The 72089-nt window shown below is 44.6% G+C and overlaps 3 protein-coding genes across 3 annotated transcripts; 1 reads left to right on the forward strand and 2 right to left on the reverse strand.

The window, feature by feature from the left end:
* The first annotated feature begins 21619 nt into the window (after positions 1 to 21619).
* LOC136524179 (nuclear intron maturase 4, mitochondrial-like) lies at positions 21620 to 24521 on the forward strand. The gene is made up of 4 exons (XM_066517637.1): positions 21620 to 21766; positions 22257 to 22658; positions 22701 to 23533; positions 23669 to 24521. Exons 1-4 carry the CDS (start codon positions 21620 to 21622, stop codon positions 24519 to 24521), a joined length of 2235 nt encoding a protein of 744 aa, XP_066373734.1.
* Positions 24522 to 25498: 977 nt separating this feature from the next.
* On the reverse strand, positions 25499 to 33393 carry LOC136520608 (uncharacterized). Its single transcript, XM_066514172.1, has 5 exons — positions 32634 to 33393; positions 32443 to 32489; positions 32224 to 32356; positions 31632 to 31681; positions 25499 to 25804 (listed from the first exon to the last, which is right to left on the reverse strand). The coding sequence occupies exons 1-5, from the start codon at positions 32758 to 32760 to the stop codon at positions 25499 to 25501; spliced, it is 663 nt and encodes a 220-aa protein (XP_066370269.1). The 5' UTR covers positions 32761 to 33393.
* A 6404-nt stretch (positions 33394 to 39797) lies between these two features.
* Positions 39798 to 43602, reverse strand: LOC136520607 (uncharacterized). The gene is made up of 6 exons (XM_066514171.1): positions 43055 to 43602; positions 41752 to 41788; positions 41389 to 41625; positions 41272 to 41319; positions 40317 to 40750; positions 39798 to 40201 (listed from the first exon to the last, which is right to left on the reverse strand). Exons 1-6 carry the CDS (start codon positions 43366 to 43368, stop codon positions 40132 to 40134), a joined length of 1140 nt encoding a protein of 379 aa, XP_066370268.1. The 5' UTR covers positions 43369 to 43602; the 3' UTR covers positions 39798 to 40131.
* Positions 43603 to 72089: the final 28487 nt, after the last annotated feature.

Here is a 72089-nt window from a genome sequence, read left to right on the forward strand (position 1 = left end):
CTTCATTCACTTATGATTGAGAGTTGGAAGAGAATGGAGGGTCAAATGCTGACCGGATGCTGGCCCCGGTGTGATCGGATGCTGGCCGCAGGGTCCAGTCAGTTCATTTGATCAAGAGACTATGTTCGGTGCGACCGAACGTGGAGAGGCAGCATCCGATCGACTCTAGTAAGGTTCTAGAGAAGGAAATCTGTGATCGGATGCATCCAGTCAGTACTGACCAGACCCTGGGGGTTCAGCGTTCGGTCGAGTACAGTAAGGTTCCAGTATGGGTTTAATGCGACCGGACATGTCTGGTCAGTGGTGACCAGACCCTGCCAGCGTCTGGTCAACACATTTTCACTGGTTCACAGGTTGAGCTGACCGAAGCGTCCAGTCAGTACGACTAGAGCGTCCGGTCACCCCGTAGAAGCTCATAACGGTTTGTTTTTCAGGCTGCCTTATAAATAGAAGCTCCACTTGTGTGTGGAGTCACTTTTGCTCATTCCAACAGCTGAAAAACACGTTTGTGAGTGCTAAGAAGAGCAAGGTCCTAGTGAGGTGATTGAGATTTGAGAATCCAAGAGAGTAGCCTCATTAGTGAATCAAGAGTAGCAAAGTGTGCATCCATCTTCTCATTAGGCTTCGAGTGGTCAAGTGAGAGTTTGTGCTTGTTACTCTTGGTGATCACCATCACCTAGATGGCTTGGTGGTGATTGGGAGCTTGGTGATCACCCAGTGGAGCTTGTGGGTGACCCAACTCAAGTTGTGAGCGGCTTTGGGTGATTCGCCACGATGGAGTGTCGAAGAATCAACCCGTAGAGAGCACTTAATCCTTGCGCGGATCAATGGGGAGCTACACCCTTGCGTGGGTGCTCTAATGAGGACTAGAGGGGAGTGGCGACTCTCCGATACCTCGGCAAAATATCGCCGTGTTCCTCTCTATCTATTTACTTTGAGCATTTACTTTGAGTATTTACTTTGAACAATTCAATACTTGTCTTTACATTCATAGAATTGCCACACTAGAGTAAGTTTGGAACATAGGTTGCAAGTCCGTTGTGCGTTAGTTTGATAGAAACACTTTTCTGGGCACAAGGGGTTAATTGGGCTATCCGTAGGATTTGATTATTGAAAGAAAATTTAGAATTAGCCCAATTCACCCCCCCCTCTTGGGCATCTTGATCCTTTCAGAGTTTGATGAAACAAATGGTTCCCAAGAGGAAGATGAGAATCTAGATGATGTAAGAGGTACTCAATTGGTCAATGCATTGAAGAACATGGACATTGGTGATATAAGGCCTAGAGAGGTGATTGATGTTGAAGATGACAAGAATCAAGTGCTCTCTAACTCAAATGTGCAAGCTAGTGGTTCTCATGATCAAGTTCAAGCAAGAACTAGTGATGACAAAGTGTAAGATCAACAACAAATAGCTAGTTTATCATCTCAACCAAGTGATCTATCAAATGCAAGCAATCAAGTGCAAGTGCTTCAACCAACAAATGTTGCAAGAGATCATCCCTTAGACACTATCATTGGTGATATTTTAAGAGGTGTGCAGACTAGATCAAGATTGGCTTCATTTTGTGAGCATTTCTCATTTGTGTCATCCATTGAACCTAAGAAGATAAATGAAGCTTTGAAGGATATTGATTGGGTCAATGCTATGCATGAAGAGCTAAACAACTTTATAAGAAACCTGGTATGGGAGTTAGTTAAGAGGCCTAAGGATCATAATGTGATTGGAACCAAGTGGGTCTTTTGGAACAAGCAAGATCAAGATGGGATAGTAATAAGGAACAAAGCAAGATTAGTGGCTCAAGGTTACACTCAAGTTGAAGGTCTTGGCTTTGGAGAAATATATGCCCCGGTTGCAAGATTGGAAGCAATTAGGATCTTGTTAGCCTGTGTTTGTGCCCACAACATCAAGTTGTACCAAATGGATATGAAGAGTGCATTTCTCAATGGGTACATCAATGAGCTTGTGTATGTTGAGCAACCTCCCGGTTTTAAAGATGGAAAGAAACCCAACCTTGTTTACAAATTGAGAAAGGCTTTGTATGGATTAAAATAAGCACCTAGAGCATGGTATGAGAGATTGAGAGATTTTCTACTCTCTAAGGGATTCAAGATGGGAAAGGTTGACACCACTCTCTTCACTAAGAAGCTTAGAAATGACTTGTTTGTAATGCAAATCTATGATGATGATATCATTTTTGGGTCAACAAATCAAGATTTTTATAAGGAGTTTGGCAAGATGATGGCAAGTGAGTTTGAGATGTCCATGATTGGAGAGCTTAGCTATTTCCTTGGTCTTCAAATCAAGCAAATAAAGAATTGCACATTTGTGAGTTAAGGCAAGTATATCAAGGACATGCTCAAGAAGTTTAGAATGGATGATAGTAAAGCTATCAGTACACCAATGGGGATAAGTGGAAGCTTGGAGAGTGATGCTAGTGGCAACATGGTGGATCAAAAGATGTATCTATCTATGATTGGAAGCCTACTCTATGTGACCGCATTAAGGCCGGATGTGATATTTAGTGTATACATGTGTGCTAGATTCTAAGCCTCACCAAGAAAAAGTCATTCAAAAGCAACAAAGAGAATATTGAGGTACTTGAAGCATACCCAAAATATTAGATTGTGGTATCCCAAAGGAGCAAGATTTGAGTTGATTGGATATTCGGACTCCGATTATGTGGGATGCAAAGTTGAGAGAGAGCACATCGGGCACATGTCAACTATTGGGAAGATCACTTGGGTCTTGGTCATCAAAAAAGCAAAATAGTGTAGCACTTTCAACCACCGAAGCGGAGTACATTTCGGTCGATAGTTGTTGTGCTCAATTACTTTGGATGAAGTGTAGGATCTATAGGAAGTTAAAGAAGGCCTAGAGGAGGGTGAATAGGCCTGTAAAAATTCAACTCAAAACTCTGTTAGAACAGAGGGCGGCACTACCGGTCTTTTAGGGTGACATTGCCGCTCTATGAAAATAAATCTAACACAGCTGAGATTTTATAGAGATAAACCTGACCCCATTAGCTGCTTAATCCTACAATAGAAAGACAAGATCCAGTTTGAAGACTGAATACCACATAAACCCCACACAAGCGTGGATCGAGCAACCAAACCCTAATAACAGCTAGCAATGAGCTAAACCAGCAAGTAAACAATATGAAGCACGTGAAACACAAGATTTATCCCATGGTTCAGCTCACCACAAAGGTTTGCCTAAGTCCACATTGTTGAGGAAGCCACAAAAGGCTTAGGCTTGCCACAAAGGCTTGCCTTACCCTCGTTCTCAAATCAAGAGAGCGAACTCTTGAGGTGAGAGGTGATTTCTTAGCTTTTGAATAAGGTTACAAACCTCCCAAGGCTACCACACGAGTTAGCAAGCACAAGGGCGATGCCTAGCCGACTAGGAGCAAGCTCCAAGAGTAACAAACTCTAGAACCGCTGGCCAAACGTGAACCAAATGCTCTTAGACTTTGGGAATCAGTGGATCTACTCTCTAATTGAGTTTTATTGCCTTTTCTCTCAAGTTTTGATGGTTAGAATCAAGGATTTGCTTAACGGATGGTGGAGCAACAATGGAGGAGAGAAGTGAGCTTTGGTTATGTCTTGTTTCAAGCAGAATGACTAAGTGAAGAAGATGACCGTTGTGGGCCGAACCTGAAGGGTATAAATACCCCTTGAGCCCAATGATCAGTTAAGGGCGGCACTGTCACTCTTAACAGGGTGGCACTGCCGTCCTAGCCAAAACAGGTAAAATGATATGAAATTTGGCTAGCTATTTTGACTAGGTGGGAGGATGTAAATCTGTGAATTTGAGCATCTGGTTCAACAGTTGACCAACTGTCCTAAAATCCCTCTTAGTAGTACGGTTTTCCCTAAACTCAATTTTAAAACATAAAAGAATTTAAACTTCCTTTGAGCTAGGTCTGGCCACCTTTTGTAATTAGGACACCTGCAACCTATACATCATCCTCATTTTTTGATTTCCTGTTTGTCATCTCGATAAATCTCATTAGTTCTCTAATTTGGTGGTCATCAATGCCAAAACCCACAATAGAGCTTGATTGCACTTACAATCTCCCACTTTTTAGTAATTGATGACAACCCAATTAGAGCTTACAAATGATATGAAATCTAAACTAAGATTTTCGAACCATGGGTGTAGGAGCCTCCCCCTAAATATGTAAATAGAGATTTAAATTCTCAATTTGGCATGAAAGGCTATGATTCACATTTTAGGTGTGATGGGAACCTCCTCCTACATCTATGCCTGCTATGGGGTGCTAAACAAAGTATCACAGGAATAAAAGTGATGCATATGATAGGTCATATCAGTTCAAGCACATAAGACTCTGGCTGATACAGCATAGGGCGGCACTGTCAGTCATAGAGGGCGGCACTGCCGTCCTGACTATATCAGTTAGGTAGCAATTAGATTCCTACAACAGATCATATGAATATAAAACAATCTAAACTCAGAATATAACAAGCTAAAATAGTAACCATGAATACATGTCCATATCCGAAGCAAATTAAGTCACAAAGTAGCATATTCCATAAAATAGAGTTTTGAGCGACTCTCAAACTCACAACCTAACAACTACTCTCATCAGATCTGAACATAAGGCGCAGCTGCAGAGAACACATTGCATCAAAAATCTGTTGACCCCTCAAATTTTCTCCTCCTTTGGCATCAAGTACCAAAAAGAGAAGAAAAAGAAGAAAAATCACTCGTCACTATCGGAGTCAACGCGGGCACATCCGGCGACGTGAGTGTGTGAAGTGAAGCGTGCTGATCATCGCAGAGGTGCTGCCCTAGCTGAAGTAGAAGGCCCTGGCTGATCCGTTGAAGGACACGGTCTCCTGGAATATGTGTGAAACAAAGCTGCCTGAACCTGTGGATCGGCCTTTGTAGGGTGAATCTTTGCACCAAGGTCCTACTACCTTGGGGGCTCCTCAAAATGCTGCCCCTATGGATACCCATAGTACTGACTAAATGGCTCATATGAGTGCCCATACTGCTGATCATCTGGTTGTTCATCATGATGCTCATGTGGCTGATCCTGCTCCTCATCAAAAGAAGAAAGGCGAGGCAAGTTAGGAAACTGAGGTGGTGACTGCACTGGTGGAAGTGGTGGCAGCCCTACCATCTCCCTAGCATGCCTCATAGCTTCCCTATTTTCCATTCTATCCTCATAAACAGCCTGTGAAGCATATGCACAATGAGCAAAGATTGCCTTCATCCATGCACTCATCTTCCCCCACTTTGACTTCTTCTTTTGTTCCCTAGCCCTGGACGGCTCAGGAATATCTCTATGTGTAGCTCCAGAAGAGTGAAAGCCTGCTGCCCCACTATCTCCAAGTCCTCCAGACCCAGTGTGTTGAGTAGCTGAGCCAAGTCCCCCTAAGCCACCATGGGTCTTTTTGATCTTGTAAACATTGTGCTCATAATCCTTAGGGAACCACATGCCAGTCACTCTCTCAATTATAAACATGAGGTAAGGAGAATAGGGCAAAGATCTCCCATCATCCAAGGCATATGCTAGCTCAACCCAAATAAATCTTGGAATATTAAACTTTTCACAGCTAGGAAACCTAGACAACACATTAGTGATATAGCCATTTAAATCTGTTGCATTGTCTTTGGGGTTAAGAGTGAACCTAAAAAGATTGTTCATGATGTAATAGAAGCTCTTGAGCTTGGTCCTTGACCAATTAGGAACTATAAGATTTTGATCCTCCCATATGAAGCTTACTTCCATTGGCTCAAGACGACGCTCATTATGAATCCTCTTATATCCCCTATGGGTGTGTCCAAAACCAAGAATACGACAGAAGGTGACAAAATCAATGCGATAATGTTGCCTATTAGTCATCCAATGAAGCTCATCCACTTCCTTGTTCCAATAGTAAGTGGCATGAAATTGTGCAAGAATTTCCCTATTCCAATCATACCTGAAACTCATGATGTCTGTCATCTCAAAGTGGTCACAGGTCTTGATAGCTGTAGCAAACTGATGATCATCTCTGCTCTCTAAGTCACCAAAATCAATATACTACATCTTGCTGATCTTGCCCTTTGACTTGGATAGGATGGCTATGGCATAAAAATTAGATTGGAAAGCATTCCAAAATCTATAATCAATGCCATTGGATCTGTCAGAGGAGTAAGGATCAATCTCTCTAGCTTCACCAGTCTTCTTCCAACTCATAGAATAATCAATGACCTTATGATTGTCACTATTTTGGGGAGGATTGAGGTTGAACACATTAGTGTTATCTCTCATGTAGCTGCTATCAATCTCTGAAATGTGTAGAGGAGAATCAGGCCACACACAAATGGTCATTCCCATCCTCTAAATTCTTTCTTCTTCAGTAAGGTCTTCATCAAGATTTCTATCACTGGGAATATAGGTTGTCTGTCCCCTGCCTCTCTTTACCTTTTGCTTAGTTGTCATCACCTTTCTTTTTCCTTAGTCCATCTATACAATTAAATGAGACTTGATAAGAAATTGTAAAAGATGATGAGTTAGAGACAGCTGCAAGTAGGTTTTAACAAGAAAAATAATTTTGAAAATGACACAGGAAGCTTTGCTGGATTTAGAATCAACATAGTAGGGCGACACTGCCACCCCCTGAGGCTGGCACTGCCGCCCTCAGTTGCTTCACTAGTTCATTTTCACCTTTCTCGTTCTGGCTAAATCCTAATTCCAACAGTGTCTATCCATCATCATAATTTCATAATCACAGTCTAAACGAAAAATATATGAAACCCTAGCCGTGGATTTGAAAGATTGAATATGAAAAGCTTTAGAAACAATTTTGATAAATGAATCCAATCCATTCTGAACTTTATTGATTTTATGAGATTGAGTATAGTAGTTAGAATCTGCTAGAGGTGCCATTAATAGTCCCATGGGCAGCATTGCTGCTCTCCCCAAAATCATCCAACCGGTGAAATTCAAAATCAATCCGATTCAACCATCAAAAACATTTCTAAACCCTTCATACTCCCCCTTAGAAATAGGAATCCATGACTAAAAGCTTCACATCGAATGGGGTTAGGGTTTCATCTTGCTTCCAAAACGTTGGAGTGGAGGGAGAAGAGGAGAAAGGGCTCGGCCAGGAGCTTCCTGCAGGGACCAGCGATGAGAAGATTCAGCTGGCTATAGGGGTGGCACTGTCGGGGTGGCAGTCCACAAGGAACGGCGGCGACACGTGCTTGAGAGAGAAGAAGAGAGGAGCACGAGCATCGGTGTCAGCTGGGAGAGAAGGGGAGAGTTGAGTCGGGGGCTAGAGAAAGAAATATATAGAAAAAATGGGCCCCACAACCCAGCCAAAATTGGTAGAAAATGACCCAGTTTTCCGAGAGCGGCACTGCCGGCCATTAAGAGCGGCACTGTCGCCCTGCCAATTTTGTAGAGATTATGCTAAAAACTCTATGACCTTCTTTACCTCATATATGGATATATATTATCTAAATATCATGACCAGTAAGCAATCAACAATACAAACAATGGTCATGACACTTAGTTGGCCTTTTGAAATGGTTTTGAAACACAATATAGTATCCTTTGAAATCATTTTCCTATGTCGCTAGGTTGTCAAATAGAGGTGTGCCATATTTCAAACCACGTTACGGAAATCAAGTATATTTAGCTCACTACGCAAAGCACAAAACCTTGACTCATCGAGAGGCTTAGTGAAGATATCGGCTAGTTGTTTTTCGGTGCTCACATGACGAATTTCGATATCTCCTTTGATTTCGTGGTCTCTCAAGAAGTGATGTCGGATGTCTATATGTTTGGTTCTTGAGTGGCTTACGAGATTGTTTGCAAGCTTTATGGCACTTTCATTATCACATAAGAGTGGCATTTTGGTGAATTGACATCTGAAATCACGAAGGGTTTGCCTCATCCAAAATAGTTGAGCACAACATGCACCGCTTGCAACATACTCGGCCTCGGCGGTGGAAAGAGCTACATAATTTTGCTTCTTTGAACTCCAAGACACTAGGGACCGCCCAAGGAATTGACATGTCCCCGAAGTGCTTTTTCTATCTACCTTGCAACCGGCATAATCAGAATCTGAATATCCAAGTAGATTGAACTTGGAGCCCTTGGGATACCACAAGCCAAGGTTAGGAGTGTGTACTAAATATCTCAAGATTCTTTTAACAGCCACTAAATGGCACTCTTTTGGGTTGGCTTGAAATCTAGCACACATGCACACACTAAGCATTATGTTCGGCCTAGATGCACATAAGTAAAGTAGAGAGCCGATCATGGATCAATATACCTTGATGTCCACGGCTTTCTCTTCTTCATTTAGATCAAGATGTCCATTGGTTGGCATGGGAGTTTTGATAGGCTTGGCATTCACCATGTCGAACTTTTTAAGTATATCATGGGTGTACTTGGTTTGGCTAATGAATGTCCCTTCCTTCATTTGCTTAATTTGAGATCCAAGGAAGAACTTCAGCTCACCCATCATGGACATCTCAAATCTCTTAGTCATGATCCTACTAAACTCATCACAATACATATGGTTAGTACTACCAAATATTATGTCATCGACATATATTTGGCACACAAATATATCATTTTCAACTTTGTGAGTAAAGAGTGTAGGGTCAGTTTTGCCTATTTCAAAGCCTTGTTTGAGCAAGAATTCCTTAAGGCATTCATACCATGCTCTTGGTGCTTGCTTAAGCCTATAGAGCGCCTTTTGGAGTTTATAGACATGGTTAGGGAACTTGGGATCTTCAAACCCCGGTGGCTACTCCACATACACCAACTCTTGTATTGGGCCATTAAGGAATGCACTCTTGACATCCATTTGGTATAGCTTGAAGTCATGATGGGCAGCAAAGGCTAGAAGCATTCGAATTGCTTCAAGTCTTGCCACCGGTGCATATGTTTCTTCAAAGTCCAAGCCCTCTACTTGAGTGAAGCCTTGGGCCACCAATCTTGCCTTGTTCCTTGTTACCACGCCATTTTTATCTTGCTTGTTGCGGAAGACCCACTTGGTACCAATAACATTGGTATTGGGCCTTTTCACCAAGTTCCACACTTGATTTCTCTCAAAGTTGTTGAGCTCTTCTTGCATGGCCATGACCCAATCTGGATCTCCAAGTGCTTGTTCTACCTTGAGAGGTTCCAAAGAGGAGACAAATGAGTAATATTGACAAAAAATTGCTAAATGTGAACGAGTTGTTATCCCCTTTCGAATGCTCCTAAGGATGTTGTCAACGGGGTGATCCTGTTGTATAGTGTGACATAGCCTTGGATGCTCAACACCTCCTTGTTCTTCTTCTGGACCCTCAGCTTCTTCTTTTTCAAAGATAGGCTCTAGGTTGAGCCCTTGAAGTGGTGGAGTAGGAGTTGAAGGAGCTGCTGCTGAGGTGGATGGGGCGGCACTGCCGCCCTGCTGATTTTTAGCAGGTGAGTGCTGCCCTTGTCGATGGAGTACATCAGCAAAAATTTGTGCAGCAACATCCTATGGATCCTCATCATTAGTGGCTCAATCTTCTTGTGGCCTAATATCGCCTATAGCCATTTGCTTGATTGCTTCACATGGTGGATCCTCTTTTCCTACAACACTTAAATCAACTTGCTCCACTTGAGAGCCATTAGATTCATCAAATGTCACATCTACCGTGACTTCAACTCTACCCATGGTTTTGTTAAAGACACGATAGGCATGCTCATTTGATCCATAACCAAGAAGAATGCCTTCATCAACTTTAGGTGTGAATTTAGAGGTTTTGGGTCTTTTGTTAAGTATAAAGCACTTGCACCCAAACACTCTAAAGTATGACACCTTTGGTTTGTTACCGGTTAGAAGCTCATATGAAGTCTTCTTGAGTTTCTTGTGTAAGTAGAGGCGGTTGATGGCATGGCAAGCGGTGTTGACGGTGTCACTCCAAAAGAGGTCTGACGTCTTGTACTCATCTAGCATTGTCCTTGCCATATCAAGAAGTGTATGGTTCTTCCTCTCTACTACACCATTTTGTTGAGGGGTGTAAGGAGTTGAAAACTCATGCTTGATGCCCTCATCATCAAGAAACTCTTCAACTAGAGTGTTCTTGAATTCGGTCCCATTGTCACTTCTTATCTTCTTGATAGGAAGACCGAACTCCCTTTGTGCCCTTTTTACAAATATCTTGACTTTCTCTTGCACCTGGGACTTATCATAAACAAAGAACACCCAAGTGAAACGGGAATAATCATCAACAATAACTAGACCATATTTGTTACCCCTAATGCTTAGGTAGGCGACCGGTCCAAAGAGATCCATGTGAATCAACTCCAATAGTTGTGTGGTGGTCATGATGCTCTTTGGTGGGTGAGGTACACCTACTTGCTTTCCGGCTTGGCAAGCACTACAAATCCTATCTTTCTCAAATTGAATATTGGTTAGTCCAAGGATGTGGTTGTCTTTTAGGAGTTTGGCCAAGTTTCTCATCCCAACATGAGCTAGTCGATGATGCTATAGCCAACCCATGCTAGATTTTGCCACTAAACAGGTCTCAAGCTTAGCTTTACTTTTGCTGAAATCAACTAGGTAAAGCTTGTTCTTGAGGTGACCCATAAAGACAATAAAGGAATCCTCCCTCTTAGAGACTTTCACACTCTTATCCATGAAGAGACAATTGTAGCCCATCTCACATAATTGAGAGATGGACAGCAATTGTACTTCAAGGAATCAACATGTAAGACATTTGTAATTGAATGATCAAGTGTAATAGCTACTTTACCAAGTCCAATCACACCCCCTTTTGAATTGTCACCAAATATAATATTATCATCTGCGGTCATATGATTTGTACAGCCGCTGTCAAGCACCCAACTTGACCCACCGGAGAAGTATGCCTGCAACATAAGTTTAGTTCCTAGTTTTAGGTCCCCAAACATTCTTGGGGCCTTGCATGTTAGTCACAAGAACTTTAGGAACCCAAATGAAAGCATTATGATAAATATTTCGACCATTGCCAACAAACTTGGCAAACACTTCCCCCTTGCTGTTGTGCTGCAAAACAAAGTTAGAATTCAAACATTATTGAGGTGCTTTTGCCTTTGGTTGATAAGCATATCTATTTGGAGTGACCCAGATAGATTTCTTTGGTTTCTGGACACCTTGCTTAGGATGAATCACCTTCTTCTTGGGCTTGACTTGAGTAGAGGAGGAGAAGGTGGTCTTCCCTTTTTTTGGGGGTGCAGCATTGCCACCCATAGGCTATGGTGCTGCTCTAGGCTGGCCTTGTGCCACCATCTGTGCAGACCTATCTATACCTTCCTGCCCTTTGCTCATGAACTGAACACACTCATATCTATTGATTACCTTTCTCCCATTGGTTTTACCTCTATGAGTGTGCCCAAGCCCATCCTTGATGCGTGGATTTCTTCCACCTTTGTATTGCGGCTTTTTTGGTTTTTCAACTTTGCCACCAGCAGGTTTCTTGCCTTCCATGCACCTTTTGCCTAACATAGCATTGAGCCTAGCAATCTCCTTTTTCATAACCTCCAAGTTTGCAAGGATAGTGGGATAAACATTTAAGTCAAGATTATAGCATTTTCCACATCCTTGGCTAGTGGAGGGAATATAAGTGTTATTTGTGTTAGAGGGGAGTGGGGTGCTCTCGCATAGAAGATTATATTGCTTCTCAAGTTTGTTGTGCTTTTCAACTAAGACACAATACTTGTCATTGAGTGCAATATTTGCTTTCTTTGTGAGAGCATGTTCTCTTTGCTCTTTGGCCAAGGCCTTGTTCAAAGAGTTCACCTCACTTCTCTCTAACTCAAAAGCTTCCTTGCAGCCAATATATATCTTTTCAGTTTCCTCAAGATATTCATCTCTATCGGCTAGCTCGGCTTTGACACTTTCTAATTCCTCCATTAGATTTATGATGAAGAGCTTGGTCTTAGGATCCAACTTTTTAGTCAATTTAGCATATTTCTCAACATCACTAGTATCATCATCACTAGAATCACTAAGTTCACTACTAGAGATGTCACTAGGAGGTGGAGGAGATTTGGCTCTTCGTTTTACTTTCTCACCCTTTGCCATAAGACAAACATGAGTGGAGCGGTGGTCATCATCATCGGACATATTGTTGAAGAGCCTTGGTGTAGAGGATGGCTTTTGAATGGCCATGGTAGCAACCTTCACATCCTCATCACTTAACTCCTTAGTTGAGTCCCACTTATGCCCGATATGTGCCTCTCCCATTTGCTTGTATCTCTTTTTGTGTTCATGCTTGCCTTCATTATTGTCCCTCTTGTATTTGTTTTCTTTCTTATCATAGGGACACTTAGCAATGAAGTGCTCCGTGCTACCACAATTGTAGCAAGTTCTCTTTTTCTTGTTTAGGAACCTTCTTTGCACTATTTTATACCCATTCTTTTTTAGCCCCTTGTGATAGCTCTTCATGAACAAAGCCATGTCATCAATCTTCATGTAATCAGCCCCATCATCTTCATCTTCACTTGAGGATGAACTTGGATCATCATTTTGTGGAGTTGGCTTGATTTCCTTGGGTTGACTTGTTGATGCTTGCTTGCTGCCCTTTGCCTTGTTGGAGGTGCCTTGATTGCTTGATTTATTGGCCTTGAGAGCTACTTCCTTGATTTTCATGCCTTCTAGCTTGGCTTGCAACTCACCAAGTCTTCTCCTCTTATTAGATTCTTCTCTTTGCATGTCAAATGTCAACAATCTTCCAAGCACATCATTAGGTGTGAAGTGCTCAAACTTCTCATCTCTAATCAAGGTAACTACGGTCTCATTTCTTGGTGAGTAGGCTTCCAACACAACATTCACCATTTTGTGATCATCAAGATCATCGCATCCATAGCCTCTAATCTTGCCCACCAAGGTCATCAATCTATCAAACATCTCTTGTGGCCCCTCTCCATCAACAATCACAAACCTATTGAGCTTATCCATCAACAAATCAATCTTTGCTTTCCTCACTTTATCAACACCTTCATGTGCTAGATGCAAAGTGTCCCAAATCTATTTTGCAACATTGACATTCATCACTCGGTTGTACTCATTTCCATCCAAGGCACTAAGAAGAATGCTTGTAGCTTGGCCATTGAGATGGATAGCAGCTAACTCTTCATTTGTTGGCACTTCGGGATCTTTCAGTGGCTGCAATCCATTCACCACAATCTCCCAAAGACCAGGGTGAAGACCTACAAGATAGGCACTCATCAAGTGCTTCCACTTGGCAAAGTTTGTCCCATCAAAATGAGGCAACTTGCCCGCGGGTACATTGATAAAGGACCTTTTGTTATGGTTAGACAAATAAGAATAATTAAAGGATACGGCAGCATATTTGTTCTTGTTGTTGATGCTGCCCTTCTTCTTGCTATCCTCCTTCTAGTCCTTGCTCTTCACCTTCTTGCTATCTTTTGAAGCATGGTATGACACATCATTATCTCCATCATCCGAGCTACTAGAAAGCTCACTAGATGATGCATCATCCTCATTCTTCTCTTTCTCTTGAGCTCTTGCTGCCCTTCTCTTGGCTCTTGCCTCTCTTGTGATTCTTTTAGCTTCTTTTCTCTTCTTCTTTTCCTTGAGCCGCTGCTCTTCCTTCTTCTTTTATCTAGCTTCTCTTGCTGCAATTTTGGTGACTTTTCTTTCTTTTCTTGCCTTTCTTCTTTTGGCATTGGTGGTCTTAGCTTCTTTGATGGTGGTGTCACTTGCTGTCAACATGGACATCTTGCTGCTGCTGCCGACATCCTTGACGTGCACACCACTTGCGTCCGCATCATGAACGGTCCTCGAACCTCCTCCTTCTTCCATACTTCACACGGTGAAGCATATACGAAGCAACCTCGCTCTGATAGCACTTGTAGGATCTACAGGAAGTTAAAGAAGGCCTAGAGGGGGGGTAAATAGGCCTATAAAAATTTAACTCAAAACTATGTTAGAACAGAGGGCGGCACTACCGCTCTATGAAAATAAATCTAACACAGCTGAGATTTTAATCCTACAATAGAAAGACAAGATCTAGTTCGAAGACTAAATACCACAGAAACTCCACACAAGCGTGGATCGAGCAACCAAACCCTAATAACAGCTAGCAATGAGCTAAACCAGCAAGTAAACAATATGAAGCACGCGAGACACAAGATTTATTTCGTGGTTTAGCTCACCACAAAGGTTTTCCTAAGTCCATGTTGTTGAGGAAGCCACAAAAGGCTTGGGCTTGCCACAAAGGCTTGCCTTACCCTCGTTCTCAAATCAAGAGAGTGAACTCTTGAGGTGAGAGGTGATTTCTTAGCTTTTGAATGAGGTTACAAACCTCCCAAGGCTGCCACACGAGTTAGCAAGCGCAAGGGTGATGCTTAGCCAACTAGGAGCAAGCTCCAAGAGTAACAAACCCTAGAACCGTCGGCCAAACATGAACTAAATGCTCTTAGACTTTGGGAATCAGTGGATCTGCTCTCCAATCGAGTTTTGCTGCCTTTTCTCTCAAGTTTTGATGGTTGGAATCATGGATTTGCTTGAGGGATGATGGAGCAACAATGGAGGAGAGAAGTGAGCTTTGGTTCTGTCTTGTTTCGAGCAGAATGACTGAGTGAAGACGATGACCATTGTGGGCCGGACCTGAAGGGTATAAATACCCCTCAAGCCCAATAGTCAGTTAAGGGTGGCACTGTCGCTCTTAACAGGGCGGCAATATCGCCCTAGCCAAAATAGGTAAAATGATATGAAATTTGGCTGGTTGTTTTGACTAGGTGGGAGGATATAAATCTATGAATTTGAGCATCTGGTTCAACAGTTGACCAACTGTCCTAAAATCCCTCTTAATAGTATGGCTTTCCCTAAACTTAATTTCAAAACATAAAAGAATTTAAACTTCCTTTGAGCTAGGTCTGGCCACCTTTTGTAATTAGGACACCTGCAACCTGTACATCATCCTCATTTTTCGATTCCCTGCTTATCATATCGATAAATCTCATTAGTCCTCTAATTTAGTGGTCATCAATGCCAAACCCACAATAGAGCTTGATTGCACTTACATGAAGGCTACTTTGAGTGACTTTGGAATTAAATTCAAGCAAGTGCCATTGCTATGTGATAATAAGAGTGTCGTAAAGCTCACCAACAACCCGGTTAAACATTCAAGAACAAAGCATATTGATGTCCGCCATCATTTCATAAGAGATCACCAACAAAAAGGGGACATTTGCATTGAGAGTGTGGGCACCGAAGATCAACTTGCCAATATCTTCACCAAGCTACTTGATGAAAAGATGTTTTGCAAGCTAAGGAATGAATTGAACATACTTGAGTTCTCCAATATGTGTTGATGCACCGCCACTTATATGACATGCCTCTCCTTCGAGCAATCCAAGGTAAAAGTTGATTGACATGGCATACATCCTTGCTAAGGACATGTTTAGTGCATCTAGACATATTTCACATTTGAATAGGCTCATTCATGAAAATCAAATGAATTTGATGCTTGTATGGTACCACTATTGTTTGTATTCTTGAAATGATCTAGTGGTAGAATATGACATGTTTGTGGACTTGTAAACCTAGTGTTTGATCTAGAAAATAAGTTATAAGTGTTTAACTCAACATGGTACAAGATAACCCTTATTTGGAGGTGTGAAGAAGCTTATCCTTGGATCAAACTGAGTTAAATATCTTTTGCAAGTAATCTAGATTGAACCAAATTAGGAAAATGATCCTCATTTCACATGGTTTCACCCCAACCTATCTATAATTTGAGCTCACCTTTTGTGCTAATTGTTGATAAATGGGGAGAGAAATTCACAAAGATAGGAGAAGCAAACAAATGAAATGACATTGTAAAGGGAAAAATAAAAAATGCACATAAGTAGGGGGAGCAAGCTCATAAACTTGTATGTTGCATTTTGATGTGCATTTCATATATTTGCTTGCATAGCACAAGTTCTAAATTTCAATATCCATGCTTGTGTGGTGTATGCTAGTTATATGCTTAAATGGTGAAATGAAAAACTAGCATGCATAGGGTAAAGTAACTAGACTTATGTTCATTTTATGGAAACTAGACCTTTGCTTATAATGTTGATCTCATGGGGTATTCTAGTTTTTGTGTATATATAGTTACTAATGGTGCTAAGGATGGTATATTGGTGCACTCCGATTGGTATCACGCTTCAAAGGTCCATCTCTTATACCTTAACATCGTACGGTAGAAATTGTCTCCTATATTTCCTATATAAGCATATGTGCAAGCTATAATCCAAACTCTTAGCACATATGTAGGGGGAGCAATTGCTACCATTTGGGATTCATGAAACTTGTCCAAATCCTTCTCACATGGTAAATATGCTTGGGCAAGCAACATGGATTCAATTAAATTTCAACTCATATCTTTGTGAAAGGGTTGTCATCAATTACCAAAAAGGGGGAGATTGAAAGCTCTAGTTTGGTTTTGGTTAATTGATAAAACCCTAAGTGCTAACCTAGTTTATTAAAGTAATTATGAGATAGGTAGCACTACTCCAAGTGATGAAGCAATGGCGAAGATCATGACAATGGTGATGGCATGGTGATGATCAAACGCTTGAACTTGGAAAAGAAGAAAGAGAAAAACAAAAGGCTCAAGGCAAAGGTATAAATAGTAGGAGCCATTTTATTTCCGTGATCAAGACACTTAGCGAGTATGATCACATTTAGGTTAGATAGCCATACTATTAAGAGGGGTGAAACTCATATTAAAATGCGGTTATCAAAGTGCCACTAGATGCTCTAACTCATTGCATAAGCATTTAGGATCTAGTGGAGTGCTAACACCCTTGAAAATGCTTGTGAAAATATGCTAACACATGTGCACAAGGTGATACACTTAGTGGTTGGCATATTTGAGCAAGGGTTAGAAACTTCACTGGCGAAGTGTCCGCCCATAGAGTGCGGACACTCCGACGGTGGCATCGACGCCCTATATAGAAAAGACAGGGGTTCACAGATGAAAGGGATGAGATGATGGACTAGAGGGGGTGAATAGTCCTTTCTAAAATTAATCGCGTCGGCTAACCGAAACAAGTGTGGAATTAGAACTATCGGTCTAGCCAAGACTACACCCCTCTATCTATGTTCTCTAGCACCTTCCAAAGATACTAATTAAGCAACAAAGGTGCCGGGCTAGCTAGAGCTCACCTAACCAATTCTTGGAGCAAGGTCACACAAACCTATGCCACTAGTACTTTAAGCAATAAGGAAGCTCCTACACATGCTAGTAAGCAAAAGCACAAAGCCAACTAAGCTCACTAGCAATGCTCAATAACAAGGCAACCAATGCCAAATTAGAGAGCGCAATTACTTAGCTACACAAACTAAGCAATGCGACTAACAAGGTTACACAAACCAAATTAGCCACGCAAGGGAGCTACTTCTATGCTACACAAGCAAGAAGATAACTAGTAAGCTACATAAGCTAACTAATTACAAGAGCAACTACACAACCACAATGTATATGAAAGTAATCGCAAGCTTGTGTAACGACGATGCAAACCAACGGGAAGAACAAGGTTGACACGGTGATTTTTCTCCCGAGGTTCACATGTTTGCCAACACGCTACGTCCCCGTTGTGTCGACCGCTCACTTGGTGGTTCAGTGGCTAATTGGCATCACCCGCCAAGCCCGCACGTCGGGCACCGCAAGAACCTACTCCAAAAGTGAGGGTAGCTCAATGACACACTCAACTAGAGTTGCTTTTCGCGGCTCCCGCGGGGCGAGCATAATGTCCCTCACAAAGCTCTTCTCCGGAGCACCGCATAAGCTTCTTGCGGGCTTCAATGGAGACCACCACCAAGCCATCTAGGAGGTGGCAACCTCCAAGAGTAACAAGCACCACCAGCTTGCAACTCGATCACCTAGTGCCACTTGATGCAACCTCACGATGCAATCGCACTAGAATCGCTCTCTCACATAATCGAATGATCACTATCAAGTATATGTGAGATGGAGGGCTCCCAAGCACTACTACACAAGCCACCAAGGCTCTAGTGTGCTCAGCTTCTGGCCCAAGGCTAACCATGGCTTCTATTTATAACCCCACAAACAAATAGAGCAGTTACCCCTTCACTGGGCAAAAGTCAGGACGACCGGACGCTCCGATCTGATCGACCAGACGCTGGACCTCAGCGTCTGGTCACGCGATACTCACCACGTGTCCTCTCCTTCAAATGATGTTCATCCGATCTCAATGGTCATCTGACGACCGGACGCTCTAGCTTGAACTGACCGGACGCAGCAACCCTAGCGTCCGGTCGTTTCTAGTAAGGTACCAGACATGACCGGACGCGTCCGATTGGTCGCGATCGGACGCAACACCAGCGTCCAGTCACCTCCAGCAACACTGCTTTGCCTGCATCATCACACGTCACCTTGACTGAACACACACAGCCAGCGTCTGGTCACTTCCAGCGCCAGCGTCGGTCATTCCAGCGCCAGCATCCGGTCGATGACCGACGCCTGCCCGCTGACTACCACAACTGACCGGACGCTGGAACCTAGCGTCCGGTCACTATGTGACCAGTGTCCGGTCCACTCTGTGAGACCCTATCTTTTCGGAACAGGGAGCCAGTGGCACCATTGGACTATCCGCACTCTACGGGCGGACACTCCGCCGATGGAGTTCCGAACCCTTCTCACCTCCGTTCCATCGTCGAGTTGATCCACATCAACTCCAACTTCATCTTCTTTGTAAATGTGCCAACACCACCAAGTGTACACCACCATGTGTATGTGTGTTAGCATTTTCACAATCATTTTTTAAAGGATTAGCTACTCAACTTGCCACGCCACTCAATCCTAGCGACGATGCAAAGTTAGATCACTCGAGTGGCACTAGATGACCGAAATGCAAACAAGTTTGCCCCTCTTGATAGTATGACCATCTATCCTAAACCTGGTCATAAACTTCTCTACACACCTATGACTGGTGAAATGAAATGCCCTAGGTTATACCTTTGCCTTGCGCATTCCATTCCATCTCCTCCAATGTTGATGCAACACATGCACCAACATGATCAACAATGATATGATCCACTTTATATCATCACGTGATCATATTGGTTCATCGATCTTGACATCACTTGCTTTTCACCATTGCCTTCGTCCATCGGCGCCAAGTCTTGCTCAAGCTTCACCGCCATGCGGTCCATCGCTCCAAAGCCTCCGACTTGCCCTTCACGCTTGCAACCGGTCTATCAAGCCAAGTCTTGTCTTGATCTTCTCCACCTTGATCACATGACTCAATGTCATGTCTCATGTGCAATGAACTCCTTCATCATCACATGTGTGAGCTTTACAACATCTCCAAGCCATTTTTGCCTTCATGGCATATGTTGCTCACACATATGTACCTATAGACTAATCACCTGTGTATCTCACATAAACACAATTAGTCCACCTAGGTTGTCACTCAATTACCAAAACCACACAAGGACCTTTCAACAGAGTGACCGGATGCTGGTGGAGCAGTGACCGTACGCTGGGTTTAGAGTTTGGTTAGTAGCAGCAGTAAGCACGTGTCACGGTTTTGTGACCGGACGCTAGCACAAAGAGTGATCAGACGCTGGCTGGGTGCGTTCGGTCAGTGCTGATGTACGCTGACGTGAGGCGCACAGAAGAACATTGAGTGATCGGACGCCGGGTGAGTCTGGTCGAGCATGATCGGACGTGTCCGGTCATGAAATTTCACATTTGGAACCTTACTAGAAATGACCGGACGCTGGGGTCCTACGTTCGGTCACTTTTTAACTGACGCGTCCAGTCATCACTTGACCGTTGAGATCGAGCGATTGGTGTTTGAAGCCGATGACACATGGCAAGCATCGAGCGATCGGACGCTGGGGTCCTACGTCTGGTCAAACTGACCAGAGCGTCCGGTCACCCCATGTTGTGCCTAATAAAAGGGTACACTGGCTCTATTTCATGGGGGCTTCTATTTAAGCCCCATGGCCGGCTCAAGCTCACTCTATTGATCATTTGCATTGACATAGCAACCTTGTAAGCTTAGCCAAAGCCCTCCCACTCATCTCCATCATTGTTTCATCATCATTGTGAGATTGGAAGAGAATCCAAGTGCATTGCTTGAGTGATTGCATCTAGTGGCATTTGGCATTCGTGTTTCGCTGTGGGATTCATTTGTTACTCTTGGTGGTTGCCGCCACCTAGATGGCTTAGAGCAGCGAGGATCGTTGAGTGGAGGTTGGTGATTGTCTCCAGCTCCGATCGTGGTGATTGTGAGGGGTCTTGTGCCTTCCCCGACGGAGAACCAAAATGTAACTCTAGTGGATTGCTCGTGTCATTGAGTTACCTCACTAGTGGGTAGGTTCTTGCGGTGTCCAATTGTGTAGACGAGGTTCGTGCAATACCTCTGAGCTGCTGAACCACCAAGTGTTGGTCGACACAACGGGGACTAGCGTGCAGGCAAGCATGTGAACCTCGAGAGAAAAATTGGTTGTCTCTTGCCCTTTGGTATTCTCTCGGTGTTTGATTTAGTATTCATCTTGTGATTGGTTCACTCCTTTACATGATGGTATAATCACCTTACTCACTCATTTATATTCTTGCAAACTAGTTATGGTAAGCTCTTTAGTGTAATTAGAATTGAGAGCTTGCTTTGTTATTTTAAGTTCATCTAGTTGAGCTCGTTAGAGTAGCAAGTTTGAGAGCTCTTAGTGAGTAGTAACATTGCTAGTTGTGTGCCTAGTAATCATTGCAACTAGAATTATTGGATAGGTGGCTTACAAACTTTGTAGAGCTAGAGCAAGTTTGCATTTCGCTATTTGTCATACTAATCAAATTGCTCTAGTTGATTTGTAGATTTTTAAATAGGCTATTCACCCCCTCTCTAGCCATATTAGGACCTTTCACATGCCCCTAGCTCGCCCCGACCGTAGCACCCCCGTTCGTCGGCTCCCAGTGCCCCCGGCTCGCCCTCGGTCGAACAATATAAAACGCCTGCAACATGAAAAAACATTTGAATGCAACATACGCTTGAAAATAAATGAAACATTTAGAACATGCACTTTCAACATGTGTGTGAAAACATCCAAATAAAACACTTGCAACTTGTAACATGAAACCACTTGCTGCAACATAAGATCGAAACAGCCGAAAACATTAAGAACATATTGTTGCAACATATGTGTGAAACATATGCAACATCCGGATCAAAAACGATTGCAACATACGACTGGAAACAGATGAAACATTTTGAACAAACGCTTGCAACATGCCTCTGAAACACTTGCAACATCTCCCAATCTACTTTTGTAACATAAAAAATAAAATAATTGCAACATACATCTGTAAACTTTAAACATACATACAATGCAACATAGGGGAGGGGAAGGTCAGGGCTAGTCGATTCTGGCCTCGGGGTGGGAGCCGATAGCGAGCCGTGGTGCGTGAGCACCACCAGCACTGCCCGCGCTCGTGGGTGCCCTTGGCTTGACCAGGGAAGACCTAAGGCGCCACGACATGTGCGCCCCAGCGGCCATGGCGGGGGCAGCAGCGCGCGACTGCGATGGGGACGGACGGACGGCGAGGGAGCGAGTGGCGTAGGTGACTGAGACGGGGCGCACACGCGGCCGACGATGGGGCGCCGGGCGGTTGGGGGAAAGACACGGCGCGGCAGCCGACGAGCGCACGACGGTGGAAGAGGGCGTGGTAGGGTGGAGTGGAGCGGAGGGATGTGCGTCCACACGCTCACGCTGAGACCAACGGATGAGCGAATAAGCGTGGTGGATATATTCTTTTTATGACAACGGATGAGTGGATGAAAATGAGCCGTATCCGAATGGAACGGACGCACGTGGCCAAGCATTATCGTTTAAAATTTTGATTGTAATTAATTAATTAATTTTGTAATTAGACTATGGTTACAAGATTTTAGGTTTTACTTTTGTTGACGTCGCTGGCTCGGGGAAAAAATTGAGTGGGGCCCATAACACAGCGTGAACATCCACCGTGGTTCGTAAAGAAGTACTGCTGACTGATTTGTGTGAGAAAAAAATACTATTTTAACTAAAAATTTACGATCATTTACGACACCCCACGGCCAAACGAGCTGGTGATTCGTGGGGGGGAAATTGGATCCATACCATCTAAAGAACCAATCTTTAGGTATCTACCATCAAAAAAACCAACTTGAGATATATACCATCAAAAGATCACAATTCTATAGCTATCTACCATTCCGTCTGCTTCCGTCACCTTCAACGTTGGGACAAGGCCGCCGCTGGCAACAGCCTGCTGTGCTTCCTCGTAGTCCTAGATGCGCTCTCTGCAGCAGTTCCGACGGTCTTCTGGCCTAGCGTTGACCTAGCGTCTGCAAAGGATGATGTCTGCTTTGTCACGCTGGCAGAGGAGCTGAGGAGCGGGGAGTTTGATGTCCGAGCAAATGCTTTCTCAGTGGTGGCGAAGAGAAAACGAGGACACCTTGTTCTCCCTGGGCTGAACTTGAAAGTGGTTCAGGAAACGATAAGGGTGGTGCTTGAGGTTGTCTACTGGCCTCAGTTCTCAAAGATATCACATGGCTGTCGCAGTGGGCGAGGATATCACTCAGCTCTCAGGTTTATAACTGATGAAATCGGGGTTCCAGATTGGTGCTTTACTGTCCCGTTGCACAAGGAGGTTGATAGCAATGTGACCTCTAAGCTTATTTCGCTAATACAGGAGAAGATCGATGACACCCTGTTAGTTGCATTCATGCAAAATATGTTTGATGCCAAGGTGATCAATTTGGTATTTGGTGGGTACCCCAAGGGTCATGGTCTGCCTCAAGAAGGAGTACTTGCACCAATCCTGATGAACATATATCTTGACAGTTTTGACCATGAGGTATTCAGGATTTGCTTGAAACATGAAGGCCTTGGTTTAGAGGCAACAAATGTTTTAGAAGACCGTGGTTCAAATTTGCGGCGCTGGTTTCGGAGTCAACTGAAGGGCAGGGGTGAAAATAGTGAAGATCAAACAAATTGTCAGACAAAGACAAAGCTATATGCTTGTAGATATATGGATGAGATTTTTGTCGCAGTTTCTGGATCCAGAGATGTTGCGGAAGATATGAAATCTGAAATGGTTGCTTATTTAAACAAATCACTTTACTTGGAAGTTGATGATAAAATTCATCTTGTGCCAATCAGAAGGAACCCACGGGGCTTACAGTTTGCTGGTTTTGTGGGCAGAGTAGAAACGAAGGAAAATGCTAAACTGAAAGCTGTGCATAAGCTGAAGGAGAAGATTCGTTTGTTTGCTTCTCAGAAGCAAGAGATTTGGGATGCTATGAATCTTAGAGTAGGAAAGAAGTGGTTGGCATATGGCTTGAGAAGAATAAAAGAGAGTGAGATCAAGTCGCTTGGCGTTAGCACCCCTTTGCTGGATCACATTGCACAATTTAGGAAAGAGGGAATGAAGACAGATCACTGGTTCAAAACTTTGCTGAAGGTATGGATGCAGGATGTCAATGCCAAAAATGAGCTAAATGAGGATGTTAAAAAAAAAGGGGCGTACCCAGTGCAGAGAGCTCCCGCTCTGTGCGGGGTCTGGGGAAGGGTGTTAGTGGCGAGCCTTACCCTCGCCTGTGCAATGCGAGGAGACCACGACTACCCGGGACCTTCCGGTCACAGGCGGTAAGACCTTAGGGATGTTCTCTTATCAAAATACATTGCTGAACCGGCACTCGCGCAAGACCTTAGGGATGCATTCTACAACTTTCAGAAGCAAGCTAAAGATTACATTTCATCAGAGACTGCTGCAATGGAAGCATTATTGTCCAATTTGAAGAGCGAGGAATCAACTAGTACCTGCACTGGTGGCAGTGTTAAAATTCATGCACCTCTTAGCTATATTCAGAAGTGCCTTCATCGCTATGGTATAATTAATCTCGAAGGTTTCCCTAGGCATGTTTCAGCCCTTCTCTTGCAACATGATGAGTTAATAGTAAGTTGGTTTGCAGGAATAGTTCATCGTTGGATAAGATGGTTTTCTGAAGTTGACAGTTTTAAAGAACTTCAGCTTATGTTTGTGGATTGTGTCAGAAAATCCTGCATCAGGACACTATCTGCGAAGTATAGGATGTATGAAAAACTTACAGAAAAACGATTTGAACTTGATGATTATGGCATTCCAATGGTTGAGGATTTTGAGGCAATAATTAAACCTTTAGAATCTAGTTATTCTGTGGCTTCTACTGATGAAGTTTTGGTGTATGGCATTTCTGGAAGCGGTTTAGTTGTGCTAACACTGTCAAGAGTTAGAGTCCCTACTCGACAATTCAACTGCTTTGTTATGGGCTGCCAATCTGCGTCACCAAGTATGTATGTGCTTCATGTGAAGGAGAAACAACGTTTCCCTGGATGGAGGACAGGTTTCTCGTCATCAATCGATGGGATTTTGGATGGTAAACGAATTGGATTGTGCACCCAGCATATTAAAGATATATATCTGGGACACATCTCCCTTCAATCAGTTGATTTTGGTTCCCTGATTAGATGACTGAATGATATGGTACCTGCGATTTTCTAATAGCTGAAGGCTTTGTACTGAGTACCGACTCACATGATAGTAGGTTCAGTAGATGTAAATCTAAACATGGTTATACAATCATAGTATGATTTTGTAGACACAGCTTGAGTGGTATGCTTGTGGACTATTTCAAATAGAAATTAGCCTACAATTTGAAGTTGCTCCTTTTCAGTGAATGGTTCAGACTTTCAGTGTTCAGTTTTATTTGGCAGTTTCTAAAATGCTATGTGTGTGTGTGTGTTGTGTGTGTGTGTGTGTGTGTGTGATGGGAAGTGGTCTCTCTAGTCTCTCCCCTGTAACTTATTCTGCAGTTCTCCTGTGTCGTTCGAGAAGAAGAAAAAATCTAAAATGTGCTTGGCACTAGGTGAAGGTGAACCATGGGTGGCGCCTAAGCACTGCCTAGGTAGACTAGATTCCCTTTACCCTTTTTATTTACGTATATGAGTGATAATATCTGTTGAAACTCGAGTTCATTTGACAGACAAGAATTGCAAGCCCTGCTGGATTGACTCGCTGGTTCTAACGTAAATACAGTGTTAGTTGCTGAGTTTTAAGTTCCTAACTGGATCAGGCAGTAAACACATGTTGTATTTTTTGTCTATAAGACTGGGCAAAGGTAGTTTTCTCCTACACTCTTTATTTAGCCTCTAATCTAAACCATGAACTAATTACTTTATTCATAAGATGTCGCTTGTGATCTATTCATAAGATGGTTACTGTGGGCCTGACTATGCCTTTATATCTCTTAAGGCTGGGTTTCAAGATTTTGATAGCTTCATATAGTGTATGGCGCACCGGAGAAAAACCACCATAGATAAGCATGAACGGGGGCGCATTATTCCTTGTTACACATGATGAAGTAAAACAGCAGTATATCATACTGGCTCATCATTACAGCATTAAGTTAGGCACAAGACAAGGATTTGGCATAAGCATTTTGTCCGTTCTCAGTTGTGAACAGGTTTCCTCTTATGGGGAGAGGCATGGTAATCCTTGTTAAGAAATTTTAAAACTCCATCACTGGCATCTAGCATTTTCTCCTTCCAATCCTCATTAATTTTATATAAGGTTCTGTGAACTACTGAATCCCTCAGTTCTTTTTTGGAGCCTGCATTTGAATTCCTGGAGTGCTTCGATGGCAATGTTCTTAGACGTTGAGGATTTGGAATGCTCAGTGTTATCACTGATGTGCTTCCTTCTAGTTTTACTCTGTTCCTGGATGGTCCTGCCTGCATCCGGGGGCTACTACTATCCTGAGACATTTCACTAGAAAATTAGTAGTGGCTTATACCACTAATAAGGAAATGCAAGGGAAATAAAAAGATAAAACAGTGGTAGTTGCTATTATGACTTTCTGGGACAGGTTTAATATATTCAAAAGGAATGTTCGTATTTCTGGAAAATATTAGTCTAGTATAGAGTAGTGTGCAGTGTGCACATGATGTGGCCATGTGGTACCTCAAACTTACTCTTCCATTTTACTATTTGACAATATTGTGTAGACCTTTGACATATCTGAAATGTACACATGTGCATGTCTTTTTTTTTTTTGAAAGAACGACAGCAGGGGAAGCCTCCACTGTTAGTAATTTATTAAACCAAAAAGAACCAACTGTAAGAACAAAAAACAGCAGCAAAGAAGGAAACAGGTAGCCTGAGGCAGGCTGGACCAAACTATGTACACAAATCTATCCAAGAAAGGGAGAGTGCTTGTTTTCAGAGATCCTGTGAGCTTGTAGGCGAGCTTCATCAATGAAACCTGTTTTCCAAGCAAGGAAGGATGGTTGGCCTCTACTAAAAATGAAGTTGTTTCTTTGCTTCCAAATTTGCCAAGCACCGGTGATAAAAACTTCCATGAAAAAAGGGTTTGAGAACCCCTCTAACTTGAGCTTCTTATTCTCTTCTTTTAGCTCATCATGATTTTTCTCCTTCTTGAGTCTCTTGTTCTCTTCCTTAAGCTTTTCATTCTCAAGAGCTAGATCACTATCATGGTCAAGGTTCTCTATCATAATGGTGTTGGTGGTTGATAGCTTTTCAAGATCTTTCTTGAGCTTCTCATTCTCATCCTTGATCTTGACATACTCATCATAGTTATCGGACTCAACCACTTGCTTGCCTTTGCTACTAGAACATTGCTCAATACTCTCAATAATCAAATCATCACATGATGTAGCTATATCAATCTTAACAACATGGTTAGTAGCATCATGTGGCTCATTGGATAAAAACTCATGAGAGACAACAAGATTATCATTATTAACCTTGAGGTTGGTATACTCTTCTTTTAGCATATTGTAGCTAGTGATGAGCTCATTATATATCCCCTCAAGTTTATCATATTTTTCTCTAAGCTCCTTCTTAAAAGATTTGAGCTCCTTGAGTTTGGATGACATAGTATCATTTGCTTCTCTAAGCTCAACACTAGCTTTTTCCGCTATGTCACATTTAGCTAAAAGAGAGTCATTCTTAAGTTCTAGCTTTTCATGCTTAGCTCTAGTCTTTCTAATGATCCTAGTGTATTGATTTAGCAATTTGACAAGATCATCATATGAAGGTGATTTTAATTCATCATCACTATCACTATCATCATTGCTAGCATGTTCATTACTACTACTCTCATCATCACTTTGTACCTTTCGTTCACCCTTGGTCATAAGGCATAGGTGTGTAGAGGATGATGGTGATGGTGTCAGTGAAGATAGTGAAGAGTAAATCACAATAGCGGCCACCTTCTCGTTCTCACTATCATCATCGGATGAGCAACTTGACGAATCAATGTCCGTGAGCCAATCACCGACGATGTATGCCTTGCCATTTTTATTCTTCTTGTGGAAATCCTTCTTCTTGCCATCCTTCTTCTTATCATTATCTTCATCACTTGAGTCATCTTTCTTGCCCTTGTACTTCTTCTTGTACTTGTCTTTCTTGGGCTTGGGGCATTGATGAGCTAGATGATCAAGTTCTCTATAATTGTAGCAATCTATCTCCGAGATTGGCTTTCTTCTATTGCTAGTGAAGAATTTCTTTTTCTTGCCATCAAACTTGACACCGTTCTTGTTGAGATTCTTTAGCATCTTGACGGTTCTTCTCACCATAAGAGCAAGACTTGCATAATCAATTTCATCATCACTTGAGCTCTCATATTCAACTCTTGCTTTGCCTTTCTCTTGGCTAGCCTTGAATGCCAACTCTTTCTTCTTGGTGGAAGATGAGCCATCTTGTGGTGTGATGTGCATATACATCTCATGTGCGTTGATCTTTCTCAATATTTGTGTTGGTGTAGCGGTGGAAAGATCACCTTGATGAAGCACGGTCACAATATGCCCATACTTGTCAATGGAGAGGACACTCAAAATCTTTCTTACAACATCGGATGGTTGCATTTGTGAGTCTAAGCCCATTGACTTCCTCTACAAGAATATTTAAGCGTGAGTACATTTTATTAGCACTTTTTTTCAGAAACATCTCAAATGAATTAAGCTTTTTTATGACAAGATGATAGCGTTCCTCACGCTCACTCTTTGTTCCCTCATGGAGCACACAAATATCCGACCATAGTGCATGGGCGTCCTTGTGGTTTCGCACACGGTTAAACACATCTTTGCAAATGCCTCTAAAGATGGTGTTTTTAGCCTTTGCATTCTATTTCTCATAATTGACCTCATCGCCTTGAAGATGTACGGGATCCCTAGGTTTTGGAAAGCCTTGAGAGGCGGCTCTAAGAATTTCAACATCTAGACCTTCTAAGTACGTCTCCATGCGGATTTTTCAATAAGAAAAATTATCTCCCTAAAAGATAGGAGGAGGTCCATCTCCGTGGGACATCTTTTTCTAGGCGGTTAAGCCTAAATACGTGAGCACGAGGTTCTGATACCAATTGAAATGATCAAGATGTCCAAGAGGGGGTGAATTGGACTAATTCTAAAATTCTTTGCAATAATTTAACGCTATACTTATCACACTTCACCCCTTGTGCCTAGAATGTGATTCTATTGATCTACCGCATAAAAGTTTTGCACCCTAGGTTTCAATCCTACTCTAGCATGGTAATTCTAAGAATGTAAAGACAAGAATTGAATTGCTCAAATATAAATATTTAAAGTAAAGAGAGGAGAAGGAACGCGACGATATTTTGTCGAGGTATCGGAGAGTCGCCACTCCCCAGTAGTCCTCGTTGGAGCACCTGCGCAAGGGTGTAGCTCCCCCTTGATCCGCGCAAGGATCAAGGGCTCTCTACGGGCTGATTCTTCGACACTCCATCGCGGTGAATTGCCCACAACCGTTCACAGCTTGAGTTGGGTCATCCACAAGCTCTGCCAGATGATCGTCAAACTCCCGATCACCACCAAGCCATCTAGGTAATGGCGATCACCAAGAGTAACAAGCACGAACTCTTACTTGACCACAACAAGCCTAATGAGAAGGGTGGATGCACACTTGCTACTCTCCTTGCACTAATGAGGCCTTAATCTTGGATTCTCAAATCTGAATCACCTCACTAGGCTCTTGCTCTCCTTAGCACTCTCAAGGGTGTTTCTCAGCTGAACAAATAGGCAAGAGACCTCCCTTGAATGAATAGAGAAAGTATTTATACCCCCTCATTCAAAACGAACCATTAGGAGGTTGACTTATCACTCTGCGGGGTGATCGGACACTTCGGTCAAGGTGATCGGATGCTCCGGTCAGTTCCCCCCGCCATAGAGCCGTTAAGTTGTGACCGGACTCTAACCTGCGTCCGGTTAGCACTGACCGGACGTGTCCGGTCACGAAAACTGCTCTCTGGAACCTTACTGATGTTGACCGGACGCTGGCGCCCACAGTCCGGTCACTTTGCTGTTCAACGTCTGGTCAGTAACCGGATCCTGACCAGCGTCCGGTCAGTACTGATCGGACGCGTCCGATCAAGAAACTCTCTCTCTGGAACCTCTCTGGAGTTGACTGAACTCTGGCACCCAGCGTCCAGTCATATTTCACTCAGCGTCCGGTCGCAACCAGATGGCTCCAGTTGATCAAATGAACTGATCGGACTCATCCTTCAGCGTCCGGTCAACATTTGACCCTCCATTCACTTTCAACTTGAAATCATATGTGAATGAAGTTTGCTCCAATTGATCTTAGGGCTACTCCGGAGCTACCTAGTGCTAGATTTGACAAGTGTGTACCACACCTAACCCACTAGACTCACCTAGGTTAAGCTACTAGTCCATACCCTCCTTAATAGTACGGCCAAAAGAAAAACAAAGTCCTAAACTACTCTAAGTGTCTCTTCAACACCAAACAACACTTAAAACTAGTCCATCCTTAACCTTGTCGTCCATCCTTTGAAAACCAAAACAATATCCATCGTAGGGGCATGACAACTATGATTGCCCAATCAATTACCATTATCATGACCTAACTTAATTGTCTCTGCAAAACACACGTTAGTCATAGTAATCTCGTATTGTCGTTAATCATCGAAACCTAACTAGGAGCCTAGATGCTTTTAGTCCAAACGCCGTTTGACACAATACTTGGCTTGATGGCCATAATTATAGCAATACAGGCATCTAAAGGCACTGGTACAGTCTTTGATGAAGTGATCAGCACCCAAACATCTAAAGCCGATGCGATGAAGACGATTGAGAGTGGAGCTGAGAAGGTCACCTCGATTAGGAGGTAGCTCAATTAATTCCTGGGATGGCTTCTTGCTAGCTTGGGGATTAGACCCATCATTAATCATTTCAGCCGGCTGAAGGTTGGCATCCTGCTCAATGTTGCCGGCCTGATAAATGCTAGCGGCTTGATTAGGAACACTTTGAACAATATGAACATCAAGCTCACCATTGACATTGTGAACATCAAGAACACCTGAAGACGCCTGAGAGATTTTGAGGGATGGCTTGTGCTCAGGATCCCTTCCAAGACCAGAGGCAGCTGTGGAGAAAACCGAATCACTACTGCTAGAAGTAGTGATAGGACAGAAGAACTTGCCAATCTTGATGACCTGGCCAATCTTAGTAGGACGATATTTACGAGCTGGGGAATCTTGAACGAGTTTACTGCAGAAAGAAACATTCTTAGAAGTCAATTTGCGCTTATTTTTTTGGACTAAACACCGTTGTCCCACTAGCTTTCTCTTCTTTGTCCCAACACTTCTTCTCAAGTTCCCAATTATCACCTCCGTCTCGCCACAAGTGGAAATAGGCGTCAAAATGAGCAGTCGTGATTCTTCTGAGAGATCGAATTAGCAGACCAACATGCTTGGAGGCGACGGAGAAACAGAAGTGGCGATCACTTTGGTAAGTGACATGAAAACCAACGGGAGCGCCTCCCTGACAGCAGTGCAAAGCCAAAGCAGCTGAATCTTCAGTGAGACGAAAAAGAAACCTTCTGAAGACCACGAGCAGGAAGAAAGAGCCATCCGGCGAGGAAGAAGGATGATGCACCGAGGAGGAAAACTTGTGCACGACCTCAGCTTCGAAGCGCTAACCCAGGGAGAAGTCCCACTCTCTGACCAGCTCTGTAAGAGCAGGGTCCTGCTCGAGTTCGATGAGAGCGCCCGGAGGTTGCCGAGCCATTAGATGCGACCTAGCCGGAGAGGTGCCTCCCGGCCCTCCCTAGAGATGCACCGGATGCAGCCGGGGATCAACAGCTATGGGGGAGAGGCGAGGCGAGGTTGTTGGCGCACTGCAGGGGGAGGGGGCGGCTGCTAGAGCGGAACGGGAGGATGAGAGCGCCGGCTGCGCGCAGGAGTAACGCGAGCGAGACAGCGCGCTGGCCGGCGGCGCAGGCGAGTGCAAGCGAGGCTGCGCGCGGGCCGGTGGGTCGGACAAGCGCTAGCGAGGCTGCGCGTGGGCCGGCGGCGCGGCAGGCGGCGGCCGACACGAGCGCGGCTCCATCCCTGTCGGACAAGCATATTATGTGAATGATACTCTGTGCATGTCTATTTATTTCTGGTATTCACACTCAGATATCAGCATTAGAAGTATGAAGTTGCAGTTTTAAATTTCACGTGACTACTATAAAAATTAAATTCATACCATCTTTTGACCCAAAAAAAACATGTTGATGTAATGTTGGGAAGGACGAAGAGATCACCTTTATGTTTGACGGCACACGTGAATTAGTTGAGTAATTCTTATTTTCTCCTGCATTAAGAATGTAAAAATATTCAAACTGAACAGAAAATGGAAATGTAGTAGTTCATTGTTATTTTTCTTGGGATTTTCTTCTTTTCTTTGTTTAGATTTTTTTGTCAAACTTTTAACATCTAGAAAATTGAAAATTACAAGTCTATCTTGAGTAAAATGGTGCATAAATGCTGAACTTTTTTCCCAAAAGAAGTGTAACATAAGTATCATGATTCGTGACATAGGAAAAGGACCAGTTATTTTTTAGTCATAACTAAACACATGTATCTAACAAGAAGGAAAAGCCATTTTTGACATATAGGATGGCAAACCAAAAGAGAAATGGAAGGAAAACAAGCTAGTTATAGTTACTTGGCTAGACCCTATCTACTTCTAGTTGTTCTTGGGAGGGTGTTTCCGGGGTGAACGGTAATCAGCAGTGAAGGGAATTTGGCCATCAAAGTAAACCTTTGGTGGAGGTTTTCTACTTCTAAAGTTACAATTCATACTCAAATCCTTCCCTCCTCCATGACTGCATTTTCCAACAGAATATTTTGCACCTGAGCTTGTTCTGCTTCCAGAATTCTTTGTTTCCTTCTGCTCCATGACTGCATCTTCAAAAGCCAGCCTTCGACCTGTCAATACATTGCTTCTGACTTCCTCATCTGTCCTGATCTTGTCAACGCTGAGTTCCTGCATTCGAAACATCATTAGTTTCTGTAGCCAGGGAAGAGTCCTGGCTACATAATTTATTACTTGACATTGCTTCAGATTCTTACCAGCTTGATTTCTGCTCCTCCCTTGCTGCCAGTAACTGACAGTAATTCTGAAAACAGACGGAAGGTGTGTCAGTTCATCAAACATGGATGCTTAAACTGAGAAAGGAATGAGCTGGGAAGTCTTAGAGATACTAGAAGAATAAGGTTAAAAGTAGGCAGTTGCAAATGCAGGAGAGATGATTATGTCTAACCTCTATGTGCAATGGCGACGAAGGGGCCAAGGGTGGCCGAGAGGATGGCCAGCCCAAGCAAGAAGCTTATACAGTTTAACGGCTGCATAACTAACTGTTTAGCCCTGCTTTTAAGTATGTCTGTCATTTAACTAACAGAAATGGAAGGAGAAAGCAGAACAAAGGAAGGGTAGTTTTATAGGCCTTCAGAGACATGGGCACTCCATTGGTCAAAGTAGAGTTGCAATATCTCCTATATTCATTGAATGCTGCACCTGTACTTTTAATCCATGTACAATTAGCTAGGTCCTCGGCAGTTTCTTATTGGCTTAAGTATATTCATGTGCCTGGGAGATCTCAAAGTTTGTCCATTGCCATTTGCCAAGCAGTAGTAGTTTCCAAGGATCTCATGCACAGTAAAAGTGCATCAAGGATCGGCAAATTACTTGAGATGGAGGATTTTGAGTGCATTGGGCCTTATGCCGCAGTGCTGCCAATGCATCACAGTGAGGAAGAAGAAGCAAACTTTGGTGGCCAACTAGAAAGGTTTTCAGTAAACAAGGCCAGAACCTAGAGTTTCACCTCCCGTTGATCTTAAGCAATGCTCTCGGTGCCCCACATGTACCGTAAACCATATTGAATTGTCAGACTTCTAGGTGATAGTAACTTTACAGCTGGTTACTTGGTGGGTGTGTAAAACAGACGCCCTCAGCACGCAATGGCAAACCTTGTGTTTGGCCACCGTTGTCGGTAGCATTGAATCGGGGAACTTGGGAGAGTGAAGGGCATGGAGAATCTTTTCAGCTGGTTGAATTTGGTCTGTTTCTTTTCGCGGGGTTACAATCACTTGATTCGTGGTTTTCCTCTTTTCAGGTGTTGGGCATAGCAAGTGGCCTGGAAAAGCATGACCAGGATGCCAGCTTGGGTTTTGGTTCTGCTGCTTGATTGTACGGCTTGGGAAACATGCCCTAGGCTTCTCTGCACCTTGTGTCAAGATTCATACATTCATACTGTACCTGGAGAGACAGTCAACACGGTCTTCTGGGACTCGAGTCGTACCAGCTGCGTGCCAATGTCTCGGCATTGCGGTTTGCCTATTCCGTGCATCTGAAGTGAAATGATTCAGATCACCGCGCTGCGTAGTTCATTTTTGTCCACTGACCGAGGTCGTCAGTAATCTGTTCTAAGGATGTTGGGGGATTTGCTAGATAGACACTACCGCCAGAAGCCCTGAACAATCCTAACTTTGGGCCTTCCAGTGAGATGCGTAATGACTCTTGGTAGATTCGAAGCTTACAGTAACAGAAGTTCCTGAATCATTACTGAGGACGACAGCGATTTGGAGAGCGCAGCTTATGTTGGATTCGTGCGCTAGATCCTGGAGGCGATACTTGTGTAGGAGAGCAAGTTGACAGAAATACTGAAGGGACCACCGAACCATGATGGGTCCGCAACCGTGTACGTCGGCTGTTGCTAAATTGGAGAAGTGAACACATTGTTGCCAGCTTAAGTTGTTGGAAAAGGCGGATAATTCACCTAGTACTTCATATGTCTGAATTTATATTAAGTCAAACTATGCTAAGTTTGACTAAAATATGTAGAGACATGTATTGACACCCCCTTCATCAAAGATGTAAATTATGAAAATATGTTTCATCATATATTCAACAACGCTAATTGGATGTCGTAAATATTATCGTTCTTTTTTTATAGATTTGGTTAAACTTAGCACAATTTTACTTAGAATAAACTCAGATTTCTTATATTATAGAATGGAGAGTTTATTTTAACACCCCCTCTCACGTGGAGGTGATTTTACGCCTTACACGTACAATAGGAGCAAGCAACTTTTTTTTTTATTGCACCAGCCACCTTTTGCTCTTAAAAGTTGTATGCACAAACACTAATTGATTGCACCTAAAGGCTTTAGGTGATGGAAAGACATACAATCATTTATACTTCTCATATAGCGCTTCAGGTGATGAGAAAATCAGTCCTCCCATTTTCTGGGTGAGGGGATAAAAGTAATAGTCCAAGTGATTGGAAAAAATATATTCTATAAAAACTACCCATCGGGGATATAGTTTCTATATGCAGCGTATAAATAAATTAATAGGCATGGAAACCACGTGTGGTTTTTAGCATTGGGACTGTCCTTACAAGTAGACTTTGTTCTAATACGATGTGCCCTTTTTTTCTCTATTAGCAAAATGTGCCCGTGCGTTGCAACGTGTCCCAATACATTTTGAACCGGATTTTGGACTATCACTGGATGCGAGTCTGAGTCACGAGTCCAGATCACAAACGTCAACGGGTCTCAATACGCTTTGAACCGGACTTTGGACTATCATTGGATGCGAGTGTGAGTCATGAATCAAGATCACAAACATGACACGAAAATTAAAGCTGTACATATGTATTTTGAAAATAAAAAATGGTTTGGAAGAAACTCTTTATCTTTTAATAACAACACATAATAATAATAATAATAATAATAATAATAATAATAATAATAATAATAATAATAATAATAATAATAATAATAATAATAATAATAATAATATTGTTATTATATATGTTATTTGAGTCTGTCTACCCAACAACCATGTGTTTTATGCAGTTTCAACACTGAATTTTTTTATACCATAGAATTAAGATCCAATAGCCTCCATCCTTCAGATAATCACAAATCACAAGATCACAGATCGACAGATCACATGAAACAATTTTTTTCTATATAAGAACAAAAAAACAAATCGGATCCAGCCACACGCGTATACCCGCGGTACGCCAAGGACACGTAGCACCGCGACGGGCGACGGAGCCGGACCGAATCTTGCTTACGGCCGGCCATCAGCCCATCACGCATTGCATGCCACTCGCACGTCGCACTCGCATCGAAGCCGGGATGTTTGTCGTACGTGCCCTGTACGTACAACTCGCCTGCATACTTTAAAAAAAATCATGTGTTTTTTTTATGCTAAAACACATGTATGTTGTATAGTATTTTTGTAAGGAAAAAAGAATAAACCATTGAAGGACAGGAGGCCGGAATGCCGAGATATTGGATCGGACCGAGCGAACAAAAGAAAAGGGAAAACAGGATCGCCTGGGAAAAAAAAAGAAACGGGATCTACCAAGATACCTACAGGAAAATACTGGATAGAAGAAAATATATATTGAAAACAAACTTGGGGGCTTATGGAGAAAAAACAAAAAAAAAAGGAAACGCATCGTCCAGCTACGTATATAGGAAAAAAATCAGAAAGCTAAGGAAATCGAGCCGGACACGAAACATTAAACGGGGGAGAAAAAATCGCTCATGAGATGGAAACACAATAGTAGGATGTCGAAAAAAATATAGCATCGATGGATAAAAAAATGGCCATGTTCAGCTTATCTTATATTAGGCTTGTTCGGCTTGTTTTTTCAGCCGGAACAGTGCTTTTCTCTCACAACAATTTAGCCAGAACAGTGCTTTTCAGCCAGTTTCAGCCAAGTTTCAGACCAGCGAACGGGCCATATGGTCTTGGCCAATACATCTTGAAATCAGACTGCGAGTTTCGCGAATCATTAAAACTCGTATGTGCACGAGTTATATAAGTTTGAACAGAACTCCATTATCTGAGTAGGTAGGGAAAGACGGACATAAAAAAATAGTGGAGAGAAATTTTACCTCTTTAATATTAGGTATATAGAGGTATAGATGTAAAAGTTGAGCTCTAAGTTAAAATTTTGTAGAGTGATAGTGGATACGATAACTTATGTTAAAAATTACATTATAAATCATTATCATTATTTTTTATACAATCTTATATCTCTAGGGTTATTTTATTATAAGATGTTCAAAAATTCATAAAACTTTGACATTAGTTATGATATCAATAAAAAAATTAACTTAGAACTCAACTTGTAAATGAAAAAAAAATATTAAGAGTAGAATGAACTAACTAAAATATTTGGTGGGAGAAAATCGATCAAAAAAATCAGTTAAAAGGCACAGGGCCTTACTTGGGGAGTAATTTGATCTTTTCCCCCATATAAGAAAATTTCTTACATGGAAGGAACGGTGAAAATCGGCAGGAGCAAACGTTCTAAGCTGTGAGCTCTCGGGCACAACACCGGTGCCATCGCGCTGCGCCGCGGCCTGCGTGAACAGCGATTCGACGCGCGGGGTGGTCGACACGACACGCTCGCTGCCTCTTTCGGCGACGCCGTGGACCGCGCGCGGTGCACCTCCCGCGGCGGGGCCGGCTACGAGGTCCGATCTGGGTCCACCCGACAGAGCCGCCAATGGAGGGAAACCGAGGGGGAGAGAGAGAGAGCGCCGGCCATCGGGAGGGCCGCCGGGCGAACGTGCGCCGGGGCCTCGGGCGCCGCCGGACGCATCATTAGCGCATTAATTTGACTGGGGAGGCGGCGTCGAAGGACTAGAGCGAGAGAGGGGATGCGGAGCACGAGGGCGTGCGCTCCGTCGCTCCGATCGTGGCGGCAGGCAGCGACACATTTTCCTCCTCGCGGCAGCCGCAGCTGGAATCGAGGGTTGTACTTGTGCCAGTACGAGTGAGTTCCAAGTTTTTTTTTTATTGAAAATTAGTGAGTTCCAAGGTTATGCTGGCAATAGCACTTGATTAGGGCAGTCTCAATGAAAGAAATTAGTAGTTTCTATAACATAGGATACCGCACTAAAAAAGTACTGCTTTCCAACCCATGGTTTCTATGAGTAATAACTATTTTTTCTTTCTCTCTTCCAACTCTATTTTTTCCTCCAATGGGAGTGCGACACGAGCTCCATAGAAACTGGTGGTTTCTCCCCAATGGCGATTTCATGGTTTCTTGATGCATTGGGTCAAGAGTAGACCTGGTTTCTTCATGAAGAAATCATTTCTATGATTTTTGCTCTCTTTCTTCATTAATTACATTGTCATGTCAGCATTTTACCTACGTGGTAAGTCATTTAATGAGGATAGAAACTATCATCAATGCACCATTGGGACTGCCCTTACGCATATTTGATACACATTCACATATTCACAATGAGGGAAAATAAAAGGACATGGGCAGTGAGATTCTGAAGCAACAATTTCGCCTCTTCCGTCAATAGATTTTAGCGAGAGCATTTATAACAAATAAGCCTTGCTCAATCCTAACATTTTTTATTTGTTCCAAAGTAAAAAAAAATAGATGGACACATACACATACAGTCACACACATTTTGATACAAACAATCAGACAGTAGACACTGTCATAAATAACTTTATGAGGTTTAACATTTATAAAAAAATAGCAATCTATGAAAACATAAGATATTGCTTCCTAATGGGGAAGCTAATTATGGGTGTATACAAACAATAACAGCTAAATCTAGGAGATATCCTGAGAGAGAGAGAGAGAGAGGAGATGAGGGTAGGTGTGTCTTTTGTTAACATTCTTAATCTGTCTAAAAATTTCTAGAAAACTATTTATTTTGGAACAGAGTTAGTACATGTTATTACACACAACAACATTAAATAAGGTACTAAGTTCCCATATCATAGCAATTTCATGAAACGAGCAAAACTTTTTTTTTACCACAGCCAGGTTCAATTTACCTCCCTCAGTCTCGTCCAATTTTCGTTCTTGATCTACAAAACCAGGTCTTAAACCCTTAAACTTTTGAAAACTGTTCACGTCAAAGGAGGTAAATCGGACTAAGTTGAAAGTTTGAAGAGGTAAATCGAACTAGAAATATTTTTTATAAAAATATATAAAAATTCTTAAAAAAATAAAAAAATATATCCAAATATATTTTACATGAAAAATATAACAATTAAAATCCTACACCCTGGTTTATGTTAGAAAATTCATAGAAAATTTGCTTTAGCTTGGAAAATCATGAAACTAATTTTAGATTTTTTTTTTTCTAAAATCATGCTCTATGCTATGGTGCCTAGCTTTTCATGTCACTTGATTCTATTTGTACAAATATCATGACCCATGTGCTACCATCTAGATTTTTGCGACATTACGCCCCATAATTCATTGCACTAAAACTTAATTAAATCTAGTTTGTAAAACTTAATTAAATGTATTAAACAAAGGGTGCATACATGCATGCATATGTGCGGCAGTGTGCATGCAGCCACGCAGTTTGACAAAACTATTTTGAAAATTTATCTAGGGCAGCGGACCAGTGCCCTCTACAGCCCTGAACATGCTTCAATGGTGCTTTTGTGTAGTTTAGATGATCATCAATATCCACTAATTATAATACAAAGGAGAGCTTCTACTAGCAAATAAGCACTAAAATGAGTCCATCAAAATTTAACCGATTTCAAGCTAGGCACCATAACATAGAGCATGCTTTTAGAAAACCTAAAACAAGTTTCATAATTTTCTGAGCTAAAATAATTTTTCACCCAAGTTTAGAATTTTTAATTGCATTATTTTTCATGTAAAAATATATTTGAATATTTTTTATTATTTTTTTATAAAAATATTTATAGTCTGACTTACCTCCTTGAACTTTCAATTTAGTCCGATTTACCACCTTGACATTGCACCGTATTAGCAAAACCACCACCAAAACCGCCAGATTGTAAAAATGAATGGTTTTCAAAAGTTAAGGGGGTTTAAGATAACTATTTTTTTTAAATCAAGGAGAAAAATCGAACAACTGTGATAGTCGAGGGAGGGAGGTAATTGGACTTCTTTTTTTTTTGTTTGAGGGAAAAGGAATAAGGCCGATGAACGTTGGGCTTAAGCCAGCCTAAACTGTCTGGCTGCTGGACTTGATCCTTCGAGGCCATGCGCCCACGACAAAGCCCATGCGCACGTACTCAGTACTACTCACATAGAGTCCCATTGCCAGCCTCACCGCCCGCGGACCCGCGGACCCGGCGGCTTCGCTCGTGCTCCACCGCTACCGCCTCCCGTTGTTGCTGGTTGGCCGCACGGCAGCCGGCAGGCAGCCGTCCCATGTGGGTCGGGGCCGATCGACGTCTCGGCAGCCCCCGGCCCCGTGGCCTCTAACGGACTAACGCTGCTGTCGTAGACAAGGTAGCCCCGCCGTCGCGTGGAGCCAGCCGCTGCTGCGACTCCATGTCCCGCGGTTACGAACGTTTCCGGACCCCGTGGCAAGGGATGCCACAAAATCAGGCAGTAATATAACAGCGAGGATATATAATGGTAAACAATCACCGGGTAAGCTTTCATAAAACTCCCACTTAAAGTCCGATCAACATCTATGAAGCGTTTCTATGGAATGTGGAACATAAAACAAAAAAAAAAGTTGCAATAGTACAACATATTTACAGTTATGCAAAGACAGTGCTTCTCATTGCTTTGCAGGGGAGGCTTTTCTTCGGACTACATCGGGTAACAAGTGAATGACTTCAAGGGGGAAAAAAAAAGGAAGTGGCTGGGAAACTATGGTTGTTTCCTTTCAAGGAACAAACTCCCAAATGAATAATAAATTATAAAGATTGGAATACATACAGATGGCTACGAGTCACTACCAAATACTAACCTTCCGATATTTTCAGCTCCCAGAAGCCGCAGTGAAACAGTCAATATTGCACAATTTGACTGACCTCATCATCCCCGCAAAGCTGTCACATCACGGCATTACAAGAGTCAGGAGACGGGAAACAGAATACATCTTACAAGTACAACAAAATTCCACGAGGGAATGTAAAGTAGAAAGCATAAAATGTATATACAAACCGATCGATGCTCTTCCGTGGCCTGTCAGTTTGATCCACACTAGCCCGTGGTTTGTCGAGCTGATCAACGCTCTTTCTGCCTTTATCTCTCCTGTCTATACTTCCCCTAGGTTTCTCCCGTCGATCAATGCTAGGTCTATCATCAATGCTTGATCTTGGTTTGTCCCAGATATTGGTGCTTCTCCGTGAGCTCTCTGCACTTTCGGATCCTGTTTCACTAGGATCTGAAGGACCTGAACTCTCTGGAGATTCATCTTTAACTGGTGGCGATCTCTCAATGGCATTGACGAATTTTTTCAGGTGCTTAATGTATTCTGGGTACAGTTCCAAATTACAGTGGTTCCCTCCTTTGACCCACAGAGGCTCGTATTTCACTTTGGATAGTTCCCATAGCGCCCTCCCATGAGAACAGTCAACAACCTCATCAGCTGTACCCTGCACATGGAATAATTCACTGACTTGGTTAAAACCCTTTGTGTATGGCACCCATAACCAAAATTTATATGCAGAAACTTGGTACAGATTTTGAAAGGCAAAAGGCACCTTATGATTTGAATTCTGGAAACTAAAAACAGTATTGTACGGAATAAGTAGTGTAATACTTGTATTGTATGATGGTACAGACATAATGCCTAATATGTAATCCATTTTATTGACCTCAAAAGTGTAGACCTTAATAAAATTGCATGAACGTTACGCACTGAGCTTCATACAAGGGTACAGCTTAATGAAAATGTAAGAACACCAATACAACATTGATAATAACAAGCTTGAAACTCGGAACACATTTTGAAAAGAACAAAGTGGGAAAATGGTATGTAACCATCAAATATATAAAGCCTAGAACCCTAGTTCCCTACATGCAAGACAAAAGTTAATGGCAATAAAGACACATGCATGCGCGCACATGGAACTAAACATTATTAAAGAAAACTTGCTGTCAGAGGAATACTCACATGTATAACTAGTACAGGACACTTGACCAGAGGAATTTTGTCAATGTTCTGTAAATAAATTAGTAGAGATTAGATCAAGTATACGATCAAATAAAAGGAATCAAGTAAATTAATCACCTTATATATGTCAAACCAATATGTATGCTTTACAGGATACATTACTCTTAAACCAGATGAAATTGGGCTATGTAGAACAACAGCTCGTAAATGAGGCAAACGGAATGCTAAATCCAAAGTAGGGCCACTCCCCACTGATTGACCATATAGAATGATGTTTTCCTCAGAGGCTCCATATGTTTCTATAAGACACCTATAAACAGCTTCTATATCAGCATACGTGTTTTGCTCACTTGGCTGCAAAATCAAATGGAATTAAATTGATCAGCCATGCTCATGCACAAGAAGAGCTGGAACTCATAAAATAGCATGAGAAGAGGGGTAAAAAGAAAGTACTTTCCTAGATAAAAGCTGAATTTATACCTTCCCAGATGATTGTCCGTACCCAGAATAATCATAGCTGTAGAAAAATGTACAGGTCAGAAGTTACTAACATGGAGCATAACAGGAATACAAAGTTCAAAGCAATTGAAAGGATCAGGACTGGCGAGCATCAAAATGAAAAGCAAATATATCATGAGTACAATAGAAAGGTTAAAACAGCCATAGATAATGCCTAGCAATCAATCACCAATTATAAAGTCAAACTACATATTAAATTGTAGCTAGGCTTATACACAACAAAAAGGGTAAAATAGGATAAAAGTTATAATATGGTGATAAATGGAATTCATATATTCAATAAGAAACAAAATGAACAACCAGAAAATAAAGTGGGATAAAAGAGCAGACCAAATCCTCCATTTGCAAGATTTCAAATAGGTCATAGAGTGATAGATCCACTGTAACTAAGTTATTCTAACCGACAGCTCATCCCATCACTTTTATTAAACATAGCCAGCAACCCAGAAATGCCTAATTCCCTCAGTAAAATCAGATTCACTCAAATCTCTAACCAGAAAATAAAGTGGGATAAAAGAGCAGACCAAGATTCACAACCAAAGGCGCCAATATAGATGAACAGTCTTCCTCCCTCTAATCCAATAACTTCCAAACAACTCCAGTACTGACAATGAAGCAGACGTGCCCCTCAATCAATAGTACAGCACATCAACATCCAAACTTTCCAGTCAACTTAAGTATGCACTAGCAAACAATTACCAGCCTCAATGAAATCCGTCTACTGTATACCAGAACAGCGCAACTTTCCAAACCACACATCCATATAAGCTGCACTGTTGCAGCTTGGGACATTCCCGACTAATATAACAACTAAGAACACATGAATTCACAAACAAGTACATCTAGCAACAGAATCTAAGACTACCTTCCACAAACACACAATCCAAATAATACACGCACAACCTTGGACACTAAATTCCCCCCAACCAGTTAAGATAAATTCTGGATCACAATTTCAATCCAAATGACATGCCAGATTTGTACAACATTAAGCATCTAATTAAGTAATTAAAGCAGCTACAGATCCCACATTGCACGATTAACTGTAGGATCCCAATTCCCAAGTGCACCCGCCACCCGAACAATCACGAGCAAGCAGGCAAGTCGCAAGTTCTAAACTAGCACCAATGCCTTTACCAAATGAGATGAAGCAACCGAATACTAACATCACAGCATAATACTAACAGATAGGATCTCGACGCAGTCCAGTCGAAGCAGCAAAACGCGGCGAGGGCTAGAGAGCGCACGTTACATATATACCTACCCCATGAGGTTGACGTTGAGGTGGGCGCTGAGCTCGACGAAGAGCTCGTACATCTGCCCCAGGTCGGCGGCGTTGCCGTGGGAGTAGAGCAGCGTGAGGCGCGCCCCGGGCTGGCGCACGTACATGGCCACCACCTCGGTGCCGCGCTTCGTGGGCAGCCGCCGCGCCTCCACGCCGCGGCCCCGCGACACGGGCACCCCGCTGAGCTCCACCACCTCCGAGTCCGACGCCGCCGGCGGCTCCACCCCGTACGACGGCGGGGTCGGCGGGAAGAACGCGAAGCGCGCCGCCACCGTCGACGCCACCGCGCCCATGGGATGGGAGGGGAGGAGCGGAAGGCGAGCGAGCGAGCGGGCTAGGGGACTGATGGAGTGATGGGGCTCCCGGTCCCGGGGGCGGTGGCGGGGCAGGCTCGCTCGGAGGCGGGATTCGAGGCGTTGGAGGAGAAAAAACTAGGAGATGCGTGGCGTGGCGTGGCGTGGCGTGGCGAGCTCGGTTTTTTAGTGGAGACCTTCGCGGAAGCTGCCGCCGCGATCGGAGGGGAAAAGGGTAACGGAGCGTAGCAGCGGACGGGGGGCGGCGGGCGGGGGTGGTTTGTTTAATGCGAACCGACTGGGCCCCGCCGCCGTCTGGGTCTGGATTAGTTAGCTGGAGGCCGTAATTTGAGGAGGGTTTGAGTTTTGAAACCCAGTGTCGCGCGAATTTGGGGCAAATTTGGAGGTATTGTGATGGAAAAACGGAAGAAAAAGGGTTTGGCGCGACCTGAATAAAAGACGAGGAGAGCTGCTAGCATGTGAAGCAACTCGCTTTAGCGCTGCCGGCGGCGGCAACGGCAACGGCAACGGCAAAGGCAAAGGACGCTGCTGCTTTCAGAAAAAGCGTGTGTCCTTGCTTTGCTGACTCGAGGTGCCAGTAACGCCTGTCCCTGATAAGTGGGCCCAGTTTGTGCGGGCTCCACCTGGCAGTTGATTATGTACCGTTATTAGTGGGATCACTCCTCGTTATATACAGTCATGAAGTGCTAGCTTTTTCCCCCTGTTGACGTCTGGTGGTTAACTAACGTGACAGTATGTCTTTTGAAACGAATGTCAGTGACAAGGTTGCTTCTTGCTTGTTCCACATTTGCGTAACCACAAAAAAAAAACTATCTATATGCATTTGATTTGGGGGTTTAGATTTACATTCAAATAAATGACGTGATCATGTGAAGCAGAAGGCACGGGCCAAGGGGTTGCATGTTACTGACGCATCTCATTGGAAACGCAATAGCTCGACGACACTTCACACGTAAACAACCAGCTCAACGCATCCTGCAGTGCATATGCCAATTTGCAGGTCAAGCGAGCAAGGTTGAAGTGGTCTCCAAGTGACAGTGCAAATCGTCAACGGGAAACTTAGCTAGATAACCGAAAATTTACGTGTGAAGCAAAGAACATTAGTGGTTGTGAAACATCTAGCTGCTTCAACTGTTCAACTTCAATGTATCAGTTTCATTCAAGGGGTAAGCGCGCCAAGCTTCTCGCGGTGTGACCGGTTAGAGCGGTGAACTCCATGACTCTTCCAACTGACCCGGGTTCGAAGCCTGGCACCTTCTTATTTAGAAAACATAGGGGCGAAAAAAAACAGGGGGTAATCGAATCTTGAAAAGTTTGCTGGTATGTTTGTACCAGTATACAGTTCAATGATAGATGAGCATATTTTAAGTGATTAGTTTCTTTACGATCGAATCTGCTTACTTGGGTTTTTTCAAGGAAAAGATAACAGTCAGCAAGAGCTTTTCTGCGTCACTATTTTTTTCCTACCTTTGTTTTTCCTTTTTACCTATGCTCTGTCTGTGGGTAGAAGTCAAGTTCAAAAAGCTGATAGTTCTAACTTTAAGAAATCTTGGATATAGGGTGTGTTTAAATAATTTATTTTGTGTATAGTCTAGACTAAATATAAATATTTTTAAAAATCAATCTAGTTTACTCCAATCCATCTATCTATATATATCTCGAAGTTGCAGCCATTCCAAAGCCGCCCAAAGACACTTTGATTTGTTTCTACCACACGTCACGAGAATTCCGTTACGTTTGGCTTGGGCCATTTGACAAAATTGGGCAAAGCCCAGAATCTTGTCTTGAGTATATTGGGCCTATGATTGAGAGATAGCGAGAAGTCTACTCAGCTGCTAGAGTGCTTTTGATTTTTTTTAATCTTTGTCATTCTGTCGGTGCAGAGAGTGACCAATAAGTAAATATTTATAGTTTTACCATCCGTTGTGATCGAAGATGACCTAGCACTTAATAACACAGGGTTTGCAGTGGGGTTACAAACAAGAAGGTCCATGTGCTCAAAGTTTGCAATGGGGTTACAAACAAGAAGGAGAAAGATGGGGGGTACAAGAGGTCCGGTCAGACTCCGGTCGGAAAGGCCGAGAGTGACGGGAGCCTCGCTATGAGCTAAGTGTTCAAGCGTGTGCTTGTGGTTCGAACCTGACGGTTCTGTGGTTGTGAACTAGTGAACTTGATCGATCTAATGAATCTGAATCAACTTGAATGTTGGGAGAGAGCACATCTCCTTTTATAGATAAAGGAGATGACCTTACAAGTGAGAGGGAGAGAGTTCGTATGCTTCTAAGTCTTGTTGCCCACGCCGGCGAGTACAGGATGATGGTAGACGCCCACAACACTGTTGGATGTCAGATGCACATGGGAGGTTGTGTTGTCTTCTTCGGGTGTGGCAGACGTCGCGCGTCTGCCACAATGTTGATGCCTGGAGGCATGCAAGGGGTCTTACCATGTTCGCTCGGTACGGTAAATGTTGGCACCTACAACACTGTCGATGCCTAGAGGCATGTGGGAGGAGCCTTACCATATGGGAGTTAATGGCGCCTACAATACTGTAGGGGAAAATGTCGGCGCCTACAACACTGCTTGGGCTCTGTTGTGCCAGGGAGGTTGCAGAGTACTGTTTCTGCAGGTGTACAGGGTACGGTCCCTGGTATCATGGTTTGACTTGTGCGCCCTGCCTTACTTTCTCTGTCCGTCCCCTGGTCCTTACCGAGCAGACGTCCCCGGTCGGTTAGTCCTAGTCGGCTCTAAATGCGCCAGTCGGAGAAGAGCAGTGAGCAGGGGTTTGGTACATCCCCGGTCGGAGACACGGGTCGGAGTCGGAAGTAATGCTTTGGCCATGCCTTCCGGTTGGAGAGTTCGTCTGGAGGCGGGCTGGAGACCAAAACGAGTGCTCCGATCGGAGAGGTGGGCCAGAGCCAGAAAACGGGCGTCGTTCCTCCTCGGCCAGACCTTTCGGTCGGTGATTGGATCGCCCTTTTGGCCTGTTGTTTAGATATTTGGGCTGGCCCATGAGTTGCGCGTTGTCTGCTTGGGCCAAGTCTTTGTTGGGAAGCCGGTCAGCGAGGGACCCCGGGTTTATAAACCCGACACATTCAGTCACGTAGACACTAAGGATGCTTTTGACAGTGAGAAATGTTTCAGCTCAGCAGAATTACTAGAATCACTGAAAAAGATAAATGTTGTAGGGAGAATTACTTGAAACTGATTCTCATTTTTTACAAGTCCAGAGAAACATCTAAAACCTGATTTATTCTCATTCTAGTTCTAGTTTTAAGAATCCAACGAACTAGCCAAACATAGTTCCACATGGTAATCCTGATTCATCAGAAATGTTTCTAAAGAGAATTTGGATCCGAAACGTTGCTACAAAAATCTATAACTCAGCCAAACGCGCTCTAAATATATGTACGCATACCACCTCTGCTGAAGTACTATGCATAATATATATCTTTAAGCACCTTCAAAATATAGGACTAGCAAATCTTGAGATTAGCGAAGTGACCATAGACGTCATGTCATCAACGGGCACTTAGCTTACAACTAAAAAATAGTATATTGAAATCTTAAAATAACTATACGAAAAATACAAATATCTATGTAAAGTCGAAGACTTAGAACTAGCCACCAGGGGATATGTAATATGTTACACGACAAGAACCTAATAGCTACGTAGAGGTTTTTGTGATTTTGGTATCATGTTCTTTATCGGTCTTGATAAAAAACACCAAAAATTCATTGATATTTTAAATCTTCATAAGTACTTATCATTATTGAACATATATCCGTACAATGAGTTGGAATTATATATGAAACACCCCAAAACAAAATATGCTCTTAAGGTTTCTTGTCGAAAGAAGACAACACAAACTACAATTTAGGAGCGGCCCTGATAAAAATAAGACAACGCCAAAATGTGATGCTTGGAACCCTAGTCGGTTCACGCTAGAGTATGCTTGATGTGGGAGGATATCAGAAATGTTGAGAATACAAGGAAGCAGAGTTGCAAGTTGAAACGACGTTCACAAGATGGGCTAAGCAGGAGAATAAACAATGGTTAGTGCTACACTGCTAGGGAACTCCGCCTATGGTGGGGCACCTTTGGTGTCCTAGCATAGTAGGTCCCAAGCCCTAGTAAAGGAGGAGGACTATGTTAGGCGCGGTGAGCCAATATAAAAACTTAGTCACTTTAATAGAGATGAAACCCAAAAGAATCCTGTTAGGGTGTAACCCTCTTAGCGACGCACCATATTGGAACCTGGGTATGGTGTTAAATGAGCAAGGGTCAGGTCATGAATATTCTGGGTCGTCATCCTCGTGATGCGCTGTGTCGCGATCTGGACACAGTGTTAAGTGAGCAATGATCGGGTCGTCGCATCCTTAGTGGCGCGCCACATCGGCGCCCGGGTGTGGTGCAAAATGAGCAAGGGTCTTCACATCTACCTCGGCGGGTGTGAAGGGTAAGGAAGCTAGTCGAGCCAATTAGGATCTGTTTAGGTAGCTAGAATGTAGGGTCCCTTATAGGTAAGTTAAGAGAGTTAGTGGACACAACAGTTAGGAGGCGTGTAAATATCTTATGCGTCCAAGAGACTAAATGGAAGGGGGCAGAAGGCGAAGGAGGTGGACAATACCAGCTTCAACCTCTGGTACACAGGGACAACTTCAAATAAAAATGGAGTAGGAGTTTTGATTGATAAGAGCCTCAATGATGGTGTGGTAGAGGTGAGAAGGCAAGGGGATAGGATCATCTTAGTTAAACTTGTCATTAGTGATATGATCTTAAACGTAATTAGTGCATATGCCCCCAAGTAGGCCGTGATGAGAGTGCTAGGCGGCTTTTCTGGGAAGACTTAGATCGCTTGGTTAGAGCTATCCCTAGTAGCGAGAAGCTCTTTATAGGAGGTGATCTTAATAGCCATTTAGGTACATCAAGTGTAGGTTTCGAGGCGATTCATGGGGGTTTCAGATATGGTAGTAGGAACTAGGAGGGAGAGGATGTCTTAGACTTTGGCATAGCTTTTGATCTGATGATAGCTAACACTTTCTTCCATAAGAGACAGTCTCATTTAGTGACCTTTAGTAGCGGCCAATACTCTAGTCAAATTGACTTTGTCATTACAAGGAGGGATAAACGAACATGCATGGACTATAAGGTGAGGCCTAGAGAATGTGTGGTCACTCAACACAAGCTGGTGGCGACTGACTTCCGCTTTCTGGTGTAAGCTCATGGGAACAAACAAGCTAGGGTTGCTAGAACAAAGTGGTGAAAATTAGAAGGGAAGGCATCAAAGGTCTTTAAGGAAAAGGTCATTGAAGAGGGCCCTTGGAATGATGAAGGCGATGCAAACAACATGTGGGAGAAGATGGCAACATGTGTTCGGAAGGTTGCTTCAGAGGTGCTTAGAGTGACCAAAGGGAGCGGATGCGACTCGAAAGACACTTGGTGGTGGAATGAAGATGTGCAAAAGGCTATTAAGGAAAAAGAAGGAGTGCTATAAGCGCTTGTATCATGACAGGTGTACAAACAACATAGAGAAGTACAAGATGGCAAAGAAGACTACAAAATGAGTGGTGAGTGAGGCAAAGGGGCGGGCCTATGAGGACCTTTACTGACTATCGGGTTCATAAACCCAGGGTCCCTCGGGGACTGGCTTCCACGCCAGGGCTCGGCCTAGGAGGACGGCCTTCTTTTCTTCTAGACTGGCCTGAGAGTACTAAGTTCAATAGACTGGAGCACTCGCTTCAGGCCCTGGACGCCTTTGGCCCATCTTTTCGACTGGAGCACCAACTCAGGCTCAGGCCGACTCCGAACGGCCTCTCCAATCGAAGCGCTAGCGTCAGGCCCCGGTTGCCTTCACACGGCCTCCACTCAAAAAGCCCAACCTGAGGACCGCCTCTGACTCTGACCCCGTGTATCCGACCGGGGTTCGTAGAAACCCTGCCCATCGCTATCCTCCAACTGGCGTGCCAGAGCCAACTGGGGCCATTCGACCGAGGATGCCCGCTTGGAAAGAACCAAAAAGCGTACGAAGGAAGGCAAGATAGGGCTCGCAAGTCAAACCATGGCACCAGGGACCATACCCTATGGAACAGTGTTTTACAACCGCCCTGCCACAAATAGTATTGTAGGTGCCAACAATTACCTCTACAATATTGTAGGCGCCGGTCAAAACACCCGTACGGTAAGACCCCATGTGCCTCTGGGCATCAACAGTATTATGGGCGTCGGAATTCACCGTACCAGGTGAATGTGGTAAAGCCATGCCTCTAGTCAGAGGAGACAACATTTTTGTAGGTACCGACGTCCTCCAGTCTTGAAGAAAGCAGCTCAACCTCCCACATGTACCTAACATTCTACAGTGACATCAACAGTATTGTAGGCGCCCACCATTGTCCCATCCCCATTGGCGTGGGCAACAAGGCTTAGAAACATCCATACTGTCTCTCCCTCTCACTTGTAAAGCTGTCCCCTTCTTCTATAAAAGGAGATGTGCTCCCTCCAAACATAGGCAAGTTAACCCAAGTCGACTTCTTCAAGTTCAAGCTTAGGGTTGGACACTTTGTTCATAGCATAGCTCCTGTTGATCTCGTCCCTTTCGATCAGACCGACCGGACACCCCATCTCTCTCTCTCTCGTTTGTAACCCCACTATAGACTTCAAGCACCTGGGCTCGAGAATAAAGTCACCGACCAACCCACACTGGATGTAGGGCACGTTGCCTAAACCATTATAAATCTTGTGTCATTTAGTGCTAGGCCACCTCCGATCACAACGTACAGCAAAACTACAAATATTTACTAGTTGGTCACTTTCTGCACCGACAGTTGGCGCCGTCCGTGGGGAAGACGCTGTACGTTCAACACTTTTTTGGTAATTGGATGGCCGATTTCTCCACCACCCCCACAGTGGCAGGTTTGGGTGATATGATTCGCTTCAGCTCGATGGAATTTCCCGCACTCTCGCCCGCCGAGATGCGAATTCCACCCGTCTTCGAGCCTTCCCAGGCCTTCTGCTTTGGAAGTCTGGACTTCGCCGCCGATTGGCTTGGTGTACTCCACCTCCGCGAGGAGACTCGTGACCCGACACCCGTCGGAGGGGCACCCTCCATCGACTTTGGGATGCACGACATCGACGGCGTGGCATCTGAGCCTCTATCCGAGCAAACTCTCTACTCAAACCCTGCTCCGCCATATGGCTGGTCCCCCTATGGCCTCGTGTCTCCCATGGACGCGTATGCCTGGGGGCTCCAGTGGATGCTGGCGCCGCCCCTCTCATGTCTGAACTCGTGGGGATGGTGAACTACGGTCCCAGTTGTCTCGACTTCATGGACAACGACGTCGGGAGTGATGACTCCAGCATCAACAACGTGGCACCAAGCCACCGTCTGTCCTGCAAGTGCGCTATGATGGATGCTCCAGAATGGCCGCCAGGGGTAATGGAGTCCACACGGACTCATGCCCCTCTGGGCCCTCATGCAGACACCCTCGAGCTCACGCGTGAGCACAGGGAGGATCTACAACGACAGTGGCCGCATCGTCCACCAACTGCGCCAGTGCGCTCGGCGCACCACGCTGTGCCCCACGTGCATAGACTGGTGAATGATGCCCGGGGTCACGTCTGTCGGGTCCAGCATGACGCCCCAAATAGGGGAATCGATCCCCCACAGTTCGCTCGGGCCAGCCAGAACATTACCGCCGTGGCAATGCTCCTGCGCAGCTTGTCCAAGCCGAACGACCCTCGTGAACAGGCAATACACCAAAACCTCTGGGCACTAGTGGAGACCGCCACCGTTCAACAAGTGGAGAGCTCTATATCGCGATGCCGAGTCGTGACCTCGCTCCCCATTCGGGGAACAGAGACGTAGTAGATGGGGCACTATGCCCTATCACCACCACAACCACCAAGTATGACACAGGAAGCTACGACGGCACCTTGTCTTGACTGAACAACCACTCCATGCCGACTGCCCATCTACGCATGCCTCGAACCGAACCAAGGCATGTGCAGCGTCGACCGGAGTCCTAGCCCTGACATCCTGGGGCCACCAACCTTTGCCCAACACCTCCAGTAAGCGCTGTTCCCACCATGCTTCAATGGAGGCCATGGCAAAGGAAAGGCCAAGCGTCAGGATCAAAACAAGGGCCCCTCCACTCAGAGGGGAAAAAAGAATAGAAAGAATCATCGCCAACCGGCCAGCTCCGTGGTGGTCGCCACGATTGATCATGCGAGCACACCACCCCAGCAAGGCCCCTCCGGCCACTTCCACGAGCTCATGGAGAGTCCATGCACCAACCACAACTACCCTATGAACCACCTCTACAAGGACTGCCTGCTCCTTAGGCACCTGCTGAGGTAGGCTGGCAGGCCAAGAAAAAGGAGAAGAGGCAGCGGCCAAAGAAAGGGGCGCAACGCACAAGGATCCAGACGACTGAAGGTGGAAGTGATTCGACTGGATGCCTACTGACTGAAGGATAACGACGATGATGCTCTCACCAAGCACCTTGGAACAGCTATGTCATTTTTTCTTTTCCCCTAAGTTTTAGTCTTACCATTATTTACTTAACGTACGCTCCTATAAGAGCACCCTGACCTGAACACTTTTTGGCTCGGGGCGCTCGGGGGCTCCACTAGGGGGCTCTACTACCCCTCTGTTTTTGTTTTTACCTTAAGTACTCTTTTACTTTCATATGGAAAAACTCCTTCCTACCCGAAATGAAAGGGCAGTCCATTCCTTTGTTTTATCTTACATAGCTTTGCTTTGAAACATTCCAACTGATTGCACCCCGCCTTTTCCTACGGTTACGACTGACCGAGCCTCACGGGCCATGCCCCGGGCTCGCAAAGTTGCAGCCTATGGAACAAACGGGCAGGTGCGAGAAAGAAAAAATTTAAAACAAAATTATGCTAAGGGAAAACTAAGGAATGAAAGGGAACAAGCTTTCCCGAACGGAGCAACTCCATCACGAGAACAAAAACCAATTGCAGTCATTAAAACACACCATGAACGTCTTACACGGGGGCTCCCCCATGAACTTAAAACTTTTTATGTTTACTAACGGCTTATATTCTGCAAGCTATTAAACCGACCCAGCGGCATCTGCTGGTGGCACGACCAACGAAGGTGTAGGCTGCTCACTCCCCGGCGGCACGATGTTCGGCTCGATCGAGGCCGAGGCGACATTTCCCCCCGAACCAGGCTCTAGGCTATCCGCAGGCTCGGAAGCATTCTCTCCATGCATGCTTCAGGCCATGTCTTGACAACGAACGTCCATCACCCAATCGGCGGAGACTTGCTCTGACACCGACCACGCATGCGGCAGCAAGCTCACCCCAATGGATTGGATGTCCTCCATGCTTAGACCTTCAGCATACCCACTACAGATAGCATCGAAGTCTAGGTTCGGGTGGTGCGTCGCCACCGAGGTCAGCACCCCTAATGCTCCATAAAACAGCCCACTCCTGACGAGGTCCTTGACTGCGTCTGGGACCTCAGCCAGCTGGACCATGGGCGTGCTGGTACTTGACGCCGACCCGAAGATTTCCGAGACGATGAGCCGGGCAACATTGCGGATCTGGTCGAAATCCCCTTCGAGAGCACGTCGCTCTTCATGGGACTTGGCTAGCTCCTCGGCGTTCCAGCTAAAGCTCGCCTTGGATGTCTCTAGGTCTCGCTCCAGCGCCTTCACCTTTTCACTCAGCTCTGGAGGAAGGGCGACAAACTCAGAAATAGGCTAAGGGAAAAATCAACACCACGAGAAAACAAAAGGGTATGCACCGATGCGAGAGGCCTCAAGGGTGGAGAAATCCTCTACCTGCCGAGCCATCTACTCGCACAGCCAGGCACTCGCATCCTCCATCCCCATCACTTGGCTCTAGAGCGCGACCACCTCCTGATCTGCCTCCGACCGGGCCCTCTACTCTGCCTCCAGAGCCTTCTGTGCCTCTCCAGGGCGGCCCGCTCCGGCTCAAGGGCTCCCAAGGCCTCTTGAAGCACCACCTCAGTATTGGCCAGGGACATCCATAGCCCCGCCTCGATCTCCTCATGGCAGGCCTTCACCGCCTTAAGCCCTTGCTCGGCAGTAGTCGCCCGCTCCGCCGCACGCTGCCCCTCTGCCCATGCCGCGACCGCCTCAACCGTCCGAACTTGGGACTCACGGCAAGCGAACTCTGCCCAGCGCTCTAGCTTGGCCATCTGAGCATGTTCCGCCCAGAGGAAGTGCAACTTGCAGGATGACACCTTCCTTATCTCCTATAAAAAACATGCATTATAAAAACAACCGATGAAAGATTCAAAGGGCAAGGAGAAGTACCAAAAACTCACCTCCGTGGCAAGCTATAGGTCGACCTCAACCAGCTACCGGGCAAACTGAGCCTACTTTTGGGCGCTCTCCAGCTTTGTGGACAGCTCGGTGAGCTCGGACACCATGGCATGCCCTTGTCCACCAAAAATTTCCCAGAGCTGGCGCTCCCGGGAATCCCAGAGGATGAACCTCGCCTTCGATGGGTCCTCGGGGAAGGGCCACTCTAGGTCACCCTCCGATGAACCACCGGAGGGCCCAGCCTCTGACCGGACCACCACCAGCTCCCATGGCGACACCACTAGTTCCGCCACGGTATCCACCTAATTGTTAGACAGGATTTCCACCACCACGTTTGCATGAGACGCCGCCGGGCGTCCTAGCTCTGCCCTGGCCACGCTTCCCTCCGGCGCCTTCAGCTCCGATGGCAAGGATAGGTCATGCAGCCCTCCACCCGGCCAGATAGGGAGTTCGCTCTCCATTATCTCCTCCATCGTGACTACCAAAGAGGGGGGCACGAGCGTCACCTCCGCCTTTAGCACTGGGATCGCTGCCAACATCACCAGCACCGCTGTTGCCTTATCAGCAGCCCCCTAGGGGGCAACACCCCCAGGAGGGAAGGCCTTGCTGCCGCCACACGCTGTAGTGTGGGCCTCCAAACCTCTTGCACGGGGGTCGAGGTGATGCTCAACCCTGGCATCCCCTAGCCGCTAACAAAAATCAAGGGTAAGCCACACTCCACAAAGACTCGACCAGCAAGAATCGAAGAAGCAAGGATACATACCGAGTGGCAAGCGGCATGACGTGGAAGGCAGGCTCCGACGACCATGGACCTATGGGCCGAGGACTGCTCCTAGGCTGCGACCCATGCCCCCTCGCTTCGAACAGGGTTAGAGTCATCCCGACCAGCTCTTGCCTGGCCTGCGGGTCACTGCGACCTCTGGCTCGAGACTCCTAGACTGGAGCAACGGGTGGGGCGTCCTCCAACTATAAATCACATATCGACCGGGCGCCAGTCTACCCCTTAGACTACCCGAACTGCTTGACTATAGCCACGATAGGCAAGGCCTCCTTCGGCTACAAGTCCATCATTGGCACCGGTTCCATCGCCGTGCAAGCGCCTGTCCGCTCCTCGGACCGTCCGGCTCGCTCGGCCACGCCCGCCACGGACGATGATGAAACCAGCGATGCCACCAAGAGGTGCGGTGACCACGGTCGCTTCACCGCTCGCTCGCCAACGACGTCAGCACTCGCTGCGCACTTCCTTGATGTAGGAACCACCGCACGCCATGCGGCCTCCTGCTCACCACCAGCGGACGTCGCCGTAGGGCTGCGACGCTCCGCCAAGGTCACAACGACCTCCCGACTCTCCTCCTCATCGGAGAAGACCATGTCATCCAAATCTGTAGGAGTGTCATCCGACATGAGTTCCGACTCGACGTCGCTCCTACATTCCCCGGCCCTCATGCTCCGGGTGACCTCCTTCTTCTTCTCTTCCTTCCACCGAACCTCCTCAGTTCTCTTCTTCTTCCGGGCGTTTGTCGCTTCCTTCTGAGTAGCTTGCCGGGCCTGGCCCTCTGGTCCCTTGGGAAGGTGCGGCCGAGACTTGTACTTTCTGAGCCCCTACAGAACATACGACCCCCAATCAATAAATAGGAAAAGCACAGGAAAATGCACGGATTAGAGAAGGGAACAAACCAGGCGGGACACGATCGAAGAGTTGAAAGGTATGGGCCTTCCTTTGACCCTCTCCTTAGGCCTTAGCTGCAGCACCCGGCCAGTGTGACTCTAGACCTCATCGTCCGATAGATCCTCCGATGACGTACGGTCCGGGTCCATGAGGCCATCGTACATCCACATCGGCCGCATCCTCTCCGCCAATGGCACAACCTAGCGGCGGTACAGGGTATGAAACACCCACATCCCATTGAGGCCACTCTTCATGAGCTTCCAGAGCTCTGCCTCAATGACTCCCACCTTGTGCTTCTCCTTTTTGATGTAGCCCCACGACCAACTTTCTTTTTTCTCCAGCCTCCTGCCAGTGAACACCGAGAATGGCGCCGCCACCGGATTCCTGATGTAGAACCAGTCCTCATGCCACCCCCGATTGGAGTCGTAGGAGAGGTACCTGGGATACGAGTCTCCCACACCCGACTTCCTATGCAGGGTGAATCCTCCCACCGGTGTGATCTCAGCCGAGTCCCCTGCCGTCAAGGCTCTCGGGGAGAAGAGCCACCGGAAGAAATCCGCGTGTGGCTCCATCCCAAGAAAAGCCTCGCAGACAGTAATGAATCTGGTGAGGTGTAGCACCCCATTGGATTGAGATGCTGTAGCTCCAGGCCCCACTCATTGAGAAGCCTATGCAGGAACCAGTGCGTGGGTATCCCAAACCTTGCTCGTGGAAGGTAAGGAATGAAACCACCTCGTCGGAACGAGGTTGCAGGAACTCTTCCTTTCCAAGGACCCTCCAGTGCGCCACCTCCTATGGCAGCAAAAACCCTTTCTAGACGAAGGCCTCTAGCACCGACTTCCTCATGGTGGGAGACTTCTAGTCCGACATCCTCACTCCAGAATGCAAAAAGAATCAGTAAGTACTTCTCTTCTGCTCTCACCCTCTCCCTAGAGACCGCCGCGACTCTCAGGAACACTCACGACAAGAAAAGAAGGGGGCAACATAAGAAGAAGAAGAACAGGCAAAAGAATGGAACAAAAACCTCTCCCTGCTCCTACTTAAAGGAAAAGGGATGGTGGTTGGGGAAGGATGCGCCAATCGGAGAAGGCAGAATGGCGGAGCAAGAATTTCTCTCTCTTTCCCATTTAATGCAGATGGGACGCCCCCAGACCGACGGGACATGTCCAGCATGACAAAACAGCTCCTGATCAGGTGGGACGTGGCCTAGCCTTGGCCCACCACTACTGCATGATCAACCACTACCATGCGTCAGGCATGAAAACCAAAGCGCCACAGCACGCGGACGACTCCCTGTCTCCCCAGGCCAGACCTAGAGAGACCCAATAGCGAAATCTCTGCTGGGAGAGATCAACTGGGCTCCTAAGTCGATCGATTCACTCAGGATAAACACCTGAGATATAGGTCCTGGTCGAGCGTCTCCGACTGGAGCTCTTCGAACCCCGTCTCTCAGGACGCCAAGGTGAGCATATGTTCATTAATACAAATAGTTCACACAAGGGCTAACCCATGATTGACAAGCGTAGGTCTCGGTCGGATGTCTCTGACTGGAGCTCTCCGATCCCCGTCACTCTAGTTGTCAAAACCTAGAGAGACCCAACAGCGAGATCTTCGTCGAGAGAGATCAACCGGCCTCTTGTGTCGATCGATTCACTCAGGATAAGCACTGGGACATAGGTAGGAAGTGAAGGGACGCGCCATGTGGGCCACGTCGACTCTATCATGAATGACGAGCTTGGGTCCCAGTCGGACATTTCCGACTGAAGCTCTCCAAGCCCTGTCACTCAAAACTATCAAAGGTAAACACTGCAAAACCCCCTCTATTTCTTTATAATCATTTCATACATCTATACGCACATTTCATACCATACGCCTAAACCCCTTGGGCGGTTAGGGCATGAATCGCTCGGGGGCTCGAGAACTAAGCATCGCACGTGCAGCGAAATGTATTAGAATGTTCCATGATTGCGTCACGAAGCGGCGGTTGCCTCATTTGATATGAGCAAACCAAAATAGAGCCAGGGGAGAAAACTATAGATGAGCACCATGTGGCCCTAGCTCGATCCAGTAGACTAGGTCATCTCAACCTTCTCGTTCGATCCTGAACCTCTCGCCAAGCCCACAGAATCTCCATCGAAGGGGAGACCGAAAGGCCACCTAGGTTGGTCTCCGGAACGACCTAGGCATCTATCGGGTTGCAGGTAAAGGAGTAGTGGAATGTCACAAGAGGGCTATGCTAACCCTGTCATGAATAATGGACCCAGATTCCACTCGATCACACCCGTTAACAACTCACCAAGCTAGTCTTTTGAGCCCGAGCGATCGGGATAGGAGATGAAACTCAGTCCTCTTGGTTTGTGAGGAACTAGATAGGGTAACGCACATAAACTCACATCGACCCCTGCGAAAGGCCTGATAGGGCTCGGGGGCTCAAGAAAAAATGCCAAGGACAGCGACCTCGAACTTGTCAGATCCACGACTATGACTCGCCCGGTCCCCGGTGCGCATCGACGCCAGGACCCACGAGCACCGCCTCGTTTGATCTTTAACTAAACTAACAACGTCTTCGTAAATGGCTTTGGACGGCTTCACTATGCTCCAAAGAAACCCTAGGACCATGACTCCTAAACTCGCGTTGACAGGATCGGCGACATCCAGCTATGGCTCTTGGGACCGTTACTCCTAAACTCATGTCGATAGGATCGGCGACATCCGGCTATGGCTCCTGGGACCGCGACTCCTAAACTCGCGTAACAGCTTCCTGAACTAACTAAACTAACTCTCTTGATCCACGGCGTGCACCGATGCCTGGGTCCGTTCATGACTCCGCCTCACCCGATCCCGCGGCACGCATCGACGCCAAAAGATCAATAAGTTCTGACACAACCGAACCGAACTAGCTCCACCCACGGCGCGCACCGATGCCAGGGTCCATTCATGACTCTGACTCACCCGATCCCATAGCGCGCAACAACGCTGCGGTTTAACAAAATTCTATCTCAAACTAAAAAACATGCATACACGCCTGTTGAGACAAACACCCCCAGCCGGTTTGGCCCGAACCGCCTGGGGCTCAGGGGCTACACCCGCGGGTGCGCTCGCGCGCAACCGCCGACAAAACAAAAAAACATCCCCCATTGACAAACTCAGAAACACCCCCAACCAGTTCGATGCAAATCACCCAAGGGCTTGGGGGCTACACCCGTGGGTGCGCTCGCGCGTACCCACCAGCAAGATAAAAATCCCCCAGACGATTCTGCCCAAATCGCCCGAGGGCTCAGGGGCTCCTGTCGGGTTCATAAACCCAGGGTCCCTTGGGGATCGGCTTCCACGCTAAGGCTCGGCCTAGGAGGACGGCCTTCTTTTCTTCTAGATAAGCCCGAGAGTACTAAGTTCAACAGACTAGAGCACTCGCTTCAGGCCCTGGCCGCCTTCGGCCTATCTTTTTGACCGGAGCACTAGCTCAGGCTCAGGCCGACTTTGAATGGCCTCTCTAATTGGAGCACTAGTGGCAGGCCCCGGTTGCCTTCTCACGACCTCCACTCGAAAAGCCTGACCCGAGCACCACCTCTAACTCTGACCGTGTCTCCAACCGGGGTTCATAGAAACCCTACCCATCGCTATCCTTCAACTGGCGCAGTGGAACCAATTGGGGCCATCCGACCGGAGACGCCTACTTGAAAAGAACCAGAAAGCATACGAAGGAAGGCAAGATAGGGCTCACAAGTCAAACCATGGCACCAGAGACCATACCCTGTGGAATTGTGTTTTACAACCGCCCTACCACAGACAGTATTGCAGGCACCAACAATTACCTCTATAGTATTGTAGGCGCCGGTCAAAACACCCGTACGGTAAGACCCCCATGTGCCTCTAGGCATCAACAGTATTGTGGGCGTCAGAATTCACCATACCAGGTGAATGTGGTAAAGCCATGCCTCCAGTCGAAGGAGACAACATTTTTGTAGGTACCGATGTCCTTCAGTCTTGAAGAAAGTAGCTCAACCTCCCACATGTACCTGACATTCTACAATGACATCAATAGTATTGTGGGCGCCCACCATTGTCCCATCCTCATCGGTGTGGGCAACAAGGTTTAGAAACATCTGTACTCTCTCTCCCTCTCACTTGTAAAGCCGTCCCCTTCTTCTATAAAAGGGGATGTGCTCCCTCCAAACACAGACAAGTTAACCCAAGTCGACTTCTTCAAGTTCAAGCTTAGGGTTGGACACTTCATTCATAGCATAGCTCCTGTCGATCTTGGCCCTTTCGACTAGACCGACCAGACACCCCATCTCTCTCTCTCTCTCTCTCTCTCGTTTGTAACCCCACTACAGACTTCAAGCACCTGGGCTCGGGAATAAAGTCACCAACTGACCCACACTGGACATAGGACACGTTGCCTGAACTAGTATAAATCCTATGTCATTGAGTGCTAGGCCACCTCTGATCACAACGTACAGCAAAACTACAAATATTTACTAGTTGGTCACTTTCTGCACCGACACCGATGTTTGAGTACGAAGGAAGGAGAGAAGGATATTTATAGGATGGCTAGGGCTCATGATAGGAAGACAAGGGACTTCAACCAAGTCAAGTGCATAAAGGATAAGAGGGAGTAGCTCTTGGTGAAGGAGGATGAGATCAGACATAGATGGCAAGAGTATTTTGATAAATTGTTCAATGGTGAGAACGAGAACACCACCATTTAGCTGGACGACTTGTTTGATGACACTAACATGCGCTTTGTGTGGAGGATTCAAGAATTGGAGGTTAGAGAAGCCTTGAAAAGGATGAAAGGGAACAAAGCGATGGGCCCTGATGGTATCCCAATCAAGGTGTGGAGATGTCTTGGGGATATAGCTATAGTATGGCTAACCAAGATGTTCAACAATATCTTTCGATCAAACAAGATGCCTGAGGAGTGGAGAAGAAACATATTAGTACCAATCTACAAGAACAAGGGAGATATCCAAAGTTGTATTAATTATTAGGGAATTAAGTTGATGAGACACACTATGAATTTATGGGAGAGAGTCATCGAGCAGCGCCTATGAGGAACGACATAGATATCAACAAACCCATTTGGTTTCATGCCCGGAAGGTGAAAGCTCTAGTTTGGTTTTGGTGAATTGATGAAACCCTAAGTGCTAACCTAGCTTATCAAAGTGATCATGAGATAGGTAGTACATTCCAAGTGGTGAAGCAAATGAAGATCATGACATGATGATGGTGATGCTATGGTGATGATCAAGTGCTTGGACTTGAAAAGAAGAAAGAGAAAAACAAAAGGCTCAAGGCAAAGGTATAAATAGTAGGAGCCATTTTGTTTTGGTGATCAAGACACTTAGTGAGTGTGATTACATTTAGGATCGATAGCCATACTATTAAGAGGGGTGAAACTCATTGGAATGTAGTTATTAAAGTGCCACTAGATGCTCTAACTCATTGCATATGCATTTAGGATCTAGTGGAGTGCTAACACCCTTGAAAATGTTTGTGAAAATATGCTAACACATGTGCACAAGGTGATACACTTGGTGGTTGGCACATTTGAGCAAGGGTAGGAAACTTTATCAGTGGAGTGTCCGCCCATAGAGTGCGGACAGTCCAACGGTGCCACCAGCACCCTAGACAGAAAAGACAGAGATCACTGTATGTGACTGGACGCTGGTCTCAGAAGGACCGGTGCGCCTGGTCAGGTGGAGCATGAAGACATTGGCATCGGTCTCTGACCGGATGCTGGGTCACTTAGTGACTGGACGCTAGAGGGGTGCGTCCGGTCCTACTGATATGGCAGCGCATAGAAGAGTCACCGTGTGATCAGACGCTAGGTGAGTCCAGTCAAGCATGACCGGACACGTCCAGTCGTGAAAAGTTGTCTCTGGATGCTTACTGGAAACGACCAGATGCTGGGGTTTAGCGTCTGGTCACTTTGAGCTGCTGCGTCCAGTCATCACATGACCATTGAGATCGAGCGCTCAGTATTTGAAGAGAGGGGACATGTGGCGTGCATCACGTGACCGGACGCTGAGGTCCAGCGTCCGATCAATATGACCGGAGCATCCGATCACCCCGCGTTGTGCCTAGTGAAGGGGTACAACGGCTCTATTTCATGGGGGCTTCTATTTAAGCCCCATAGCCGGCTCAAGCTCACTCTTTTGGCCATTTGCATTGACATAGCAACCTTGTGAACTTAGCCAAAGCCCTCCCACTCATCTCCATCATTGATTCATCATCTTTGTGAGATTGGAAGAGAATCCAAGTGCATTGCTTGAGTGTTTGCATCTAGAGGCACTTGGTGTTCGTGTTTCGCTATGGGATTCGCTTGTTATTCTTGGTGGTTGCTGCCACCTAGATGGCTTGGAGCAGTGAGGATCATCGAGCGGAGGGTGGTGATTGTCTCTAGCTCCGATTGTGGTGATTGTGAGGGGTTCTTGACCTTTCCCCAGTGGAGAGCCAAAAGGTATTCTAGTAGATTGCTCGTGGCTTATGTGATCCTCATCTTGTGTTGGTTGTGCGGCACCCTATTGAGGGTTTGGCATGTGATGCCAATTAGCGCATAAACCTCCAAGTAAGGGAATCACCACAACGAGGACTAGCTTGCCAGCAAGCAAGTGAACCACGGTAAAAAATCATTGTGTTCATCATTTGATTCTGAGGTGATTGGTCCTCATTGTTATTCATTCTTGTGATTGATTGGCTCCTTCCTTGACACGGCGGTATAACCTTCTTGCTCACTCTCTTTACATTACCGCAAACTAGTTATCAAGCTCTTTAGTGTACTAGTTGTGAGAGCTTGTAAGTTTGGTTAGTGTGGCTCTTTAGTTAGACTTTGAGAGCACACTAACTTAGTGTAGTGACATAGCTATTGTGTGGATAGAGACTATATAAACTAGAATTGTGGTAGGTGGCTTGCATTTTTCAGTAGGCTAGCACAACACTTACTTTACCTCATAATTGTCTAACCGGTTTGCTAAGTGTTGTTGTAGAAATTTTTATTAGGCTATTCATCCCCTCTAGCCATTAGGACCTTTCAAGTGGTATCAGAGCCGAGGTCACCATGATTTGAGGCTTAACAACCTTCGGTGTAAAAATGGCTCAAATCAACAACACCAAGAAGCCACCCCAATTTGATGGCACAAACTATCCGTATTGGAAATCAAAGATGACCACACATATCAAGTCAATCAATAGAAAAGTGTGGAAGGTGGTAGAAACCAAAATTGAGATTGGTGATCCGGAGAATCCTACCACGGCCAAAGAAGTGCTTCTCCAAAACAATGACATTGCTCTAAGTGCCATTCATAATGCAAATGATGAGAGAACATTTGAGCAAATCAAGAATATTGGGATGGCTCATGAGGCTTGGAAGAGGTTGGAAGAATCATTTGAGGGCACTCAAGCCATGAAGGGTGCAAAGGCATACATTCTCAAAGAGAAGTTTGCAAGCTTCAAGATGAAGGAGGATGAGAATGTGCTGAAGATGTTTCATAGGCTTCAAGTGCTTGTCAATGATCTCAAAGCACTTGGAGAAGAGGTGAAGGACAAGGACTTCTCCCATAAGTTCTTAAGATGCTTACCTTCAAGATTTGGCACATTGGTCACTATTCTAGTGAGGAGTGGTTTGGATACCATGACACCAAACTAAGTGTTGGAAGATATAATGACCGATAATACATATAGAGATAATGATGAGAAGGAAGAAAAGAAGGAGAAGAAACATGAGAAGACGGATGAGAAGAAGAAGAATGTGGCATTCAAGGCCACATCATCCAAGGGCAAGGCAAAGCAAGAAATATCAAGTGAAGATGATGGTTCATGGGATGATGATGATGATGATGAGAAGATGGCTCTCTTTGTCAAGAAATTTGGCACGTTCATGATGAAGACAGGGTATCATGCTAGAAGAAAGAAATCTCCATCCAAGAACAAGGAAGAGTCAAGGAGGTGCTTCAAATGTGGAAGCAAAGATCATCTTGTTGCTTAATGTACATACAATAGCGACAATGATGATGACAATAAGAAGAACAAGAAGAAGGACAAGAAGGAAAGGAAAGAAAAGAAGGACAAGATGACCTTCAAGAAGAAGAAGGGTGGTTCATATGTGGTCACTTGGGATAGTGATGCTTCCTCAAGTGATGATGATGATAGTAATGATGACAAGACCACCAAGAAGAAGGCACTTGCAAGCATTTCTATCAATGAGAAGCCTTCTCTCTTCGACACTCCATCATGCTTCATGGCTAAGGCCACTAAGGTACAAATTTGTGATGATGAAAGTGATGAGGAACATGATAATGAAAATGAAAATGAAAATGAAAGTGATAGTGATGATGAGGAACCTTCTAAGGATGAACTATTTGACATGCTAGAAGATGCTAGAGAACACTTTGACATCAAGAGAAGGAAATGCAAAAGCTTGCATAAGGAACTAAAAGCCCTTAAGTAAGCCTTTGATGAGCTCAATGCATCTCATGAGAGGCTAGAGGAAGCCCATGAGAAGCTTGGCAAGGCTCACAAAAAGCTTGAAAAGGCTCATTCCTCTTTGCTTGATGAGCAAAATAAAAAGAAGCATGTTGAAACTTGCAATATAGGCTTAACTTGTGATATAATTAATGAATCATTATCTATGCCTATCATTGTTGCTCCCACTAACCCTTCTTATAGTACTTCTACTTCCACCTCATCTAGTAGTGATGGTTTCACTTATGATGCCTCACTAATGGTTGAGAATGAGAACCTCAAGAAGGAGGTCAACAAGCTCTCACTTTGGCTAAGGCCTATGGTGGTGAGGACTGCTTGCTTATGTGTTTGGGTAGCCAAAGAGCTTCTTTCTACAAATAGGGATTGGGCTATATCCCCAAGAAAGGCAAGGCAGCCTTTGCTCCTCACAAGACTAGTTTTGTGAAGAACAATGGTCGGTTTTACACTAGTTGCAAGCAAGTTGGTCATAAAGAGCATAAATGCAAGAACAAAAGCAAAAATGCTAATGTATCCTCCATTAAGCTTGATTCTTTCTATGTGCTTACTAAGGGTACAAATGGTGTGAAGGCTAAGTTCATTGGTAAACCATGGATGGGCTCAAAGAAGAAAGCTATTTGGGTACCAAAGAGCTTAGTGACTAACCTTCAAGGACCCAAGCAAGTTTGGGTACCTAAAAAGAATTAATCTTCTTTTGTAGGTCAATTACAAAGCCGAAGGAAGGCATTGGGTTCTTGATAGTGGGTGCACTCAACACATGACCGGTGATGTAAGAATGTTCAACTCAATCAACACCAATGGCAATGATGGTTATGATAGTATCACATTTGGTGATAATGGCAAAGGCAAGGTCAAAGGGCTTAGTAAGATTGCAATATCCAATGACATGAGCATATCCAATGTGTTGCTAGTAGAGAGCTTGAATTTCAACTTGCTATTCGTGGCTCAATTGTGTGATCTTGGATTTAAATACATATTTGGGGTAGATGATGTAGAGATCATAAGTGTAGATGGCTCTAATTTGATCTTCAAAGGCTTTAGATATGAGAATCTATACTTGGTTGATTTCAATGCTAGTGAAGCTAGATTATCTACATGCTTGTTCACTAAGTCTAGCATGGGTTGGTTATGGCATAGAAGGCTTGGTCATGTTGGAATGAAACAATTGAATAGATTGGTTAAGCATGACTTGGTTAGAGGCTTGAAAGATGTTGTGTTTGAAAAGGATAAGCTTTGTAGCTCTTGTCAAGCCGGCAAACAAGTTGGAAACACCCATCCCAAGAAAAGCATGATGAGCACTAGTAAAGCATTTGAGTTATTGCACATGGACTTGTTTGGGCCAACGCAATACACTAGCATTGGTGGAAATAAATATGGCTTTGTGATAGTGGATGATCACACTAGATACACATGGGTATTCTTTCTAGTGGACAAAAGTGACGTGTTTACAACATTCAAATCATTTGTCAAGGGCATTCACAATGAGTTTGAAATAATCATTAAGAGAGTTAGAAGTGACAATGGTAGTGAGTTCAAGAACACTAGAATTGATGAGTTGTGTGATGAATTTGGAATTATACATCAATTCTCGACCAAATACACTCCACAATTAAATGTCCTTATTGAGAGGAAGAATAGAACACTCATTGATATGGCAAGGCCTATGCTTAGTGAGTACAATGTGAGTCAATCTTTTTGGGCCGAAGCTATCAACATGGCTTGCTATTGTAGCAACCACCTCTATTGTCACCCATTGAAAGAGAAGACACCATATGAGCTCTTGAATGGTAGAAAGCCCAACATTGCATATTTTTGGGTCTTTGGTTGCAAATGCTATATCTTGAAGAAAGGCACTAGATTGGGCAAGTTTGACAAGAAATGTGATGAAGGATTCCTACTTGGTTATTCCACTACAAGCAAAGCATATAGAGTTTGGAATTTAGATAGTGGTACTCTTGAGGAAGTTTATGATGTTGAATTTGATGAAACCAAGGGTTCATAAGTAGAGAATGAGAACTTGGAAGATGTTAGAGGCATTCAACTTTCAAATGCTGTGAAGAACATGGATATTGGTGAATTGAGGCCTAGGCAAGTGAATGATGATGAAGATGATCAAGTGCAAGTGCTCTCTAACTCAAATGTGCAAGATGATACAACTCAAGCTAGTACAAGTGGCTCTCATGACAATGAACAAGATCAACCATAGAAGCAATCTTCTTAATAAGACAATTTGTGGAGCGGTTTAGAGAGCAGAAGACGGACATCCACTTGGTTTTCATTGACTTGGAGAAGGCTTATGACAAGATACCAAGAAATGTTATGTGGCGGTCTTTGTACAAACATAGAGTCCCATCAAAGTACATGACCCTCATCAAGGACATGTACAACATTGTTGTGACTAGTGTTTGAATAAACAATGGTAACACAGATTACTTCCTGATTAAAATTGGACTTCATTAAGGGTCAGCCTTAAGCCCATATCTCTTTGTCTTGGTAATGGATGAGGTTACCATGAACATACAAGGGGATATCCCTTGGTGTATGTTGTTCGCTGATGATGTAGTGTTAGTGGATGAAAGCCAGGCAGGAGTAAATAAGAAACTAGAGTTATGGCGACAGACCCTTGAGTCTAAAGGTTTTAGATTGAGCTGAACTAAAACCGAATACATGAGATGCAACTTTGGCAGAGTTGTATAGGAGGAGAAAGATGTGAGTTTAGAAGGTCAAGTAGTGCCTAAGAAGGATACCTTCCGGTATCTAGGATCGATGCTACAGATGGATGGAGATATTGATGCGGACGTTAGCCATAGAATCAAAGCAGAGTGGATCAAGTGGCGACAAGCTTTTGGCATTCTCTGTGACAAGAGGGTACCACAAAAGCTAAAATGCAAGTTCTATGGAACGGCGATTAGACTGGCTATGTTGTATGGAGTAGAATGTTGGCCTACAAAGATTCAACATGTTCAACAGTTGGGTGTTGCAGAAATGCGTATGTTGCGATGGATTTGCGGTAACAAAAGAATGGACCGAGTTTGGAACAATGATATACGTGATTGCCTTGTAAGGAAAATGGACCCTAGGCCCATTTACTTTGGATTTTGGTGTTTGATGGCCAACACAACCAAATTGGACTAATGAATTTGTAAGTGATTGTTTTATAGTCCAATAGGGTGCAAGACGTGACTTGGACGAAGACAACATGATGATCCGATGATCAACACCATAAGCAAGACCTTAAAAGCATAACAGAAGACCTAAAAATATCAAGCAAAGTCCAAGCACGAAGATAGGAACCAAGCCGCACGCAAGATCGCGAAGAAATGAGCTCACAGAGGTGACCGGACGCTGGCAGAAAGTGACTGGACGCTTCGATCAAGAGGCTCGGCAACAACAGGCGTTAGTAGCAGCGACTGAATGCTAGACCAGACGCTGGCGGCAAATCGACCGGACGCAAAACTTTAGCGTCTGATCGAGTACAAAAAGGTTCTAGAGCGGCAAAATTGTGACCAGACGCTGGCAGCGTCCGATCAGTTGATCGCAGCTCTAACGGTCGGGATGATCGGATGCATTCGGTCAGGACATGATCAGCGTCCGGTCAGTAGCAGAAAAGCGGGATTTCATCCCTAATGGCTACTTTCTCAGTGGGGCTTATAAATAGACCCCTAACTGGCCAAATGAAGCGTGTGGAGCTAAGGGAACATATCAAGGGTGTTGATACACCATTTTAGTGATCTCCACTTGCATAGTGCTTAGTGATTCATTAGGTGATTAGCGTAGGTGCTTTGCAAAGTGCTTAGGTTGATTAGACCACCGCTTATGCGCTTGCTCTAGGTTTAGGCCTAGTGTTTAGTGAGGTTTGCATACCTCTTACCACTCGATGCTTGCGTGCACCATTATTGTACATCGAAGGGGCTTGTAGTCTTGCGAGATCATACCAACCGCGGTTGTGGTGTGGTCGCCACCATGTACCGGAGGGAATAAGGCTCGTGGCGTTTTGGCCCAAAGCTTGATAGTGAAGACAGCGGGGAGCATCTGGGAGAGGCTTGCCAGAAGGCATGTCGGTGACCCACTTGCACATGGGGAAGGCCCGAGGCTATCCATAGAGTTACCCGACCAGGAGCTTGGCCCTTGCGAGGGATTCCTTGTGAGGGGCTCCAATGAGGACTAGGGGGAAGCTTATGTGCTTTTCGATACCTCGGTAAAAATATCGGAGTCGTCGATGGAAGTTTGCATATCTCTACCTTGCTCTTTAGCTTCCGCATTTACATTGATTGTATTATTCCTTTTGTGGTAAAGATATCATCACACTAGCAAAACCGTAGTTGCACATTTAGATAGTTTATCTTTTGCATAGGTTTTGCTAAGGTTAGAAAAAGAGGCCATTGTTTAGAGTTTTAAGTTGCCTAATTCACCCCCCTCTTAGGTGTCACGGTCCCCTACAAGTGGTATCAGAGCTGGTTGGCTCAATTTGGATCTTTGGCTTAACCGCCGTTGAGCCGACGCTATTTAGAGTGGTTGGGATGGATACCTCTAGGCCTCTACGCTTTGATGGCACTAGCTGTGGCAGAACCTCCTAAGGAATCGGGCCCACATGCACCTATTGTTGTCTAAACAGACCTCGGATAGCGTACACGAGTTCCCAACAACTCAACAGGTCTATTGGGTGTCCTCGGGAAACCCAAATCATCCACAATTCTCTTTTCAAACAGGATCCCAATCACAGTCATTGCAGATTACAACAGTTTATTCAAATATATACCAGAGTAAAAGATAGCGGAAGTCTTAAGATAACATAATTACAAACCAGTTGTTTTCAAACTTACAATACCATAAGTGTCATACAACCATAGTAGCGGGGTAATATTACATTAACTTTATTTATCAAACAAACTAGTGCCTTGTCCAAAGGCCATTCATCACTCCTCATCGTCATTGACTTCAAACACAGACATGCAGTAGGGACCAAAACAAGCCTATGCATGCGACTCACCTGCAACAAGGGTTAACAAACCCTGAGTACAAAGGTACTCAACAAGACTAACCCGACATAAAGGGATGTAAGACTTTAGAGATGCAGGGGTTTAGGGCAAGGTAAGGATGTAGCAAGTTTCAAAAGTTCTTTGCCAAAAGCTTACTATTCTTCATTCTATTTTCAAGTTTTACCACTAAGTCCCTTTTGTTCATTATCTCAACTAAATATACATTTCCCATATTCCATTCCTTCTCATTCCATTCTCTTCTCATATTTTAGTAATTCACCAGTCCTGCATTGCTTCTGTAATGAATCGAGTCTCCATATCCGCGGAGCACCGGCAATTCGAATTGATTCAAGTCCCAGCTAGGGATTCCTTATCACACGACATATGTAGAACTTAATCTTGCATATATCAACCTCGCTACCAGATCCTCCTATACTAAGCTGTCTCCACGCCACCTGAGAGCACAGCACACCTCAAATCTAGTCACATTCCAGCCATGAGGGTACACGCTACTCCTGCCATCTCTCCACTCCCAGTGCGTGGGCATTCGTCTTAGTATCGGATTAGCCGAAGTAGGCTTACCGTAGTATGTGATCAGTACTACAAAGTGTCTCGTTCAGAAGATCCACAATGAGTGGCCTTTAAGCGACATAGTCGGCAACATTACCCAACATTCAAGATAAGTCACCCGACTAGTCTCTAGTTCATTCTACCTTCTTTCTTTCCTTGGCCAGTATGCCATCTTTGATTGTATCAAAACTTTTACTTTGAAAGCCTACCATAAAGCATACTAAGCAATCTATGCCTTTGTAAATGAAAACATCTTCAAGGATGGTAAACAAGTAACAAGGTAGGTAATGCATCAAGTAGGTAACATTTGAATTAATTGACTTAATGCAGTAAGCAACATAGGTGATAAACTTTTCAAAGTAACAAGGTAATAGCTTAATGCATAAACCAGGGCTTGCCTTCGTTGACGATTTCCGATTCTGGATTAGTACCACAATTATCAAATCCCGTGACAACCGGAGATTCTTCCAGAACTTGCTCAACTAGAATCATTTCGTTCTTGGGTTCTACACGAAATGATAACATATGCTTTAACATGATGATAATGTAAACATGATGCTTTCACGGCACATGAAATGTAAAAACACCCACAAAAGATTTTATTTTGCGGTACAGTTGCAAGCCAACAAAACCAACCTGCAACACTATCATTAAGAACCACACATGTGACTTGACCAAATAGATCTTGGAATCCTACTAGTCACAAAACATGACCAAAACAAGATCCAACACTAATCAAACACTTAGGGTTTCGACGAGTTAACTTGTTAATGACCTTGGTTATCACATGAAATGTCATTAAGATTTACTAATTACAAATTAGGTATGAGTTCAAATACTAATTAAGGTACTAAGGATCATTATAAGTTAATGACCCAAGGTCAACAATCAATTCTAAAGTCAAACAAATCCTAATTGATTAAACATTAATTAAATGAATAATTAATTAAATAATTAAGTCTACATTAGGTATAAAATAAACTTTGTCCAATTAAGCTCAAATTTTTATGTAAGCTTTCTCATGACAAATTAGTGTACTAAAACAAATTTCATAAATTTTGGAGTTATATATTGACTTACAAAAATCATGGAAATTGCATTTATTAATTAATGGACTGAATATTTGAATCATTAAAAATTTATTCAAATTTCATGTTTCAAATTTTTAAACCATACTAGATCATGTACAGAAGCTATCCACAAATTTTCAGAATTTTTGGATGTGTAAATAAATTCCTACAAAATTGTAAAATTGCTGCACTATTCAAAATCAGAAAATAACAATTTTCACTGTTCTTCTTCTACCTTCTCACTGACAGACTGACCCCATGCGTCAGCGACAGAGAACAAGACACGGCGGCGTGGCCAGGTCCGGCCAGCAAAACGCGCCGGTGGTGACTCTTCGGTGAGACGGACTGCACCTATATGATCTACACCATGTCGTGAATCTATCGCAATCCTCTGAATAGCAAAGGGCACACCGGATAGAACTCTACTCCGGCCATGGCGGCTCGGACCCGACGGCGGTCGATGTAGCTAGTGCTATGGTGCAGTAGAGTCAAAAGAAGAGTGAGCATCACGCTCAGGAGCTCACCATGATCACGATGATGTACTTGGTGCAGGCGGAGACGTACTGAATCGCCCTGGCCACGGTGAGGTGGGTCGCGGTGGAGCTTCGGCCGGCTCCGAAGAAGATGACGTCGCGCGGTGGTGCTGATCGGCTAGAAGCGAGGCGAGCAGGTCGGGAATGAGCGACAAGGTGAGGCAGAGCTGCTGGCCAACGCAATTGGCCTGAGGTGGTCCGACGAGGATGAATTTGACGATCACGGCAATGTCACCGGCGGCGAACAGTCGACAGGAAACTCCGATTGACGACGACGTACTCCTATTTATAGCAAGATGCAGGGCGTACAGTGATGACAGCACACGGGCGAACTCGCCACGGAGGTTTGGGTGTGTCACTGCGCGTGAAAGCGGTGAAATCCGATCGGCGGTGACCTCCGCGTGGCGCCGGCGGTAAGCAGAGAGGTGGAGATGATTTTTGAAATAATTACAAAACTGCCATTGCATTCATTTTTCAAATTACTCACAAACTTTCTAAAGAAGTTGAAAATCTCCAAAAATGAAAGTTGTTCAATTTTTCAAACTCTACAACTTTGCTTCTAGAAATATTTTCAAATTCTGCCTCCATTTTGAAATTTAAATTTGGGGTGCCTTTGAGCATTTGAAACATTTCAAAATTACTCCAAAGTTTATATGTAAACTTGAAAAACTTTGAATACCAAAGTTGATCTACATAAAATAATCTCCAACTTTGCTTTTTGCCTGAACCCCAAATTCCTCATGGATTTTGAATTAGTAAAAAGGGGCAAAAAGGACTTATATAATTTGAATATGAATTCAAATTTGATTTGTCTTCCTTTCACTTAGATTTTGATTTTTGACCAGTAGCATGGCCCATTAGGATTATTTGAGTCAAAGGACATATGACCTCACATGATCACATGAAATTTAACCCTTGTGGTCATGATCTGTATTTAGGGTTTTTGAAACACATCACATGAAATAACAACATTATGAAATAAACCTTATTTAGTGAATGCATTCAAAACTTTATACTATATGAATGCTTTGCAATGCACATGATGACATGTCAAATTTTAGTATTAGGTCAAAACACC

This window comes from Miscanthus floridulus, chromosome 18 (genome assembly GCF_019320115.1).
Source record: "Miscanthus floridulus cultivar M001 chromosome 18, ASM1932011v1, whole genome shotgun sequence".
Taxonomy (NCBI): domain Eukaryota; kingdom Viridiplantae; phylum Streptophyta; class Magnoliopsida; order Poales; family Poaceae; genus Miscanthus; species Miscanthus floridulus.

Coding starts and splice junctions, on each gene's coding strand:
- LOC136520608 (XM_066514172.1), bottom strand. CDS start 32,760: ATGACAGACATACTTAAAAGCAGGGCTAAACAGTTAGTTATGCAGCCG. Junction 32,357..32,442: donor GAGGAGCAGAAATCAAGCTG/GTAAGAATCTGA, acceptor TTTCGAATGCAG/GAACTCAGCGTTGACAAGAT. Junction 25,805..31,631: donor GTGTGCCGTCAAACATAAAG/GTGATCTCTTCG, acceptor GAAATGTCTCAG/GATAGTAGTAGCCCCCGGAT.
- LOC136520607 (XM_066514171.1), bottom strand. CDS start 43,368: ATGGGCGCGGTGGCGTCGACGGTGGCGGCGCGCTTCGCGTTCTTCCCG. Junction 41,320..41,388: donor ATTGGTTTGACATATATAAG/GTGATTAATTTA, acceptor ATTTATTTACAG/AACATTGACAAAATTCCTCT. Junction 40,202..40,316: donor CCACGGAAGAGCATCGATCG/GTTTGTATATAC, acceptor GTGATGTGACAG/CTTTGCGGGGATGATGAGGT.
- LOC136524179 (XM_066517637.1), top strand. CDS start 21,620: ATGGGGCGCCGGGCGGTTGGGGGAAAGACACGGCGCGGCAGCCGACGA. Junction 22,659..22,700: donor CTGTCCCGTTGCACAAGGAG/GTTGATAGCAAT, acceptor TCGCTAATACAG/GAGAAGATCGATGACACCCT. Junction 23,534..23,668: donor GATGTTAAAAAAAAAGGGGC/GTACCCAGTGCA, acceptor GTAAGACCTTAG/GGATGTTCTCTTATCAAAAT.